This window comes from Gopherus flavomarginatus, chromosome 5 (genome assembly GCF_025201925.1).
Source record: "Gopherus flavomarginatus isolate rGopFla2 chromosome 5, rGopFla2.mat.asm, whole genome shotgun sequence".
NCBI classification, from domain to species: domain Eukaryota; kingdom Metazoa; phylum Chordata; order Testudines; family Testudinidae; genus Gopherus; species Gopherus flavomarginatus.
Genome location: NC_066621.1, coordinates 21678196 through 21749545, shown reverse-complemented (window position 1 = coordinate 21749545; position 71350 = coordinate 21678196). Strand labels below are relative to the sequence as shown.

The 71350-nt window shown below is 48.6% G+C and overlaps 1 protein-coding gene across 1 annotated transcript; it reads left to right on the top strand.

The window, feature by feature from the left end:
- Window positions 1-25434: 25434 nt before the first annotated feature.
- Window positions 25435-71042, top strand: SLC6A17 (solute carrier family 6 member 17). Its single transcript, XM_050956171.1, has 12 exons — window positions 25435-25528; window positions 46117-46519; window positions 55834-55991; window positions 58465-58591; window positions 59277-59458; window positions 61259-61369; window positions 63340-63581; window positions 64703-64895; window positions 65067-65259; window positions 66872-67031; window positions 68050-68212; window positions 68806-71042. Exons 2-12 carry the CDS (start codon window positions 46234-46236, stop codon window positions 69172-69174), a joined length of 2184 nt encoding a protein of 727 aa, XP_050812128.1. The 5' UTR covers window positions 25435-25528; window positions 46117-46233; the 3' UTR covers window positions 69175-71042.
- Window positions 71043-71350: the final 308 nt, after the last annotated feature.

The following is a 71350-nucleotide window of genomic DNA, read 5'->3' as shown; positions in this document are numbered from 1 at the left end:
CTTCATCATCTGGACCCATGGGAAGGAGACCCTGGAAAAATTCCACCAGGATTTCAACAGCTTCCACCCCACCACCAACCTCAGCCTGGACCAATCTACACGGGAGGTCCACTTCCTAGACACCACGGTGCAAATAAGTGATGGTCATGTTAACACCACCCTATACCAAACCACCCCCCCCGACCACTATGCCTACCTTCATGCCTGCAGCTTCCACCCCGGGCACACCACACGATCCATTGTCTACAGACAAGCACTGAAGTACAACCACATCTGCTCCAACCCCTCAGACAGAGACCAACACCTACTAAATCTTCACCAAGCATTCTTAAAACTACAATACCCGTACGAAGAAATAAGGAAACAGATCAACAGAGCCAGACGTGTACCCAGAAGCCGCCTACTGCAAGACAAACCCAAAAAAGAAACCAGCAAGACTCCACTGGCCATCACATACAGTCCCCAGTTAAAACCCCTCCAATGCATCATCACGAATCTACAACCCATCCTGGACAATGATCTCTCACTTTCACAGGCCTTAGGTGGCAGGCCAGTCTTTACCCACAGACAATCTGCCAACCTTAAGCATATTCTCACCAGTAACTGCACACTGCACCATAGTAACTCTAGCTCAGGAACCAATCCATGCAACAAACCTTGATGCCAACTCTGACCACATATCTACACCAGCGACACCATCACAGGACCTAACCAGATCAGCTACATCATCACCGGTTCATTCACCTGCACGTTCACCAATGTAATATACGCCATCATATGCCAGCAATGCCCCCCTGCTATGTACATTGGCCAAACTGGACAGTCCCTACGGAAAAGGATGATTGGACATAGATCAGATACTAGGAATGGCAATATACAAAAACCTGTAGGAGAACTGTCATGGTACAATTCCCCACTCTGAACCTTAGCGTCCAAAAGATGGGGTACCAGCATGAATTCCTCTAAGCTCAGTTACCAGCTTAGTACCCGTAGCGCTGCCACCAACCAGGAATTCCAGTGCCTGGTACACTCTGGTCCCCCCAAAACCTTGCCCGAGGACCCCCAAGACCCAGTCCCTCTGGATCTTAACACAAGGAAAGTAAACCCTTTCCCTCACCGTTGCCTCTCCCAGGCTTCCCCTCCCTGGGTTACCCTGGAAGATCACTGTGTGATTCAAACTCCTTGAATCACAAAACAGAGAGGAAAATTCACCTTCCTCCCTCCTTCTCTCTTCCCCTCCCAGATTCTCCCTGAGAGAGAAAGTAATCCTGACACAGAGAGAAATTAACCTCTCTCTCCCCCTTCCCTCCTTTCTCCCCACCAATTCCCTGGTGGATCCAGACCCAGTCCCCTGGGGTCTTATCAGAATAAAAAAAACAATTAGGTTCTTAAACAAGAAAAGCTTTTAATTAAAGAAAGAAAAAACAATAAAAATTATCTTTGTAAATTTAAAATGGAATAGGTACAGGGTCTTTCAGCTATAGACACTGGGAATACCCTCCCAGCCTAAGTATTCAAGTACAAATTAAAATCTTTTCAGCAAAATACCAATTTGAACTCCTTCCAGCCAAATACACATTTGCAAATAAAGAAAACAAACATATGCCTAACTCGCCTTATCTACCTAGTACTCACTATTTTGAATCTATAAGAACCTGTATCAGGGAGATTGGAGAGAAACCTGGTTGCACATCTGGTCAGTCTGAGCCCCCAGAGTGAACAACAACCAAAACTAACAGCACAGCCCAAAAACTTCCCTCCCTCAAGATTTGAAAGTATCCTGTCCTCTGATTGGTCCTCTGGTCAGGTGACAGCCAGGCTTACTGAACTTGTTAACCCTTTACAGTCAAAGAGATATAAAGTACTACTGTGCTATTAACTTTTCTTATCTGTTTATGACAAGAACACTTCAATCTCCCTGGACACACAATAGCAGATTTAAGGGTAGCCTATCCTACAGTAAAAAAACTTCAGGACCAGACTCCAAAGAGAGACTGCTGAGCTTCAGTTCATCTGCAAATTTGACACCATCAGCTCAGGATTAAACAAAGACTGTGAATGGCCAGCCAACAACAAAAGCAGTTTCTCTTCCCTTGGTGTTCACACCTCAACTGCTAAAAGAGGGTCTCATCCTCCCTGATTGGACTAACCTCGTTATCTCTAGCCTGCTTCTTGCTTGCATATATATACCTGCCCCTGGAAATTTCCACTACATGCATCCGACGAAGTGGGTATTCACCCACAAAAGCTCACGCTCCAATACGTCTGTTAGTCTATAAGGTGACACAGGACTATTTTCTGCTTTTACAGATCCAGACTAACACAGCTACCCCTCTGATACTTTTTTTTCCCTGATAGCCCAGTGATTTTTCTCACTCTCCCATGCTTTGATGTGTGGCCCATCAGCTGTTTAGACGATCTATTCTCTTAGGCAAGTTAACATTCTATCCCCGGAAAATATGGGAGCTCTGCGGCTAAGTGGGTCGTTGTCAAAATGAGAACGGCTTTATAGGAGGGAATCCAATTGCTTGTGGGATGGAGAGGGGGAGAGACGGGAGAGTTGGGTGAACCCAGGACAGGAAGGGCATAAGTGAGTGGGAGGAGAGAGGGGTGGGCAACGTGGCTGGAGTAGCTATTGAGTGGCTGAGGGAGTCCGGCCCAGATGAAAACAGCTAGTTTTGTGGTTAGGCAAGGGCTGAACAGCTCCGAGCTCAATTCCCATCTTTGCCACAGACTTCCTGTATGGGTAAATCACACAGGTTGGGATTTTCCAAAGAGCCTAAGGGAGTTAGGGTCCAGTTCCTCAAAAGATATTTAGGTGCCTAACTCCCATTGAAATCTGTGTGAATTAGGTGCTTAGCTGCCTTCAAAGATCTGGGCCTTTAAAGTTTATGCTCAGATAGCAGTCTGTAAATTGGGGATAATCCTCCTTTCAAGGTATGTCTTGTCTAACATTGTGTAGAGCAGGGACGGTCTCTTACGTCGTCTGACTCCTTTCTTCAGACTCAAAGCTCTGGAGGGCAGGGCTGGCTCTCACGATGTGTCTGTGCACCACTTAGTGCAACGGGACAATGGGCAAACTTCTGGAATATAAATGCTAATGAAGAGGAACAAGGAGCGGCACAGGACGAGGGGTAATCCTGGTTCTTCCACTGGGAGGGCTCAAAGTGCTATAGCCATCACAATGCTTCTGAATCTCTCTTTGCCTTTTGCATCCTATATTTCACACAGGGCTAACTGCTACCTTCATTCTGCAGGTGCTGAAGCCAAGATACCAAGGCCCCAATCCTAGGCTTTGGCGGAGGCCCCAGGGAGGGAGAAGAGGTAGCTTTTTACTACCTTTCTGCCTCACTTCCCTCAATCCCTGAGCTGATTCTGTCCCCGGTGCAACTTAAAGCATCCTTGGGGTTGCTCTACATTATGCCAGCTAGTCCTGGGCCCGTGGGTGTGTCACAGTAGCTAGCGATCATCAGAGTGCTGCTGTGCCCAGCCATGCCCTCTGAGGCAGGGGATATAATGGGGCTGGCATGGGGCCAGCTATATAAACCAGGGATTTCCTAGCGCTAGGGGAATCCTCAGGTGTCAGGTTAGGCCAGCTTTCTAGCCCCTTTGTGCCACCACAGCAATGCAAAGGGGCCTGGCAGGGGACAGGATCTGTCCCAGACACTTTAAGCTGTCAAAGGTGACACTGGCCAGAAAAGGGGACAGACTCAATACAAAAGGGCCTGCCCAAGGTCACACAGTGAGGGCTGGGAATAGGACCCAGGAGTCCTAGCTCCACCTTCTGGAGTGAGCAGGAAGGTTCCCGCCCCCCTACCATTTGCCCACCCTCTGAAGTGATTGTGAAGCAGGATAACGAGGTAGCTAGAGGAATGGGTGTGGAAGGGGCAGGAACTGGATTTGTTAGTGGCAACGTAGGGCCAGCCAGCTCTATCAGAGGTGTGATGGAGTCCTCTGTGATACCTGGTATGAATCCTAGGAGTCCTAGAAGAGGACATGGACTATTTCGTGCCATCTCCTCATAGCACATGGATTAAGCACTTTGCAGGCCACAGATCCAAACACTAGTCCCTTGACCTTATCTCCTTGCCTTGCCAGCGAACCAAGGCATAATGGGACACTCACTGAGTCTGCTCACACATGGCACTGGAGGGAGGAGCTCCACTGCCCAGCGGCTGGTCTCACTCCCATCCTGTGTGGGAGGAAGAGGTGGTGTCGGGCAGCAGCTGATTCCATGGACCAAGGAGAAACCAGCCCCCTCACCTTCCATGGAGTGTCACCGGGCAGGAGTGCTGCTTGGCTCAACCTCCATCACGGTCAATTTCATTCTGTGCTTCCCCCCTCCACCCGCAGTCTGTGTGCGCATGCATGGTAATAAGCGTGACTGCAGGCTGGCTCCCAGAACCAGCTGGCAGCAGGTGGGAGCTCTCACAGCAAAGCCCAGGCAACAGAACTGACACACACACAAAGAATCCAATAGCCCATGACAGATGGCTCCAGCAGCTTGCATCCCCCTCACCCCCCCCATCTTTTCCCTTTCTCTGCTTTTTTTTCATTCACTTCCCCTCTCCTTCCTTTTCTTTCACGTCTCCTCCTCTAGACTTTTTCTCTCATTTCTTTTTCTTATTTCAGCCTTCGCTGCTCCCTCTCCCTACCCATTTTTTACTCCTTCTCTTTCCTCCTTCCTATCTCATCTCTGTGCATTTATTTGTTTTATGATGTTTGAGCTGCTGGAAGGACAGACCTGTGGACTTCCAAGTTGGGAGCTGCACGGGAACCAGAATTTCCATTCTGCAGGAAATTCCATGATTTCCTCATTTATTTTCTTTCCAAATCGGGGGCAGGGGGGAGAGAAGAAGGTCAAATTTCAAACTTCCCAATGAAGTGACATGTTGTTTTGGGGCAACCGAAGGGTTTCATTTCAATAAAAGCCAAAAGTTGGGTTACAATTTTTAAAATGTAACCCTTTTTTAAAATAACAATTAAATTTTTTGCAACGAAAACTCATTTCAAAACCCCAAATCAAAACATTTCATTCCCAAACTGTCAAAATGGAAGAGCCAGGGGGATGGAACAGGTCAATGGCCAGGCTGGGAACAGAGTCCTGTGTCCTAAGCCACAGGGGCGGAACTTTTTGACCTTGCCAAAATGCTTCCTTTCTATGGTTTTGAAAGTAAAATGTTGTTGAAATTGACACATTCCTGCAGAAAATTTTGATTTTGACAAAATGGCATTTTCTAACCATCTCTTTGGCCCAGATCCTGAAAGGTATTTAGGCTCCTAACTTCCACTAAATCACTGCCTCACAGTGCATTTTAGTCCTATTCTTTCTCCACTGTTCTTCCATCTTCGTTTTCTTTCACCTTCCTCTGTCCCAGCATCGCTCATTCTCTCCCAACTGCCTTTCTCCCAGGAAAGACTCCTCCCCTCTCATTGCCCATGTTAACCTGCCTGCGATGGTGGGGTGTATAAACCCCCTCACTGGTAGTGAAGGGTTAAAGGAAACTCAGCTTGTTCTGTGGCACCTGCTATCAGACAGGTTGTTAAGGATTAGACCCAGCTGGGGAGAACCAGCCTGGGTAGTTCCTATAAAGGAAAGACTGCAGGGAGTTGAGGAAAGCTGCAGTAGGGAGTGTGAACATTAGGACTGGTCTTGCAGGGGGAGGGCAGCAGGAGAGAAGGGAACATTTGGAGCTGACTAGGGAAACTGAGGCAACGCTGCATGAGCCACAAAGTGGCACAGGGAGCAGGAGACTCCAGCCCCGGATCTGTTCTGTGAAAGGGACTGGGAGGCAGATGAAGGTAGGAAGTGGCCCAGGGAAGCAGCAGCAAGTCTGGGGGAGCAGCCCCTAGTTGCTTAATCCAGGATCCCTGGGCTGGAACCCAGAGGAGAGGGAGGGCCTGGGTTTCCCTGCTGATCCCAAAAGATAGGCTGCAAAGCTTCCCTCCCCCCAACCCTGACACAAGGGGAGAAAAGGATTATTGATCCCTGAGTGGAGCTGAAGGCCTGGGTTAAGGGCATTAGATTTATTGGGCTCTTATGGCCCTGGAAGGGGTGGGGATGATAAATAACCTGGCTGGGGTGTGAGATGGGGCAAACCACTCTCGGGCGTGGAGTGGCTGTTGACAGATGGTAGCAAGGTTAGAGGCTGGGGAAATTGAGGCACAGAGCAGGGATGCAGCTTGCCTAAAGATGCACATAGCAGGACAGTGGCTGAATTGGGAGCAGAACCCGGGTGTCTCGAGTCTCCTGGCCACTGCGACATGCTACCTCCCTGGGAATGAGAACCGTGATCTTTGCTCTGCTCCTGTATTCCTGTTCCAGACCTCCCCAATGCTTTCCCAGCAGCTGTCCCTGAGCCTGCTGCTGCCTGCTCTGGCTTTGCACGCTGGCTGGGAAAGGCTGTAAATCTTAGCTAATGAAGCTGTAATGGGAGAAGTTTAAAGGAAAGGTTGACAGGGACCTTGAAATCATCCTGTTAACATGGTTCCTCTTTAGTCCCAACTGCCCGCTGCCCCATCAGGGTCATTTAAACAGACCCTTTGCCACCCTCCCCAACTGGTCCTGTCCAGGAGGCAATAAATTCCCTGGTAATGATGGTCTGGCATGAGCCATAAAGCGCTCACTGATACAGGGCTCCCACTGATCAAAAGCCCTGTCCATTTGCTTCTTAAGTGCGGTCAACAGCCCTGCTCTAGACAGCAGATCCTTCCCTCCTCGGGGGAGCCTGGTGCAGTTAAATTCCTTTATGAACAGGCCGAGCCCTTAATCAAAGTCAGCGTCAATCCGCCGAGGTCAAGCTCCACAACTAGGGAACTATGGGATTGGATCCATGTGAGCAGGGGCTGCCATTGCCCTGCTCCAGATTCTTTCTTGCACCTCTAGTTTTTCCAAGCATCCTTGCTTTGTACCTGCCTGAGGAGCCTCTTCCCTTGGTCCTGACGTGGGCCACCAGTTTCTCCAGTTGCGTCCCTATGCAATGCTTGATGCATGTCTGTCATAACCTAGTCCCAGATTTGGACCTTAGCGTCCAAAATATGGGGGCTAGCATGAAAACCTCCAAGCTTAGTTACCAGCTTGGACCTGGTAAAGCTGCCACCACCCAAAAAATTAGAGTGTTTTGGGGCACTCTGGTCCCCCCAAACCTTCCCTGGGGACCCCAAGACCCAAATCCCTTGAGTCTCACAACAAAGGGAAATAAACCTTTTCCCTTCCCCCCTCCAGGTGTTCCTGGAGAGACACACAGAAGCAAGCTCCGTGAATCTAAACAGAGGGATTCCACCCTCCCCGTTTCCAGCCTTGGAAAACAGAAGTACCGAGAGCTAATCTCTCTTCCCCCCTCACCCAGAGGGAATGCAAAGTCAGGCTAGTAAATCTAACACACACAGATTTCCCCCTGACTTCTTCCTCCCATCAATTCCTTGGTGAGCACAGACTCAATTCCCTGGAGTTCCCCACTAAAGAAAAACTCCAACAGGTCTTAAAAAGAAAGCTTTATGTAAAAAGAAAGAAAAATACATAAAAATGGTCTCTCTGTATTAAGGTGACAAATACAGGGTCAATTGCTTAAAAGAAATATTGAATAAACAGCCTTATTCAAAAAGAATACAATTCAAAGCACTCCAGCAACTACACACATGTAACTACAAAAAAACAAACCTATCTTTTTGTACTTACAACTGGGAAACAGAAGATTAGAAAGCAGGAAATAGAGAAATCCTTTCCATAGCCGAGAGGGACAGATACAAGACCAGAACAAAGGACTCACACACAAACTTCCCTCCACCCAGATTTGAAAAAGTCTTGTTTCCTGATTGGTCCTCTGGTCAGGTGTTTCAGGTTACTCCTTTCCAGGTGAAAGAGACATTAACCCTTAGCTATCTGCTTATGACAGTGTCAATATCCACAGAGAGCCCCTGCAATGCGGCCACCTCTGCGGGAGAGGGCAGCAGCCAGGTGGACAACTGATGGCACTGAACAGTCACCCATTGTATGAATGGGTGAGCTTTCAGCCCAGTCTGAGTCCTTGTGAAAAGAACCTTGTGGTCTCGAATGCCCCTGGTTTATAAGGCCCCATTCAAAAGGGGAAATGCCTTGCTGGGGCTTGAGCTTGTGGCCCCATTGTGGGGTGTGGAGGGGGTGGGAAGGAATTGAAACCTGTTGCGTAAGCCACTCCTCCTGGTTTAGCTTTGGTCCTTGCAACAGGGAAGATCATTGAGGACCTGGTTGTATCTGGCACCTGAGTGGATGCACAGGAGAGCATGGGACTAAGAAGTCCTAGATGGCAGGACCATGCATAATTGCAGGCCTTGCACTGATTAAAAGGGCAGCAAGAGGGGTGTGTGTGTGGTGGGAGGGATGAGGCCATGGTCATCAGTGGGACACCGCTGGGTGCTGCAGGTGCTTGGCACTTCTCAAACCCTGTATCTGAACAGGGATTGTCCACCTATCGCTGAACGGCATCTGGGGGTGGGACACAGTGGCAAGTCTGTGCTGCTGTGAAACGGGAGGAGAAATGAAGACTAGCAGGGAGGTGGGATGTAAGAATTTGGCTGGGACAATGGAATTGCTGATATCACCTCTTGTGGACAAGACCCTGAGACCTTTCCTATCCACAGGTGGTTGTGAGTCAAGCCTCTGTTCTACATCTCCTCACATGACCTCCTGCAGCACGGTGTTCCTAGCACCACCCTGGGGTGCTGGTTCAGTGGGGAGAGTGTCACATACTGGATGATGAAGACTGCTTTCTCCAGCACCTAGGTAAGTGCTCTTTGGAGGTCTCCCATTGGAGGTGACCTTGGAACAAAGATGCAGAGCTGGCAGGGAGTAAAGAATGTTCTTTGACTCACCCTGTGAGATGTCTACAAAGAAATCCAAATGGAACAGAAGGAAGGAGGGAGTTTAGTGTTATTTTTGCAGATTTCTGAGATGGGTACAGAGGGTTTTTTCCAAGCTGCTGAGGTTGGGAATAGAAAGGGGACCAGAAAGTGAATACTGGAAGGCGGGAGATGTGTCTTGTACAGGTCTGAGCACAGCTGCTGGGTCTCGAAGAAGGGAACTGCTAAGCTTAAGCATGTTCTTACGAGGAAGAATGTCTCTGCTGGGGTGGCATTCCATGCCCCAGTGCAGGGTCCAAAGCCAATAGAAAGACTGGAGGTTAGACTGAAGGGTGTATCGCCCAGATCCTCCAAGATGTGCAGGTACCTAACTCCCATTGAAAGCAATAGGAGTTAAGTGCCAAAGCACCTTTCGAGGATCTGGGCTATGTCTTCGTTATGTGTTTATACTGTGCCTAGCACAGTGGGGCAAGAGGATCTAGCAATCAGTAATTTCTCCATTTATACTGGCTAAACAACTGTATTTAAAAATCACACTCAAACACAGACTGAACTTTGTGGGGCTAGAACTTATGGGGCCAATCCAGGCTAGACGAATGTCCAGAACTAGCCTCAGTTACAGTTGGTTGTTCCAGTCCAATTTGGCTCCGTCTACTCTGATCCGCCAAAGCACGTTAGAGCCCTCTCTGGCCACAGTCAAGCTCAAATTATGTGTAGAACCTGTTTCTTCTCTCGCTTATGCCTGTGTAACTCTGACTTCAGTAGAAACACATGTTGTTAGAGCTAGGCAGGAAATGTTTTTCCAAATATTTTTGCCATCCTGCATTGGAAGGGTGGAGGTGGGGTAGAGAGAGAGACAGACCCACCACTCAATAACAGCCAATATCCCAATGGGAAGGGCACTCACTGAGAAACTCAGATTCTAGTTCCTGTCCTGCCTGATTCAGACCAGGGCCTTGAACCTGCATTTCCTCTATGGGCGCCCTACCCATCTGGCCGCTCTGGGTTGTCTGTCTCTTTTATTTTCACCAGAGATTTCATGCTTGGCCTGAGAAACCTTCCTGGACTAAAGCTTCACCAAAACAAATATTTTCCCACAACGTTTTTAGTTTTGACAAATCCGCATTTTCTGACAAAAACCCACTTAGTTGAAAAATTCCCAACCTGCTCTGCCGGGAATCCACTCTGGCGTCAGAGGATAATCAGGCCTGGGGACTCTGTCTCTGCTGGTACAGTGCTAGCAATGCTGGGAACGCTGGTGTGGACAGGACGCAGGTTGGTGTGGTTTGGTTGGTTGGTTGCTTTGGAACCGTTAGCTGGGCCTGCTCTGGGCAAGGTTAGATGGCACAAGGGAATAGAAAGGGGACCAGAAAGTGAATACTGGAAGGCGGGAGATGTGTCTTGTACAGGTCTGGTTCTAAGAGCTGCTGCTGTGTTGGCGTGGGGTTTTGTTGTTTGCAGTGTGGACAATACCCATAGATGGAGAAAGAAAAAGAAATCCAAATGGAACAGAAGGAAGGAGGGGGTTTAGTGTTATTTTTGCAGATTTCTGAGATGGGTACAGAGAGCTTTTTCCAAGCTGCTGAGGTTAGAACCCTAATATAAATAATAGTTATCTGGCTTGGTGATTTAGTCTTCATGTTCCAGCCAACTCTTGTTCTACCAGAGGGGGGTTTTGAGTATCAACTCCTTCATCACCAGCTCTGTTCAGCTGCTGAAACATAAGGCTTTCTGTGCAGCGGTTAAGGAGAATGGAGGGTCTGATTGCTATGCCCCAGGAAAAAAGAGACAGCAGGAGTGATTGAGGGACCAAGGGTAAGTCTACACTGCCCTCCCCCCCCAACCCTCCCTCCCCTGCAGCAGGGAGTCTCACGGCTCCGATCTACAGATTCGGGCTCATGCTACGGTGCTAAAAATAGCTGTGTAGATGTTTGCTGAGGCTCTGAAACCTGGCAAGGGGGTGGGTCTGACAGCCCCAGCTCCAGCCAAGTGGGAATGTCTATGGTGCTATTTTCAATGCCGGAGTGTGAGCTGCAGTCTGTGGAGTCTGGCTCTAAAAGCTGCTGCTGTGTTGGCACGGGGTTTTGTTGTTTGCAGTGTGGACAATACCCATAGATGGAGAAACAAAAAGCCCTCCTGGAAATTCTTGTTATTTTATGGCCAGGTTAGCCAGTGCCCTGCTAGCCGGAAAAGAGGATGGAGTTGAAGGTGAAACTCTGGTCCCTGTTCTCCTGGAAATATACAGAGCAGGATCCCAGGGAGATGGAGAAGAAGGTGTGACCTCAAGATGAGGCTTAAAATATACCCTGGAAAAATCACATGACGGCTGTGAAATATGAGCAGTCTTTTTGAGTCAGGCAGACGGCTTTGGGGAAGGATGCTAAACATCCATCAGCCAAACCTAGGGGCTTTTTCTCCCAAAGCTCCTCAGTTCTGCTTTTGCAGCTCCCCTGCTCCCTTTCCCAAGATTCTGGCAGCACCCAGCTAACCAGCAGCGAGCAGTTTCCCTGTGCTTTCTCTCTGAGCTGCACAGGCGGGTTAGCCGGCGCCCATCTGCCCCTTGCTAACTACGCTAGCTGGTTAACAAGCCTCCGGCTGTTCCTGGGTGACATCTGTTAAAGTAGCAATGACCATTGAGCAGCTGCAGGGTCATGTTTGGGTGGTTAGCAATCGAAACTCAGAGCCAAGTCTCAGTGCACAATTAGTTGGTTAAGAATTGTGATTGTGGGCCCAAGTTAGCTGTAGCTGTCTCCATGGTTTGCTATTGTCTCTAAGGGGATGGAGAGTAGGGTAAGGAAACTATTCATGGCCCTACCTACTGTCTGGAAGATCAAGAACCGATGCAAACCTCAGTCTGAACTCAAACTGGATTTGGTTTTTTTGAGGTTTGGAAAAATTCACATAAATGTCCTTTAAAGGTGATTTTTTTTTTACTTGCCTGTCTTGATGCAAAAGGCTGAATTCCCCCAAGATTGCCTGTTGCCATGACATTTGCCTGAAATCCACCCCCCAGGGGAAAAGACTCATCTCACAAAGCTTTCGTCCCAGTTTTGAAGCCCCAGGAGATTCAAAAGAAGGCGATTTGACTGATTTTTGTCAAACCTGTGTACTTCCAATCCTCTTATATGGATCTGAAACATGGATACTGCTTGAACAAGACAGCAGGAGGCCTTTCATGTGTGTTGCCAGCAGCAACCATTGAGCAGAAGATGGTTTGATTTTTGCAGGAAAATAGGGATCTATTATTGAAATGTGGCCTGGAGAGGATTGAAGTCCTCACTGGTCATTGCCGGCTCGTGCTTTATGGTCAGGTACCCACCTCGGTGATAGACACCACACATTGAGGCCTGAAGATCAGGCTTGAAGTCAATGGGGGATCTGGACTGGCTATGGACTGGCAGTGGCCACATGATTGTCTGCAATTAACCTGGCTGCACCAGCTCAGTAATAACCCTGTGGAGCTTTTACACATCTGGAATGAAGCCACGCAACGTGGCTATGGATGTTCGGCACTATGGACTCTCGCTGTCTAAGAGCAGGGCTGGTGCAACCATTTAGGCAGACTAGGCGGTTGCCTAGGGCGCCGATATTTGAGGGCGCCAAAAAGCGCCCCTCAATTTTTTTTAAATGGTTGAGCAGCCCTTGCTGCTGGGACAGAGAGGGAGTCTGAGCTGCCGCAGTCATGCCTGCATGACCGCCTGCAGGCACCACTTATCACTGTTTGGAATGGTCAGTGTCCCCCTTAGAAATGCTAACAAGCTTATTCAGCGAAGTTTTGATGTACTTGATGCATGCTATTAGATCGTCAATTAGGCATCAACGAGATAATTTAAGAGTAAATGTCTTTTTGTTTGAAGTACCACTGAACACTAATCTGTCCATTGCCCCCTCCCTCCTGTGTTACTGCTTGAAGCAGAATCCTGGGTAACAGTAATGGGGATGCTGGATAAACCTTTTAAAATATTTCCCTTTTATAATGCCATATTTTTAATACAATTTTAAAATTAGATCCCATAATTTCAAGGCATCGATTTCCCCGTTTGGACAATTAAATTGCAATTGTCGGCATGAACATCATTTTAAAGCTGAGTTTTGAAAATCTAATTTAACTTCAAAAATTGATGACCAAAAGATAGGCACGTGAAGTAAGGTAAAAGTAATTAACCGAGGGTCTAGCATTCACTCCCAACACCGCAAAAGAACTGAGGGACCACTACAGTGTATCAGTCAAACGTGAGAACATAGTTACTACAGATAATAAATAATAAGTTACCTGGGTTGGAAATAGATCTTTGTGGGAGGGAAAGCAGGAAACTTGTCTTTTTGATTACAGAATTATTTTGCTTCTGGATCCATTAAAATCATAACCGATTTTTTGGGGGAGGGGATGTGGGGAAGAAACTCTTTTCTCTACTAGGTTTGTTTATAGGCAGCTGAAAAGAAAAGTTAACTGGCTTTGCACAGAACTGAAACCTAAAGGTCTCTCCTCCCTCCTTCTCTACTCTGACCCCTCTGGGCTATTCCAAGTTAATTGTCATCTAATTGCCCAGCAAAGAAAGAGATAGTGGCAGCAGTTAGGCATAGCCCCCACCAGTTCAGGAGTCATTAACACAGTACAAAGATATGCTGCATGCTTTCTGTGCACCCAGGCCTAATGAGGGACTGGGGGCAAGAGGAGCAGGGCTGAGCCCCTAGGGAGTGAGCCGCAGAGAGCCAGTGCCCAGGATGCTGAGAGGGCAAGGGGCTGCAGGGGCGTCCCCACTGCTATTTAAAATGCAGATCCCGCAGCGGTACCTCTCCATGGGACAGAGCCGGTTCCTCACAGAAGCTTCTGTCCAACAGCTCTTCCTTCTGCAGCTGCTCTTTGTGCTCCAGCTCCATCCATAGCAGCTGAACCCTCTGTCCTGACTGCAGCCAACCCCTCATCCCCTGCCCTGCCTCCAGTCAGCCCCACACCCCTTCCCCTGCCTCCAGCCAGCCTCACACCCCCTACCCTGTCTCTAGCCAGCCCCACACCCCTGTATCCAGCCAGCCCCTCACCCCCTGCCCGCAGCCAGCCCCGCACCCCCTTCCCTGCCTCAACCAGCCCTGCACCCCCTGCCCTGCCCGCAGCCAGCCCCTGCTGCACCCCCTGCCCTGCCTGCAGCCAGCCCCACACCTCCTGCCCTGCCCACAGCCAGCCCCACACCTCCTGTCTCCAGCCACCCCACACCTCCTGCCCTGCCCACAGCCAGCCCCTCACTCCCTGCCCTGCATGCAGCCAGCCCCTGCTGCACTCCTTGCCCTGTCCATAGCCAGCCCCACACCACCTGTCTCCATCCAGCCCCTGCTGCAGCCCCTGCCCTGCCTGCAGCCAGCCCCACAACCCCTGCCCTTCATGCAGCCAGTCCCGCACCCCCTGTCTCTAGCCAACCCCACACCCCATCTCCAACCAGCTTCGCATCCCCTGCCCTGCCCAGAGCCAGCCAGCCTCACACCTTGTCAGGTTATTCAATTATTTTCATTAAATATGTAGGCTAAATAATGAAATTAATAAATTTTCAAGCCAAATATGTATTAATTCTAATGAACAATGCCACATTATGCAGTATTCATTTTTGAAAGTTTATAATAAGCAATGCTCTGGGGGGAGGGGTGGGGCAGAGGGCGCAAGGTGGAAGTTTCGCCTAGGGCGCAAAATATCCTTGCACAGGCCCTGTCTAAGAGTATTGTTGTTGTTGATGTTCAGATAGTTCCAGTCAGGTTCCCGTCAACGTTCAAGGTCTAACTCCTTGTCCCAATTGTACCAGGTTTTTCCAGATTCTCTTGTCACTAGTTATCCCTTTAATTCAACTGAGCATTTGTGTTGCCTTGTAAGTCTCTTAATGCCACACTGCCAAATTCTGCTCTCGGGTAAGCTGATACTGGTGAGGAGCACAGACTAAATACCTTGCTAGTGAGGCTAGGCTGGGGAAGCAGTGCACCCTAGTGGATGGCACACTGCAGTGGGAACTGGGAGATGCAAGTTCTGTTCCTAGCTTTGCTACTAGCCTGCTGGCTGAACTTCTTCACTGCTCTATCCCTCAGTTTCCCCATCTGTAACATGGGGCTAATTATAAAGATCTATTTTGTTAAGTATTTTGAGATCTGCTATTGAGAAGTGTTATAAAAACTGATTATTACAGTAAGGGGTGAAATTCTGGCTCCTCTGAAATCAATGGGAGTTTTGCCATTGACTTCAAGGGAGCTAGCTAGGACGTCAACCAATGACTTCAGGGAAGTAAGTATTGATTCTCACCAGTGTAAGTGAAATCAGAATTTGGCCCTCAGCCTCTGCTAAGTTACTGTGACCCCCTTTTTCCCCAAAGACCCCCTCTTCTGAGAAGGGGCCTTGGGAACATTCAGATCAGAGATTTAACTGATCTGGGTTCTTCTCCCAGCCCTGCCATTGGCACACAGTATAATCTTCAGTGATCTATTTCATCTCCTGGTGCCTCAGTTTCCCCATCTATAAAAAGAGGTTAATGATACTGACCCCGTTTGTACAGTGTGTTAAGATCCATAGACGAAAAGTGCCAATGGGGAATGACTGGCCAGGCAGTAGTACTGCAGAAAAGAATCTGGAGGTTATAGTAGCTCACAAATTAATTATGAGTCAACAATGCGATGCTGTTGCTAAAAAGGCAAATGCCATTCTAGGGAGTATTAACAGGGAATGGGAGACACAGAAGGCAGTTGCCCTGGTCTACTCAGCATGGGGGAGGCCTCTCATAGACTCATAGACTCATAGGTCAGAAGGGACCAATCTGATCATCTAGTCTGACCTCCTGCACAAGGCAGGCCACAGAACCCCACCCATCCAATTTTATAACAACCCCTATCCCAGGACCGAGTTATTGAAATCCTCAAAAATGGTTTGAAGACCTCAAGCTGCAGAGACACCACCAGCAAGCGACCCGTGCCCCACGCTGCAGGGGAAGGCGAAAAACCTCCAGGGCACCTGCCAATCCGCCCTGGAGGAAAATTCCTTCCCGACCCCAAATATGGCTATCAGCTAAACCCTGAGCATGTGGGCAAGAGTCACCAGCCAGCACCCAAGAAGGAATTCTCCGCAGCAACTCAGTACCCATCGCATGCAACATCTCCCCGCAGACCATTGAGCAGACCTGTCTGGTGGTAATTCAAGATCAATTGCCCAAATTAACGATCCTATCATAACATCCCCTCCATATACTTATCAAGCTTGTCTTAAAGCCAGGAAAGTCTTTTGCCCCTACTACTTCCCTCGGAAGGCTATTCCAGAACTTCACTCCCCTAATGGTCAGAAACCTTCGTCTAATTTCAAGTCTAAACTTCCTAATATCCAGTTTATACCCATTCGTCCTCGTGGCTACATTAGTACTAAACTTAAATAATTCCTCTCCCTCCCTAACGTTAACCCCCTTGATATATTTATATAGGGCGAGCATATCCCCCCTCAGCCTTCTTTTGGCCTTCTCCCTCTCCTGGAGAACTGTGTCCAGTTTTGGGCACCCAGCTCTAAGAAAGATGTAAACAAACTGGAGATAATCTAGGCGAGTGGAACAAAAATGAGCTGTGAGGAAAGGGTGAAAGAACTGGGCATGCTTAGTCTAGAAAAGAGCAGATTGATAAGTCTTCATATATGTAAAAGGTTGCTATAAAGAAAATGGTGATCAATTCTTCATGTCCACCAAGAGGAGGACAAGGACTTTCTTTAGGCTGCAGCAAGGGATATTTACATTAGATATTGGAAAAAACTATAAATTACATTTAAGGGTGGCTAAGCTCTGGAACAGGTTCTGTCTGTCTTCCTTCTCCCAGTTTATTATCATGTTTAGATAGTGTCCATCAACATGCTTCTCCAGCCTCCTTTCTGAGGAGGATCTGTCATTCTCCCGTCACACATTTCAATCAAACCAGCACTTTGTATTTTCCTCCCAAATATCGGAAATTTGATCTTTTAAAATCATTCATTGTTTACACCCCCTCTTCCCTATGACCGCTTGAAATTGCTGTGAATGAATGGCTGGTGGCCATGTGATGTCGTCACCATGGTGATAGATGGCAGGAGAAGATGCAGGGATCAGGATCACATGAGAGCAGCTGTAAACTCGGCGAGTTATTTATAGGCTGCTGTTTGTGCAATTATGGAAATGCGTCTATATTAGACTATTGTATTCAGTCTCTGCTGTGCCTCCAAGGTACTGGTCTTTAAGGAAAGGCATTACTCACACTGACTCTCTGAATTAATTCAGTGGGTTCTTGGTGATGTACATTAACTGACACTGGAAAAGTACAAGGCTCACTGTAATTTTCTCTGTCTCAGCCCATCTTTAACCTATTCCAGCCAGACTGATCAAAGCCAAATTCCTTATAGTGTCCTTTTACAAAAAAGAAATGTTAACCATGGATGCAAAGCCCTTTGCCTGGATTTTGCACCATTTGCTTCCCTCACTGGTATCACCATCTTCATCATCATCAGACTGTTTCTTTGGTTTTGCTAGTAGGTCTCAGTCTGGGGTTAGAACAGTTTATGGAAGGCTCCTGAGTTTAGCCCTGGCTCTGTGGGGGAGTGGCTTCTATCCCCAGCTCTAACTATCACTCCGTGTTTAACTCTGGGTAAATCACATAACCGCTCTGTACCTCAGTTTATCTAGCTGCAGCATGGATCCAATCAGCTGCCAAAAAAAGGGTGTTAATTAAATAATATCCATTCTTTGAAATCCTCACCTGAAGGAGGCTATAGAAATGCAAAGCCAAAGCTACTGTATTTATTTGTTTTCCCTAATTGTAATAACGGGACCATCCTGTCCCTCTAGCTGGTTATGCACTGATCATTTATAAGGACGTACTATGTTCAATCTAAAATGGCATGTCAACAATAATAAAATAGCTCTTCACAATCCCTTCCTCCTAACACACTCTGCTCAATCAGGAAAAGGCTGAGCAAAGAAATAGACTTTGCAGGGTGCTCTGAAGCTCAATGAACTTGGGCTCTAGCCGATCAAGGAGATGCAAACAGCATAGACAAGAATGCCCTTGGCTGAAAAGACTCTGCCCTTGCTAGCCCCAGTGTGAGGGGCCATCCACAGTCCAAGGACTGCTCAAGAACAAGATGCTGGCTTCTCTCAAACCTGCCCCCCGACCTGGTCTGAACTGTTGGCTGAACACAGAAAGCAGAGCAGGGGAGTCTCCCACCTCTTCTCCATTTCTGAACTGCAATTCTGAGGATAAACATGTGGCCAGAATATAAATCTATCCTGACTCCTTACTCCGATGATGTGGGGTGAGAAAAGAAGACTAGAGTGAATCGCCTCCATGACCAGAGCATCCTCCAGACTTTCAACAGTAGGGGGCCAAGATTCTGCTGGTGAAACATCTGGCTGGAGAGGTGGCTGGTGCGGGTGTCTCGGTAGTGCAAGCTACCCGCCGGCTGGGTTTCTCTAGGTGGGGACAGCCTGCCAGGGCAGCATAGAAAGGAGCTGTAGCTGCCAGGGGATAGATCCTTTGGTCCCATGTCTCTTTCAGGAAGATGCTGCCAACATGGTTCCTACATTCAAACCTAGTGGAGTATGTCAGAGGACCCAGGGGTGGTGTCCCACATGGGCATATCTGAGTCCATCCTTTGCACCTAGGCCCATTGCTGCTTTTTTTTCTGGTATACCAAGAGTCATGCCCTAAATAGCTGATTAAACTCTTCATTCACCACATCCCTCTCCAATGCCTCTAGGGGCCCCTTGTCTCTCTCACACAAACGGGCCAGATGCTCAGCTGCTGTAAACTGGCATATTGGAGTGATGCCAATTTACACCAGCTGAAGATCTGGCTTATTATAGTGAAGGGAAAGCATGGATCCTTTAGTTTAAGAAAACATGTCTACATCACACAAACACCCCCACAACCACCCACTGTAACCCCATTGGTAGAGGGAGCAAGGCAGAGATTCTGATTTCAGTGACACCATCTGCCCCAGGGCAATTCCACTGATTTTAACTGGGAGATCAGAATCAGGCCCCCAAGAGTTTAAGAACAGGCATGGACAGGGTTGGTGGGCAGAGTCATTAGAAGTCAGTGGTAGAAACCCCATAGTTCTACCAGGGTAGAACAATTCAGGATTTTTGGCCCCACTTCAGCTTCCCAAGCACAGTCTAGGTGACAAGTTTCTGCTACAAAATGAAGGCACACTGAAGGTTCTTCATGTGGACTTCTTTCTTACCCATCTGAGAGAGATTGGAGGCACATGGTAGGGTAATGAGGTAAAGTGGAGGTGCACAGTAGGGTAATGTGTCATTGCCTGCATTGTGGCTGCACAAAGGACTCGGTCTCCAGGGATGGCAACCCAGTATTTCTAGGTGCTAGGTCCCCAAACCTCATCTGGGGGGGTGGGCCTTTTGTCCCTTTGCTGGGCTTCACCCACCATCCCAGGATTTAAATAGACTGGCACGTTTCACCCCCCACTGCAGAAAAAAACACTGACATCCACCCTGCAAAAGGATAAAGATAGAATAAAGTGATGCTTGTCAGTCACCTTGGTGGGTCTGACAGGACTTTGCACAAGGCTACTGAATTTTAGCTGAGTTCCTGCACTGGAGTCAGTTTGGATATTGCTGACTTTGAACTTTGATTTAATTACACAGAAATAGAAATTCCTCAATGCATTGTAATGCATCCCAGTCTGAGTCGTAAATGCACCCTGGCCTCTCTCCCATGTGCTTTTTATAACTTTGGTTTCAGATGACAAACTCTGATTGTACAACAGCCTTTCTGGACAGAAGAGCCAGAGCTGTAATGGGGCCAACTCCATCTGGACCATAATTCCCCTGACTTCAGTGGAGTTACAGCAGGGATACATTTGACCTGAGCTGTCACTGTCTTTGTCATAATATAATTCCCAATTCTGAACCTTAGCGTCCAAAATATGGGTACTAGCATGAATTCCCCTAAGCTTAATTACCAGCTTAGATCTGGTAGTGCTGCCACCAATCAGGACTTAGAGTAGAGTGCCTGATAAACTCTGGTCTCCCCCAAAACCTTTCCTGGGGACCCCAAGACCCAAATTCCTTGAGTCTCACAACGAAGGGGAATAAACCATTTCCCTTCCCCCTCCTTTCTTCCGCCCAGCTCCTTTCCGCCCTGGGTACACTAGGAGATCACCGTGATTCAAACTCCTTGAATCACCACACAGAGAGGAATGATACCTTCCTCCCCTCCTCTTTTCCCTTCACCCAGAGGCAATCCAGATTCAAACTCCGTGAATCTAAAACAAAGAGGAAATTCACTTTTCCCTTCTCCCTCCTGCTCTCTTTCCCTTCTCCCCCCCAATTCTCTGGTGTGTACAGACTCAGTTCCTTTGAGCCTTAACTAGGAGACAAAAATCAGACAGGTCTTAAAGCAAAGCTTTTAATAAAAAGAAAGAAAAAAGGTAGAAGTTTATCTCTGCAATTTAGATGGTAAAAAGTTACAGGGTCTGTCAGCTTATAGAAACTAGAAAGAAGCCTCCCCCTCAGCAAAATACAATTTCAAATACTTCCAGCAAACTACACATTTGCAAATAAAGGAAAACAAATAAAAAGACTATACTGCCTTTCTACCTTTGTACTCACAAAATTGGAATAGAAGATTAGAGAGCCTGTAGGTACGTGTGGTCACTCTCAGAGCCCAGAGAGAACAAACAAAACCCAAAAAACACAAACAAAGGCTTCCCTCCACCGAGATTTGAAAGTATTTTGTCTCCTGATTGGTCCCCTGGTCAGGTGTTTGGTTCCCTGTTTGTTAACCCTTTACAGGTAAAAGAGACATTAACCCTTAACTATCTGTTTATGACAGTCTTACTTCTAATTAACACCCAACAGTAGTTGGCTCAGCGGCATGAAAGCCTGGTTCAACTCAGGCAGAGCATTTGCTAGCCTGATCCAAAGTCAATAGGACTCTTTCCACTGCCTTCAATGTGTTTTGGAGTGGGCCCTAACAGAACCACTGTGTATGCTCAGATGTTGAACTATATCCAGCTCTGGTCAAGTTATCACAGTGCTAGCTGAGTCCCCCTAACATATGGTCACCCAGTCTGTTAGAACTTTGGATCCCACATGCATCCAAGCTGGCTGACACAGAGTGGCTGGGCTTTAAGTCCCATCTGTGACACAGCCAGGTTGGGAAAATGAAGGTCATGTGACCCAATCAAGCCTCTGGGACAGATAGGGGAAGAGGTCTTGGGCCTCTGGGAAGAGAAGGAAGCACAAATCCCACATGACATTCTGATAAGTAAGCTGGAGAAATGTAGGCTTCGCAGAACTACCATTAGGTGGATACATAATTGGTTAAACAACTGCAAACAAAGAGTAACTATTAATGGAATGATGTTGGATTGGAGGGAGGTGTCAAAGGGATCTGTTCTGGGTCTGGTGTTAACGTCTTTATTAATGACCTGGATATAGGAATAGAGAGCATGCTGAAAAGATGTGCAGATGACACAAAGCTGGGGGCATTGCCAACACTTTGGAGGATAGAGCTAAGATTCAGAGGGATCTTGATAAATTGGAGAACTGGGCTATAGATGACAAAATGAAATTCAACAAAGACAAATGTAAAGTAGAGAAAGAAAAAACTAATGCACAGATACAGAATGGGAGATAACCAGCTTGGCAGCACCATTGCTGAGAAGGATCTGGGAGCTGTGGTGGATCACAACCTCAGCAGGAGTCAGCAGTGCGATGCTGTTGCACAAAAGCAAATGCAATTTTAGGTTGCATTAAAAGAGGTATAGCAGGCAAGTCATGGGAGGCGATAGTACCACTCTGCTCAGTTCTGGTTAGGCCTCAGCTGGAGTATGGTGTCCAGTTTTGGTCACCAATGTCTAGAAAGGATGTGGAAAAACTGGAAAGGCTCCAGAGGCGAGTGACAAAGATGATGAGAGGGATGGAACACAAGCCATACGAGCAAAGATTGAAGGAACTGGCTATGTTTTGTTTGGAAAAGAGGAGATTAAGGGGGGACATGATAGCAGTGTTCAGATACTTGGAAGGCTGCCATTAAAAAAGATGGAGAAAAGTTGTTCTCTCTTGCCACAGAGGGCAGGACAAGGGGTGATGGGGTCAAACTACACCACAGCAGATATAGATTAAATCTCTGGAAAAACATCCTAACTGTAAGAAGAGTAGGACGATGGGACAGACCCCTCGGGAGCTTGTGGAAACTCCATCCCTGGAGGTTTTCAAACGGAGGCTGGAGCCGTCTGTCTGGGATGGGTTAGATACAATAAGTCCTGCATCATGGCAGGGGTTTAGACTAGAGGTCCCTTACGGTCCCTTCTAACCCTCTGATTCTATGAAGCAAGTTATGGGAGCGGATGCTCACTTAAAAGCAATGTGAGGGAGGCTAGGAGGAGCTGCGGTGGAGGCACTGAACAGTCCTGGGAAGGGCTGTAAGAAGAGACAGAAGGTGGGCTGATGAGACAGACCAAGCCCTCTGAAATTAGGGGCTTGGCCCTGTCTGAAACTGGCATGAAGTCTGTGTGGTTTTGTGCTTGTTTTAGGATTGGTATGCCCTGAAAGGGGTGGGATTTTGTTAATGGCTTAGGAGGAGGCCAAGTCACTGCAGTAGCCAAACCATGCTGTGGAGTTTCTGAGGAGCCCTGCAAAAGAGAAGCTGAGGCAGTGCTGCTGCAGAGCTGCCCCTCACCAGGAGGGGGTTCTCTGGAGGTGGTCACCCTGTTATTCTCTCCATTAACTTCAGTGCCCTTTGGCTCTGGCTGCAAAGGTCCAATGATATATGTGCCTCCCCTGATGTCATGTGTAGAGAGAGGCGACCAGGTCGCCAGGATCCACACTGGTTAGTGCTTTACGGGTCAAAATGCAAACCAACAGCCTGAATCCCACCTGGAAAATAACCAGGAGCCAGTGCAGACTCCAGGGCATGAGTTGTTTTCTCTCTGTGAAGCAGCCCTTTATATAAAGGATGATGAAACATGCCAGATACTAATTTTGCTTTCACATCTGACTTACCATTGAAATCCAAGGAGTCGCATTGATGGATTATTCCTGGTTTAGCCTGGTCTGGCAGGAGTGGCAGGCCCAGAGGTGGCAGGATAATTTTGCCTGGAAAGCAGCAATGGTGGTTGAACCATCATGCCAGCAGCACACATTGCATCTCATTAATGTTGGTTTAACTCCATTGACTTCAGTTCAGTTACACCATATTTAAGCTGGGATGAGTGAGAGGAGAATCAGGCACCATGGAGTTACTCTGGATCAACACAAGGGTTAGTGAGAGGGAATTGGCCCCGTTGAGTTTCTCTCCTGGGTCAGAGAGAGGGAAATCGGGATCAAGGCCTCTCGTATTTGATGGATTTGATCATTCTCTCCATGAAAGTGTATGCGGGGGGAAGAATCAATAGTTTTGTGCCTACTGAGCTGAAAATGTATGTAAATAACGAAATAGAAAAGCTCTGCTGCAGAGTTAGAGAGAGGTTTGGAACAAGAAACTTGGATAATTCATATGGCCCATGAACTCAGGAGCTGGTCAGCCTCGCTCTACTTTTCTCTCTTGTCATGACTATAAGCTTAGAGTGGCCTGGGTATATAAGGACTCTGGGCTGCTATATTCCACATACTAGCAACTGGCAGGTTTCCCAGCAGCCTTTGTTAGAGAAGAAGGCTGCTTTTGTGATTAGGGTACTGGGCTGAGACTCGAGATCTGGGGGCAATTCCTAGCTCTGCCACAGACTCTCTGTGTGACCTTGGACAAGTCACATACATAACCTGGGCTTTTCAAAAGTGCAGATGTAAACCAGAGGTGGGTCCATCCTTAGTTCCCGTGGGCCTCAGTTCCCTGTCTGTAAAAGGGAGATGGTAATACATCTGTTGGCTGTCTATTTCAATTGTAATCTCTTGGGGCAGGGACTCTGTCTTGCTATGTGTATGTATAGTGCATGGCACAAGGAGGCCCTGATCTTTATCTCACTCACTCACTCATGCCCGTCACCCCAATCGGGGTATGGGCCTCCAACAACAGATCTCCAGAGTCCTCTATCCTGGGCCGTTCGTTCTAACTGGTTCCAGGTACTGTTATAGAAATAATAATATGTGGATTGGAGTGACAAAAGTAGCTATGTGACAAACTAGTCCAACACAAGAAGCCACCGTTGCCTGGACTAAAGAGCGGATATCAAATTTGTTCAGCTGTGCCTTTTTTGGTATAAACAGCTGAAGGCCTCATTATAACTCATCAATGGAGATCAGAAGCTTTCAACAGAATCATTTACCTGGATAACTTTATGATCTGTATGGACATCGGTAACTGAGGCAGAGGGCCCTTGTGGAAGTCAGGAGATGTGGTGTCAAATTGTGCTGTGGCACCAGTGTAAATGCAGGGCTGGGTCTGGATTCAAAGCCCATTAGCTTTAGATCCATGCCCTAACTCCATCGACTTCCAAGGGGGGGGCTCCAGATTTACACTGGCATTCCTGAGAATAGATTTTGTCTCCTCAGTTCTCTTCCCAGCTCATGTTCCCTGTTTGTGCCTCAGTTTCCCCATTTGGGAATGTGAATAATAACTTGCCTCCCAGGAGTGCTGTGCAGGTGCTGGGTGGTGCTGGTGGCCTGTGATATTAAGCAGGTCAGACTAGATGATGTGGGGCTCCTTCTGGCCTTAAATTCGATGACACTGAGTTCGGTGAGGTTCATAAAGTACATGGGTTTTTTTTCAGATAAAAGGTGCTCATCATTGTCATCACGACAAGCTAGTGGCAATCTAGTCTGATGGTTCAGGGCAGAAACTGTTTGTTGCCATAGTGATCAGGAAGGACTCCATGTGCAAAGCTGCCCCACTGGCTAGCTGCATGAGGGGAAGGTTCTGCCTTTCTGGGAAGCATCAGGCATTGTCCTCAGCTGAAGGCAGGATACCCACCTAAAAGGTCTGGCACTGCAAATTCACCTTCTTGTGCAACCCCCCCAGCCAAATCGTTTTGCACTCGGCGAGGGGGGGAAGCTATTTATGAAAAAGCCACAGAGCTCCAGAGGTCCCAGAAGGGGAGGATTTCGCTCCCACGCACTGGTATCTCCAGCTCTCTTCTCAGCCGATCTTTGTCCCCTAGCCCAACGCTTCTCACTGACGTGCATCTCAAAGTGACTCAAGCCTGCGTCACCCCCTCTCGGCTAAAAGATTGTCCCCCCTCCCCTTTCTGAAAGGGAGGGGAGCGAGAAAGCAGCGCTCACCCAGGCTGTGGCTGGTCTCCTCGGGGTCGCAGCAGATCCGGGCGCAGGCAGAGAGGTGGCTGGCGCTCCAGAGGGATGTGACAGCACTTGCCCAGGGACTGAGCAGAGGCGGAGATGTGGCCGTGTTTCCACACGGGCTGAGCAGAGCGGAGTGGGACCTGCTCGCACTTTTCACCGAGCCGCAGCAGCCCGGAGCCCTCCAGCTTTCTGCAGCGGGGAGGGTAGCGGCGTGGACCAGCCGCTGCCGCTGGAGGAGCGCGCTCGGGTCCAAGCCCCGCGCAGAGATCTGCGGAGTTCATCCGTGCGTCAGAACGCGCCGCGCCGCGGGCCAATTCCCAGGCTCAGGAGCTGGTCAGTTGCCCCGGGGCTGGGCTGGTGTGGGTTCCGGGGCGTGGGAGAGCCGCTCTGCTCACCTCCCTGCATCCCGGAGGAGCGCTCCGCTCACACCCCCACAGCTGGGCGGCATCCGAGGGAGAGAGGTAAGACTCACGCCTTCCTTATGCCACAAGGTCCGTAAGTGCCCGGGCTTTTGTCTCTTACAATGTCCTGTGTCGCCGCAACTTCCCCTCGGTGGGTCTCCTCTCCCCCTTCCCAGGGAGCTTCTCTTCAGACGGGATCGCCTGTTTTATTCCACCATTACAACCCGCCTCCACTCCAGTTGCTAAGCTACGGTGCTGAAGGGGGAATCAAACCTCTTTGGGGAGAAGGAAATCAGGGAGGGGCTGGTTTAAGGGGGTGAGGAGGGAGAGAAAGGAAATGAGGGTCAACTGGAATCTAAAAATACCCACAAAGGACAAGGCCAAGCGGTTACACAGGAAGGACTGGTTGAGAAGGTCAGAGAAAGAGAGTGATGTAAAAGAGTAAATGGTTTTTGCAGTAGCTGGGGCAAACTGGCTGGTACCTCTGGTGGGGCTGAGTGGAATCTACAACCCAGCATCAGGAAACAACCCTGCGAATTCCCAAATGCCTCTGCTGAACTGCATACAGGCTCCAGGCTTGCCAGGGTGACCTTGACTATAACACTGAGGAGGGAGGCAGAAAGCACATGCCACCATAATGAATATTTAATTTCCAGCTCCTTATTTGCATGCTGTGAATTCAGAGCAGGAGTCTTACTGGGGCGGGGGGGGAGGCAGAAACTCGGCAGTAATATTTGTGTGTTCATCGGATTAAAGATGCCAGGAGGTGCAGGGATGGCTCATTTCCCCTCCTGCATTTGTGCTTTTCAGTAAGTCGCTGGGCACTCCCAAGAACACATGTTCTTCTAGGTCTCACATTCTGGACCAGATCCTCAGCTGCTGTAAATCAGCAGAGTGTCATTGCCCTGGGTTAAGTGATGACAGCTTGCTCCCGTGAAGACCGCATCCCCTGCTTAAAAGCTGAAGATCTGATGCTTGCTTCCCCATCCTGGCAAACCCACCTGGGTCCGGGAATTGACAGTTGGGAGCGGATAAGGCGGGTGAGGTGGTATCATGTATTGGACCAGCTTCTGTTGGTGAGAGAGATGAGCGTTTGAGCTTACACAGACATGGTGAAAGTAGAAATTCAAGAAGTAATGGGTGTAATCTACCCCAAGGATGATAGAGGTTAGATCTTAGGAAAACCTTGCTAACTATAAAGGCAGTTAAAGTCTTCCAAGGGAGGCTGTGGAATCCCCTTTACTGGAGGTTTTTAAGAGCAGGTTGGATGTCAGGGATGGTCTAGGTTTATTTGATCCTTCCTCTCAAAGTCCCTTCCAGTCCTACGTTTCTATGGCTCTGTGATTTAAAAAATCACTTGGCCTAGGTGTGGCTTTGAAAGTATCTCACCAAACATGCTGTGAATAGGTCAGGAAAACTGGACTGTAGTTTAACTGGGTCTGTTCCAGGAGTGGGCGGGTGAGCCTCTGTGGCCTGTGATGTGCAGGAGGTCAGACTAGATGATCACGATGGTCTCTTCTGACCTTAAAGTCTCTGAGAACTGTAATGTCATTGATCGAAAGGAGACCAGACTTCTGATCTACCATGCTCCAGTGTAAATCAGGAGCAGCTTCCCTGACATCAATCCAAAAGCTGTTTGCACCTTTCCTGGTGTAAATCTGGAATATATCATTAACTCCAGGGTCATTCTAGATTTATACCAATCTGAGAGGAGAATTTGCTCCATTGGGAAGCTGTGATTTGGGATGCATCAGCTGTATTAGAATGCCATTCACGTGCAGTTTTCCAGAAGGAGTTTGCTGTCAGGGTAGGTCATTAATCTGAAGTTAGTGCTGTTACCTGGGGAGGGAGCGCTCCTCTGCTCCAGCGGGAAAAATATCATCTTGTGAGTGTAATAAAGCTTGCAGCATGCAAGGAATCATATGATCATTGGCTCTAACTGGCTTCAAGTTCAGTGTCACATTGTTGCAGCTGATGTATGTTTGCATATTACCAAATGAGAGATGAAAGGAGACCAAATCAGATGATTAAACTTGTCCAGATGCTTCCTGACTAATGAAGTATGAAAATCCTCCTTCTCCGAATGTTGTTATGGATGATAAACACTGAGATACTCCTTTATAACCACCCCATCTGGGCTCCTGGGGGCTTTATCCAATGGACTCTCAGTAAAGAGCTAAGAATATTATTTTACATGGTATCACCTTGCATCCCAAATCAGGATATATGCATGAAATGCAGCCACCTGGGTGGTGGAGCAGGAACTCAAAGCACGTGGGAAGGTTTTGCTGGCTGAGCCCCTACTGTTAGTTAAAGGGCCACAGCATCATTAGTAACATCCATGCAGAGGACACAGGATTTCATTGTTTAAATCTATCCAGGTATTTATAAGCCTGTTGTATATGAAGGTCGGATGCCTCAGGGCATGAATGTAAGTTGCTATCCAATCAGAATGGTAACATTTTGTCCCCACTCTGCCCTGAGGTAAGTGCCTGGGCAAGAAAGAATCAGGCTCTGAGTGCCTAATTCTCTTTGGAAAGCCCCCCCAATGCCAGGCACGCAGCTGATCCCCCTCAGAAGGATGGTTTGTCCCTGTTGAGATTTGACCCCCGCCTCCAGTTTCAGCTGCTGAGGTGCACCTGATGGTAGCGAAGTCATCCCCTGCCGCTGCGAAAGCTAGCAAGCCTGCCTGGAGCGCAGGCTTTCCTGATGAGTCAGTGTCAATCAACTAACACACTTACCCCACAACAGGGGACAGAGTGTGCCCACCATTTGTTTTGACTGACTCACGCTAGAAGTCGGCCTGTCAATTTTGTTGTCACGTGTGTTGATTAAATGTAACTAATTAACATAGATGGTCTAGCGGTAAGGGGAGAAACCCTAATGAGTCCAGATGGCAGTGTTCCAAGGGGGCCAGCTAGGAAGGAAGAAAGGAAGATCAGATCTGGAGCCTGGCATCCCTGAGAGAAGCAGCCCTTCTCGTTGTCTGGCTGGCAAAGTGATGTGGCTTGGATTGTACGCGTGGTTGTTCTGAGAGAGAGGAGACCAGGGGATGTACAGTAAAAGCAGTGCCAGGAGATGATTCACTTCCACAATCTGGGCAAAATTCTTCTTTTGGGACTACATGGTGCAGTTTGGATGCAACATTCCTTTGTTCCTGTGTGCGCACAATGCCCCCCTCCCCCCATTGTGAGTTCTAGGGCTGAGCTGTCTAGCTCTCATCACTGTAGTATCTGGGCACCTTCGAATCAGCAATGGATTCTGTCCTCATGATCCCCCCACTCCCCATGAGGAAAGGAAGGATTAGATCCATTCTATGGCTGGGGAGCTGCAGCACCGGTAGATTAAATGATTTGCCAAGGTCACCCGCTGAGTCTGTGGCACAGTTTGGACTTGAACCCATGATGCTGCAGTCCTGGTCTCATGTCCTATCCCATAGAGTTTGCTTTTTGAGAGGGAGACAGAGCTTGTGGTTAGGGCTTGTGGAACTGGGGTTTAATTTGCTGCTCAGCCATAGACACTCGGTATGACCTTGAGCAAGTCACTCAGGCCCAGCTCCTAACACCATTGATTTAATCTCTTTTGCTTCAATTTCCCACCTGTACAACTGGGATCGATCACGCTTTGTCTCCTCTGTTTAGGCCAGAAGCTCGTCAGGGCGGGTGCTCTCTCTTCCTATGAGTCTGCACAGCGCCTGGCACAATGCGACCGTGATCTTGGTTGGAACCTCTAGGTGCTGCTGCAGTACAAATAATAGATAGGGAGAGCTGGGGTGGATAGGGACGGAACGGGGCCCAGATCCACCACAGATAACTGTGGCCTTCCCCGCTGCTGACACTCCCTTGCCCCTTGTGTCTCTGATCTTCCCTTCTCTGTTACCTTGATAAAGTGACTCTTGATTTTTCATGGACTCGGTAGTGAGTTGGGCACCTTCTGGCCCCTGAATCCGGCCTTGGTTCATGCCTTTGGAGAGCTGAACACTGGAAATGCACAACGTGCATTTGGGAGCAAAATGAACATGGTTTAGTGATTACAGCAGAGGGCTATGAGGAGTCAGGCCTCCTGGGTTCTCTTCCCTACCCTGCCCCTGCCTCAGTGTGTGACCCAGAGCAAGTCACCTCACTTCTCTGTGCCTCAGTTTCCCTTATAGAGAATGTGACCATTAGTATGTGAATGTTTCCTATCCCCTAACAACATTTTTACAGGGAACGAAGGAAACGAACATATTTCACTCCAGTAGCACTACTCCACCCTTGGAAAGTGCTTTGAGGTCCTCTGAGGAAAGGTGCTAGAGGCAGACAGTGTTGCAATGGGAAATTCTGAAAAACAAAGGCTGTTTCTTAGTTCATCAAAGATTCTGGGGTCAGAGACTCCACTAGTATAAATTAGCATATCACCACTGCATTCATTTTATTTACACTGGCTGAGAAGCCAGCCTCCGGTGTCACAAGGAGAGGCACCGGACAGCTCTGCAGGGTGAAGCGAGAGAGGATAGATGTGGGCACCAGTCGCTACAGGACATAAGGGAGACATTTTTTAAAAGAGTTGAGGCCTGGCTTCTCTTTTTGTGGGTGCAAACTCCACTCCAGCACATGTCCCTGCACCACAGATTGTGGGCACAAGTCTCAGCATTTGCATCCCTGACCAGCCCATTTTCATGCACAGTCAGTAGAGGGACGACCACTCATATTTGCACCCAGAGTTCAACTTGGAGGCAAAAATCTAGCTTAGGGTTTTATGTTGCTGCCCATCTCTGTAGCGTCTGGGAGCATAAAATGCAAATTTTGGCAGGTGCCAAAGAGGAGGCTGACATTCTGGAAATGTGGCCCCTTGGTACAAAGGGAACAAGGCCAATTAAAACTCCCCCCCTGCATAAATGGGTTCCTCTTTAAATCTTGATAAGCCCATTAAAGCAGCATTTAGGGCCTGATCCTGCAGCCATGCAACTCAATGGCAAAGCACCCCAGGATCAGGCCCTAATGTCCTTATTAAAAATGCCTTTTGCTGCTTTGATCTATTTCCCTTCCGCCTAGCTTGGGGCTGACATTTTTCAGCAGTGCCTATCACCCTTTGAGCAAGGTGGCTGGGAACACGTTCGCACGCTGGCATGTGTCACAGCAGCAGTCACAGGCTTAAAGGTGCAATGTCAAAGCACAGTGGGCCCCAAATGAAATCTGCCTGGCAAAAGACCATGTCACTCAGTTCTTCCTGATCTTGAAAAATGTCTTGCGTCCCTTCCGAATGAGGGCAGTGGCTGATCTGAGTTCTGGACACATGCAAGGGAGCTGTGCCACTAAGAAGCAGACTGGAGTGGGGCATGCAACGTAAGTGTGGAGCCTTCCATGCCAATGGGTCTGGGTTTCCATTGATCCCCAGAATTTGTGCAGATCCCCGAGGATCATGAGAAGGCCCTGCAGCCTGCTCTGCAGAGGGAGAACCCATGACAGAAACAACTGGGGGGGGGGAGGCGGATGTCTCACGGCGATTTCCTCTCCCTTTGCTTCTTCCAGCTGGTTTTCCTTTAGGAGAAGGCGACGGCACCCAGAAGTTTATAATCAACCTCTTATTCAGGCAACCCCCCATTATAGTCAATGAGAGTTTTGCCTGAGTAAAGAGCTCCAGGGTTGGTTCCCTAAGAGGGGCCACACACACCTGCAACTCTCATAAGCCTAATTCCTCGACTTCTTGTTCAATTCCTATCAAACCCCTGCAACTGAAGCTCTGCTCTGCTGCCAGCTCCCCTCTGTAACACAGAGTGGGTCTCTGGGCCTCTGTTTCTGCCATCTGCAAAGTGAGGATAATGACTCTGGCTTGTTAAGCTCACAGGGGTGCTGGGAGGGTGAATCTATACATGTCCATACAGAGCTTTGCAGATGAGGCTGGGAAAGAAAGGAAGGATTTTCCAGTGGTTAGAGCGCTAACTTGGGATGCAGAAGACCTGGGTTTACCCCTCAGCTCTGTTACTGGCTCCCTGTATGATTGTGGGTGGGTACCTTGGTCTCTCTGTGCCTCAGTTCCCACTTCTGGACAATGGGGATAATAGCTTTGCTGTATCTCCCAGGGGTGTTGGGAAGAGAAATACATTAAGCAGAGGTGCTGGGGGCCCTGTCCATACTGATGATAGGTGCTAAGTATAGTTATTCTTCTCTGATCTTGGGATCCCTCTCTCTCTGAGTTACATGTGGCGGACGACTGGGAACACACCATGTGCTTGTTCAAATGATAGAGATAGCCAGTTCGCAGCTGGTTACAAGACTTGTTTCTAAGGGCCTGCTGGCTAGGGGTGCATAGGCATGCTTGATTTCTAGGCCTTGTTCGCTGGACACTTTGCCTGGCAGAGGCAGGATACCCCCCTAGGGACAGATTTCCTCTTCCTGGTCATCTCCGAGGCTTCTGGAACCTGGGAGGAATGAGGCTTCCACCGAGGCAAGGTAGGATGAAAAGAGGAGGCAGCCTGGGGTGGGAGGCTGGGTCAAGTGGCAAGGCAGCAGCCTGGGAGTCAGGCCATCTCGTTGTTATTCCCAGTCTGCCACCAGTTCACTGTGTGACCTTGGGTAAGTCCTTTCCTTCCTCTCTGCCTCAGTTTCCCCACATGTAGAATGGGGCCAGTGCTACTTTCCTTCGTAAAATCCTTTGAGATCTGCTCAGTATTATTAGCAGCATGCTGAAGCAGAGGGGTCTGGGAAGGGTTTGGAGAAAAGTGATCTACTCCACTGCAGTGTCAGAGGAGTTTTCCAGGCCCAAGGTTTTAATTGGTTTCCAATAACTCGCCCATGCACAGGCCAGAGGGGCTGCTGTAATCTGTGCTGCCTCCCAGGTCAGGTGGGCCACACTATCCCATCAGGCAGTGGCCCAGCTCAACTTGCTGCTGTTGACAGAACGCTGAGCCAACATTATATTGATCTCTGGCTACTGCCCTGAGAAAGCCAGGGAGGCAACACAGCACAGCAACTCCCTCCTCTACTAAACAATTCATAACGGAGCAGGAAGCCTGGCTTAATGGGGCTTGTTAAACTGGAACATGCTGTGTCAGTCTTGTGAGAACAGTTCAGCGTCCTTAGTGCTGCTGCAAGCATGCGGAGCCTTGCCCAGACGCCTCCAGTCCTTGGGCAGCTATTTTGCAGAGCACATTCCCTTGTAAATGTTCACATTTCAGGCTGATGGAAGGCACCAGAGTGGGTCCCATGGTGTATGTCTCCACTGCAATTAAACACCCATGGCTGGCCTGGGCTAAGGTGATGTTTAATTGCAGCGTAGCTACTCAGGCTGGAGCCTGGGATCTGGAGCTCCATGATGGGGGCATGTCTGAGAGCTCAGACATCTACCCCTCAGTGAAACAGCCCCTTAACCCAAGGCCTGTAATCCCAAATCAGCTGACTCTGGCTAGCCATGGGTATTTAGTTGCAGGCTAGACATAACCACAACTACTGGGCCCCTCTGGCTGTCCATAGAGCTAGGACAGCGTAGGCAGCCACAGCATAAGCCGCTCTTGCTCGCCGTCAGCACTCTGTGCCTTTAGGGCCTGGTCCAAGCCCCGTGAAGTCAATGGGAGTTTTTCAGTGGGTATTGGATCAGGCCCGTAAACTGCAATATCCTGGTTGAAGATGGGATTTCAGTTTCTTAAAAGACAGGTCTGTTCTGGGCAGCAATTATGAAAATAGTTCATGTTACTTTACTCTGTATCAAACTTACTCACAGAGGGTGACATTCACCCCTGTTCAGAGGGCCAGCATAATACCTACTCACTGCTTACGCTCTATGGTCCAGATCCTCAAAGGTATTTAGTCACCTAACTCCCATTGAAAGTTATTATTAGAAATAAGGTCACTTTTGTAACTGCTAGGCCTTCAGAGTCCCAGCTGGACTATGACCATCAAGCTGAATTTCTTTCCAGCTCCTATGTCATTTGCTAGCAATATAGATTCTGCAATCAGAGAACAGTTAACAATGCTGTTAACAATGCACGAGCCCGAGTAGGCTGCCACTCACTCGCCTAGAGCTGTATTGGCTCTGCAGGGTTGGCAGGAGTGAAAAGTAATGAACAGAGACTAATTTGTCACTTAAAGTCAGCAGATTTGACACTGGAGTGGATGTTCTCAACTTGCAGGTCATGAACAGTTGCCAGTAAGTAACCACCACCCTGCCCTTCCCATATCTCTAAATGGGAGGGGTTCCTAGCTAGATCCCAGCTAGATAAGAGAGTCTCCAGGAGGGGGCGTGGTACAGAAAAGGGTTTCCTGATTGAGAACCCTTGTAACAGACTGAATCCCAGCAGGGAGCAGATCTCTTGAGTAAGACGGTGCCATGTTCCCAAAGTCACTGCTGACCTTATCTTCACTTTTATGTTCTGAATTTCTTTGCTTGGAGGCTTAAATAAGACCTTGGATATATGAAAGTTAGGAAGACACATTTTCTGGGGACAGAGGAGTATGGCAGAAAGAGATCTAGGGGTCATAATAGACCACAAGCTTAATATGAGTCAATAGTGTGATACTGTTGCAAAAAAAGCAAACGTGATTCTGGGATGCAGTAACAGGTGTGTTGTAAACAAGACACAAGAAGTCATTCTTCCACTTTACTCTGCGCTGGTTAGGCCTCAACTGGAGTATTGTGTCCAGTTCTGGGCACCGCATTTCAAGAAAGATGTGGAGAAATTGGAGAGGGTCCAGAGAAGAGCAACGAGAATGATTAAAGGTCTTGAGAACATGACCTATGAAGGAAGGCTGAAGGAATTGGGTTTGTTTAGTTTGGAAAAGAGAAGACTGAGAAGGGGACATGATAGCAGTTTTCAGGTATCTAAAAGGGTGTCATCAGGAGGAGGGAGAAAACTTGTTCACCTTAGCCTCCAATGATAGAACAAGAAGCAATGGGCTTAAACTGCAGCAAGGGAGATTTAGGTTGGACATTAGGGAAAAGTTCCTAACTGTCAGGGTAGTTAAACACTGGAATAGATTGCCTAGGGAAGTTGTGGAATCTCCATCTCTGGAGATATTTAAGAGTAGGTTAGATAAATGTCTATCAGGGATGGTCTAGACAGTATTTGGTCCTGCCATGAGGGCAGGGGACTGAACTTGATGACCTCTCGAGGTCCCTTCCAGTCCTAGAGTCTATGAGTCTATCACTGCTTCTGCAGGGTTTCTTCCACCTTCCTCTGAAGCATTTGATATTGATCACTGCTAGAGATAAGATACAGGCCTCTGATCTGTTCTGACATGGTGATCCCTGTGTTCCTGTTTGGATATACATATGTAATGGGCTACATTATTTGCATAGCTTTGTTTTATTTACACTTCTGGAGGGAGATTTTCAAAGGCACAAATAGGAGGTAAGTGCCCAATTCCTATTGTCTTCCAATGGGAGTTGGACTCCGGGCTGCCCTCTCTGTCTTTGAAAAGCACCCCTGCGGCAGAGAGGATGCTAGAGAGGGGAATGCAATAGGAGTTACACATTGTTCCATTATCTCTATTTCTGGATGGTAAAAATGCATTTTTCAGCTCCAGCATCATGTGCAATTTATTGGAGTAAAACTATCAGCACAAAGGCAGACAGTACATATAACCGGGTGTGCATAATATCGAACAGTACAGATGTCTAGTAATACTAGGCAACCAGTAACTTAGCAGACTTAAGGGGATAAAGGAGACCCAAGGGACAAAGCTAGGGAACACCAAAGGTGGGCTTATATGACGCAGGTGCAAATTCATCCCAGGCATAATTCCATTGACTTCAATGAGTTTACACTAGGGATGGATCTGGCCCAGCAATCTTTAATCATGTGACATGGATATGCAATGAGAATATGCTCTCTGATGAGTCCTTTAGGGATTCCGGCCACGGCACCGGAACTACCTTTAGCTGGCAAATTCTCTCAGCCTTGCCATGGGGAATTCTAGAGCCCAGTCTGCAAATAGGCCCATTTCCACAGGCAGAGAACCGAAAAACCAGCACAGTCTTACGTGTGAAATATTACTGCAAATATGTGGCAACCACTGAGCATAAGTGCGGTTACTGCAACCTGAGAGCTAGAAATGCCCTCGTCTTTCTTCTAAAGACAGAGAACGTGCACATTTTAAGAAAATTAATGCCACAAGGCCTGAGTAAACAAAGTCCCCATCTGTCAGTAACGTGGACTTTCTATAGCAAATCAGAATAGAAAGGCTCATGTTTGTCAGCTGATCAGACTTGTCTTTATCTGTTTGTTTGTTTTAGAGGATGAATTTTTGATTAAATCCCTTTTCAATCAACAGTGGTAGAAATGCTGGAATTGAAACACACTTTTAGATTAGGGGAGGCCTGGCCTTTGAGCTGGCAGTCAATGGAAAGGATCTGGCTGGCGTCAATAGGCCTTGGATCTGGCCCTTTGGGATGCTGAGGGTCCTGGGAATGGATGGGGTGCAATTCAGGCCTTGTTATAAGCTCACCTTGGTGTTTGCTCAAATTCTCTTCTCTGCTGCACTCCCATGATGTTAATAGTGTTGCACTAGTATAACTGAGTGGAGAATTTGGCCCACGTGGCCCTGTTGACTCTAATACAGCTCTTTCTGATGTACACTGGCATGGGTGAAATATGATCCAGGCCCCTGATTTATGACACCCATTTTTAAAAACAGAAAGCAGTGCCACCCGGAGGTGCTTCTAGTCTAATATGGGGAGACTGGAAGAAAAGAGCAGAGGAATTTCATATTAAAGAGGAGGATGGCTGAAATCTGTGCAGGTTAGGTGCTGCCCTCAGGGTTCTCCCAACAGGCCTCTCAGCCAGGCAAAATTTGGTTAGCCCTGTAGGAAAGGATCTCGCTTTTCAATCTCCCTCACTGTTCTGGAGCTAACCCTGGAGCCCATGAGCACATTTCAGCACCAAGGACAGCTCCACCATCCATTCCTGTAATACTTCCTAGTCAGGCCTGATTCTCATCTTGCTTATGCCAGTGTAACTCGATTGATTTCAGTGGTGTTACTCCTGATTTACACTGGCGTGAGAGAGGACAGAATCAGGCCCAATGGAGTTGCTCCTCATTTGCCTCAGGGTGAGTGAGAGGAGAACCATGTCCTATATTTTAATAGAAAGTTGTTATGTAGTTTTTCAGGCAAATGTCCCTTTTATTTAGACAAATGTCCACTGAAAATGGCACCGATTTTCCCTGAATAAGGACTGAGCAAAGATCTCACCATCTGGCCCATGATGACTTAGAAGCCGAGGACTGCAGGTCAGGCAGTGGCTGAACTCCTGAACAGACGCCAATGACTTGCTGAAAGGGTTAAAGAGCAGCACGGTAGGGAAACAGGTGCTTGGCAAGGAGCAATTTTCTGACTGTTTTGCTTCCTTTCACCTCATTATTCTGCCCACTTAAGAAAGCTCACAGTTCACCAGCTCAGTTCCTGCTTCTATTAGAAAAGCTATTTTAAGCTGCGTTCTGCATCGGTTGCTAGGCTACGGTGTCAGATCTCTGGGCTCTGCTGGATCAGGAGTCTCCTAAAATGATACAGTGAAGCTGTTTAACTATTCTGTCAAGATTGATACAATAGTTTAATTGTATAATAACGTGTCATTCATGCCAATATCTCACAACTCCATGGCAGTTACTACAGCAGAAAAATTGCCTGCAAAAGGAGCATCCTATGCTAAGATGAGTGCCAGGAACCCTGAGGTTTCAGGGCTTGATTGACACAGGGTCAGGTAGAAACATTTTCTCTATCTACAGCTTTGAAAGAATAGATAGGAGCCTGTTTCTAAAGCCCAGTGAAATTCTTGGGAATCTTTTCAATGATCTCAGCAGGCTCTGGATCTGGCTCTACAATGATTTTGTCTACGACTGAGCCAGAAATAGAACCTACTGCCTGAACCACAAACCCAACTTTCTACAGTTATGGGACATAGTGTTTTCTCTTTGAAGACATTATGCAGGCAGAATACCACACTTGATGGATTTCAGCAACAAAATTTTGGCCACCACACTTTAGGAAAGAGGTGGGCAAACTGAAGAGAGAGCAGCAAAAATGAGAAAAGGTTTAGAAAACCTGACCTGGGAGGAAAGGTTAAAAAAACTGGGCCTGTTTAATCTTACAAAGACTGAGGACAGTTCTGAAACGTGTTAAGGGCTCTTAGGAAGAGGACAGTGATCAATTGATCTCCATGTCCACTGAAAGCAGAACAAGAAGCAATGGGCTTAAAGTGCAGCAAGGGAGATTTAGGATAGATATTAAGAAAAACGTTCTGACTGTAGGGATAGTTAAGCTCAGGAATAGGTTATCGCGAAGGGTTGTGGAATCTCCATCACTGGAGTCCTTTAAGAAGAGGTTGCATGAACACCTGTCAGGGCTGATCTAGGTTTACTTGGTCCTGCCTCAGTGCAGGGGGCTGGACCTCATGACTTTTTGAGGCCCCTTCCAGCCCCACATTTCTATGATTCTGTGAAAAGGCAGGATAATGGACTTACTGAACCAATGGTCTGGTCCAAGGAGGATCCAGTCTATCTCTTTCTGTGACTGTATCTGAGCCAGAAGGATGAGGCAAGGTAAGGAGGGGATGTGAGTTGCAGCAAGCAGCAGTGTAGGGAGCTTTGTGCATAGAACAATACAATGGTGGACCCCACCATACATCCATGTTTGAGGGTGGCAGCCCCAGGGCTTGGAGTTCTGCCTTTCTGCAGCTGCACAGGAGGGGAGCAGTTTTATGTTATCTTTTCTCTCGTTTGATCCTGGGGCTGCCAACTGCCAGATCAAGCACCCCTCTGTCCCTGCCCCGCGCATTTCAGAACAGCCTGAAAGCTGCTCTAACTTACATCAGCTGCCTGTAGCCTGAAGCTTGTTTGCTGTGTTCTTGTAGCTGTGTTGGTCCCAGGACATTAGTGAGATAAGGTGAGTTAGATAATCTCTCTTACTGGACCAACTTCTGTTGGTGAAAGAGACAAGTTTTTGAGCTACACAGAGCTCTTCTTTAGGTCACTGTGTAACTCAAAAATGTGTCTCTTTTACCAACAGACGTTGGTCCAATAAAAGATATTACCTCACCTACCTTGTGTTTCTTATACCCCGAAGGGGCTATTTGGATGCCTAGGGATCACCAGGGCATAATAAGTAATGATACTACTCTTATCTAGCACTTGACAAAGAAGATCAGTCTCATTATCTCCATGTGATAGATGGGGAAACTGAGGCACAGAGAGGCAAAGTGACTTGCGCAAGGTCACCCAATGAGCCAGTGGCAAAGTCAAGAATGGAACACAGGTCTGTTGAGTACCAGTTCAATGCTCTATACACTAGGCCTAGAGATGGTCCCTTTCTGTCAGCTGTGACCTCTGAGCCATGGGCCAGAATTGGGGGATGACTCAGGAGCGTCTGTGGTGGCCCTGCCCTTATGGAGGATTCTCTTGCACCAGGGAATATGCCGGGAAGTCCTCAAAGTTGGGTTCAAGGTTGCTTTGCAGCAACAGAGCAGCACAGAGCAGCTTAGCAGAGCCCAGATTGTTGCCCAATTTGGGGTATAAGTTAAGGCACCCAGCTTCACCAATTGGCACCTGGATGTGGAACTGAGCAGCCTACCTTAGGCACCCAGGTTCATCAGGTTCTCTGAAGTTACCCAGCCCTTGGAGGTGATCACTTTAAAACTCTGGTGTCCCTGGTGTAACTCAGCTAAAGTCGGTGGAGTTCCCCCAGGAACGAAGTTGTCCCTCTTCATTTAATCATCACTTTCTGGCGCTTGAAGCTGATAGGAACACTCACTTATATTTGTGTGAGTTACCCCAGCAGACCTCAGAGCTCTTCCGATTCTTTTCCCTCGCCCTGGCAGCATGGCCAGATGGCAGAAACCAATCCGAGAAACGGCTAACTTCTCTAGCTGCCAAATGCAGGCAGCAACTACCAGAGCTCTAGGGCACGGCTCTGATTGAAGGGATTGTAGACAGAGTTTCCTGCAATTTCTATCTCCAAATGGCTTATGAATGAAGCAGCGGGAAAGAGGAGGGCAGGGAAAAATCCAAGTAATTCCTGCCTTGAATTCCTAAAGAGCGAGAGATGCCATAGCAACAAGGTAGCACCCTGTGTATCGAAAGGATCATTGAAAGGAACAGGTGATGGTGAAGTTTTGCAAGACTGATGTGATGGATCATTTAGCACTTGTGAAAGGTGCCAGGTTAACAGCTCTGGAAAATCAAATCCCTGTTTATCCACAGAACATGGAGGCCCAGCAGTACAAGCTTCCTCCCATCCTGCCCAGGTGCCTCAGCCCTGCCTGGAGGGAACCAGCCCCCAGAGGGTGAGAGGAAGGGTCTGCAGTCCTGGACTGCTCAGTCTTTGGTCTCTTTGGTAAGGATCCCGGGTGGTGTGATGGTGTTTGTGAAGGGTGGACACCTCGCTGCCCCATAGCAACCAGAGTCAGGCCAACAATCCTTTCCTCTCAGTTGCTGAGCAGTGTTGCAAGATGGATGGGCTTGCAGTTAAGGCACTGAGCTGGGACTCAGGAGATCTAGGCTCCAAGCCTGGCTTGTGTGACCTCAAGGAAGTCACCTCAGCCACGATTTTCCCAAGCACCTGGTGATTTTGGGTGCCTAACTTGAGGCACGTCAAAGGGGCCTGGTTTTCAGACAGTACTGAGTGTCCACCCTCAGAAAACCAGGCGCAGTTTGATGTCTCAGGCTGAGGCCCCCCGCCAAGGTCACTCTGGAAAATCTTGGGCTAGATCTCTGTCATTAATGAGTGAGTGTGCCCAGCTACTACAGTGATGGAGGCCCTGGCAAAACCAGGGCAGAGGTAGCCCAGATCCGTTCAACCCTGAGACTCTCTGCTGAGGTCACCCAATGTCCTAGTGGGCATCTATTTACTGTCTACCGGGAGCTAACCAGTCCCTCATTCCCACCAGCAGGGCAGCAAAGCTGTTTCTTCTGCATCACCTTCCAATCTCACAGGCCTATATGTGTCATCCCGTGTTCACACACAGAACTAGCTGCATGTCCCAGGCTTATTCTGAATAGTGTGACAGTCGAACCCGAAGGCCCCAACTGAGAGCACTGTGCTAGACACTGTACACACACATAGTAAGAAACAGGCCCTGCTCTGGAGAGTTTATAGTCTATAGATAAGACAGACAAAATTTGAGGGGGGGAAACTGAGGCACAGAGTGAGGACAGGTCTGACTTTTTTTAAAGGTGGGCACCGAAATACCTTTAAAATCTGAATCAGTGACAGAGATTGGATTAGAACCCAGATCTCTTGCTGCCCAATCTAGTGGCCTGTTTGTTAGACCTCTTTCAGGGGTTATTCACCATCTTATTTCTGGATTTTAGCAGCCCGAGAATGAACTTGGGCTGTTCGTTTTGCCAGCCGTTGTCCAGGCTTCTGAGAAATACAGCAGGCTGTGAGCCCAGGCTCCTGTCTGATTTTCCCCCCAGTTGTTGGGTAATGAATTGTAAGCCGGGTCTAATGCATTGCTGATTGCTCTGATTAAATCTTTCTGTGGACTCACCAGCATGGAGGCTGCTATAAATCCGATTGCTCTTGTGATGGATATTCCATGAGCCAATGACCTTACTTCATGGCCCCTTTCTAAAAGGACCTGCTCATTGTAGAGGAAGAGCAAGAGCTGCGCCCAGGAACTGATGTGGAGGTTGGTTATGTGACCCAGGGGAGGGAGGCCGGCTGACCAGAGGGGTTGCTGCCTGACCCAGTTATACTGGCAAGGGGAGCTGGATAGCACAGGGAGAAAGAACCAGTGGCTGGATGCTGAACCAGACAAAATCCATCTGGAAATGACACACAGATTTTTAACAGTGGGGGTGATTAACCATTGGAACAAGCTCCCTGGGTGGAATCTCCATCTCCTGATAGCTTCAGAGTGAGCTTGGATGTCTTTCTGGAAGAGATGCTTTAGCCTAACACAAGTACTGGGCTCAATACAGGGGTCACTGGGGGAAATGACCTGTGCTGTACAAGAGGTCAGACTAGATCCGGGATTCTCAAACTGAGGATCATGAGGTTCTTACGTGGGGGTCGCAAGCTGTCAGCCTCCACCCTCAAACCAGCATTGTAAGTGTTTAATATAAAAATGTGTGCTTTTAATTTATAAGGGGGGGTCACATTCAGAGGCTTGCTGTGTGAAAGGGGTCACTAATGCAAACGTTTGAGAATCACTGGACTAGGGAATCGAATGATCCCTTCTGGCGTAAACCCTGTGAAAAAGCCCCAAGGCTGGGAAGAGGGTTCCCAGGAGAAAGGCCACAAGGAATAGCAGTGCAGAGAATGCAAAGCCCAAAGGGGATGCAGAAATGGTATTGTGCTATATAGTGATTGTCAGTGGATCAGGAGTGGGCATAGGGGCAAATGGACCCGGGAGAAAACTGCAGACGCAGGAGGTATCCCCCTGGCCCCTCACACTTTTGCAGTGGAAGAAAAGGAGAGAAGGCAGAATAAACAGAAAGGAGGAGAGGAAAAGTGGTTGTTATTACTGATATAGCTCCATAGAGTTGACATTTACAGATCTGTAAGCAAACAAAAGACTTTGTTTCTCTCTCTCTCACCCCATTGTAAATCAGGAGTAATTCCATTGGGCTTCATTCTCTTCTCAGTCTTGACTTTCTTACTCCTTATTTAGTTCTTGACTTACTCATGCCTCTTTATTCCATGTGGAGCACAGTGCCTTCCCCCTGCCTTCCAGCTTTGATGATCTCTTGCCGCGGTCTTAGCTTCTTCCCATGCCGTCGGGGCGACTCTCAGTTCTGCTCCTGTTGTGTTTCCCAGTTGTTCTTGGTCTACCTTGTTGCCTCTTGCCCAGGAATTCCAGCCCAGCACCTGTCTTGTTATGTGGTGTGGGTCATTCCTCCATGTGTGTTCTAGCCACCTCTGTTTTCATTCAATTTCCTGGCCTATCAGTTTCTGCTTTGTCCTCCTCCAAAGTTCTTCATTTGTGATGACTTTTTTTCCTGCTTACCTGAGGTTGAGGATTTGTCTGAGGCAGCTGTTTATAAAAACTCAGAGTTTAGCTGGTAAGATCTTAATAAGTCTCCATGTTTCAGCACAATATAGCATGACAGACTTAACAAGGATGTTAACTATTCAAAGTTTAGTGTGGAGGGTAAGATTTCCATTTCTCCAGGTTGACTTTTGCTATGCTGGCTTTAATGTCTTCATCTGTTCCTCCTGATCTGCTTATAATGCTGTCAAGATATGTGAAGTGCCGACATCTTCTATGTCAGTGCCAGAAAACATTAGTGTTTCTTGTTGTGTATTGACTCTCTGCGGTTTTCATTTTCTCTTCTCAGTCACCCCGGTGTCAGTCAAGAGTAACTCCACTGGGCCTGATTTCCCTCTAACTCCTGTGATGTAAATCAGGAGAGACTCCCTTGATGTCAGTGGAAATATTCTGTTGTAAAACTGGTGAAAGTGCGGGGTCTAGCACCAGCTGCTTCAGGGGAAGATGTAAAGCCCCCTGCAATATTAGAAAGAACATGGGCTCTTTGGAAAGTGTTTTTCTTTTTTCAAGAAAATTGCTCGCTTGCTTGCTTTTAAGAAGAAAACCAAAAGAGAGGCTGAGAAAAAGGAACTAAACTTTGAATAGTTAACATCCTTCTTGCCTGGTACACTCTGGTCCCCCCAAAACCTTGCCTGGGGACCCCCAAGACCCAGATCCTCTGGATCTTAAAACAAGGAAAGTAAACCCTTTCCCCCACCGTTGCCTCTCCCAGGCTTCCCCTCCCTGGGTTACCCTGGAAGATCGTTGTGATTCAAACTCCTTGAATCTTAGAACAGAGAGGAAAATCCACCTTCCTCCCTCCTTCTCTTTCCCCCTCCCAGACTCTCCCTGAGAGAGAAAGTAATCCTAACACAGAGAGAAATTAGCCTCTCTCTCCCCCTTCCCTCCTTTCTCCCCACCAATTCCCTGGTGGATCCAGACCCAGTCCCCTGGGGTCTCAGCAGAATAAAAAAAATCAGGTTCTAAAACAAGAAAAACTTTTAATTAAAGAAAGAAAAAACAAAAATTATCTTTGTAAATTTAAAAAAATGGAATAGATACAGGGTCTTTCAGCTATAGACACTGGGAATACCCTCCCAGGCTAAGCATACAAGTACAAATTAAAATCCTTTCAGCAAAATACCAATTTGAACTCCCTCCAACCAAATACACATTTGCAAATAAAGAAAACAACCATAAGCCTAACTCGCTTTATCTGCCTAGTACTCACTATTCTGAACTTATAAGAGCCTGTATCGGAGAGATTGGAGAGAAACCTGGTTGCACGTCTGGTCCCTCTGAGCCCCCAGAGTGAACAACAACCAAAACACTAACAGCACACACAAAAGTTCCCTCCCTCAAGATTTGAAAGTATCCTGTCCTTTGATTGGTCCCCTGGTCAGGTGACAGCCAGGCTCACTGTTCTTGTTAACCCTTCCCAGGCAAAGAGATATGAAGCACTTTTGTTCTATTAACTCTTACTTATCTGTTTATGACAGTCCTAAAGCGTTTTAAGGACAGGTCACTGGATCAGAGCACAGATTTATTACCTTGACATCAGCTCGGAGTCTGGCTGCCAGCTTCTGGCTGAGGATCCTCTTCAGGAGTTGGTAGCACAGTTGGAAGAGATGACGTCTCATGAACTCTGTTGGCTTCTCCCAGCTGAGGATCTGGCCCATGACATGCACGGAAGCTCTTGGAAAACACCTGCTACATGAACATTGGTGGCAGGAGATGAGCCTGGACAGCTATTAAAGATTAGGTTCTTGCTCATGATCACGTTGAACAGGACTTTCCTATGCAACAAATCCTATTTATTTCATTGGGGAAAATCACTGAGGGAGGGCCCAATCCCACCCTCTTAAAATGAATGGGGGTTTTGCCACTGATTTCAGGATGGGCAGGACTGAACCCTAAGTTACTGCTGAACAGGCCAGATCCTCAGCTGGTGTAAATCGGTCTTGCTCCATTGACTTCAGTGGAGTTACACCAGTTTCCACCAGTTGAGGACCTGGCCCAGCATGAATAAGGGTGGCAGTAGGGTGTGGTGTGTGTGGGTACCACGGGCAGTGTGTTCCTGTAGCCAAGGCAGGGTTGGAGAGCGAGTCCATGCAGCACTCACCCGGCCGTGGCAGCTCCCATCCTGCAAGGCTGGTCCCAGCTCCCCTCTCCAGGTGAGATGGCAGTAGGGTTGTATGGTACTGCAACCCTGTGACCAGGTTGCAACGGCATCCACTCAAATTTGGGTCAGCTGCCCCGTCATCGTGATGGGCCACAACTGAATAGCACTGCAGCTCTGTGCACCAGGACAGGAGCTGCTGCTGCTGGGTGACTGTAGAGTGGGCTCATTCTCCAGCCCACCACCAAGGACCCATCGCCACCCCTAGCTGCAAAACCTAGCTCTGCTATTGTCTAGGGCACTGGAGTGGGACTCGAGCCCTGGGTGCTATTCTGGGCTCAGTCGCTGACCTGCTGGATGACCTTGGACACGTCACTTCCACTTTCTCTGCCTCTTGTCCGCCTTGTCTATTTGGACTGTGAGCTTCTGGAGTCGGGGCCCACCTCTCCCTTTGTGTACGTGCAGCACCTAGCACCCTGGGCTGTGATCCTAACCAAGGTGTCTAGATGCTGTCATCATGCAAATCCTCCATGTAAGACAGGTATGGGATCAGGTCCCTGTGCAATGCAGAATATGCTGAATGCAGGTTAGTTCAAAAGACGGCATTTCCTGTAATAGTACAATTCCACCAGACAGTCATTACTGCCCTGGAAATACATCGGTGAAAACTGCTTTGAAAAATCTTTCCCCCTCATCATTTTAATTAAGAAACACTTTCAAATGATGCTTTTGCCACAGATCTTTGAAATGGGCCAGATTCCCAGTGATGTAGGTTGCTGGAGCAGCATCCAAGTCAATGGGACTATGCTGATTTGCAGTAGCTGAGGATGTGATCCTATGTTCAGCAGCAGCAACTTTGCAATGCGAAGGGGAAGGCACAAGTGATGGCTCTGTACACCGTGCTTATGATCTGTAGACATTATCTGCTGTAAAACTGCCTTGGAAAAATTAGCTACGGGCTTCCTGGCTATTTCAATTGCTCTGATAACGTCAGCAGAGAGCGAGAACTCTGGCTGTTGTCGCTGTCAAACGAACACAGCTGATGCCTGTTCTTGTCTTGAACAATATTTTCCATGCCCATCTGTGGCTCTAACCCAAGCAGGATGTGGAAGGTGCTGGCCAGGAAGCAGCCATGGGAACGGGGGTCACTGGAGGAAAGCAGGGATCATGTCACCCTTGGATATGCCCGTCAGGCCTCGCAGGAGGCAGTCGGTGGCTGCAGACCGAATATCATGGAATCAGATGGAGCAGGAGTCTGTGGGGATATAAATGGAGGAAGGGGTGGGTCATATCTCAGTGCAACTAGAGTAGGTGCAGGTCCCCACTAGCACTGAAGGCCCTAGCCATCCCATCTGGACCAGGTGATGGTCCCGATGCCGTGAGATGCCTGAAGCCTCTGGCTAGGCCATCTGGCCTCTGGCTATCACACCGGCTCGGAGGCCACCAGCAGTCCCATCTAACCCAAGTGAAACCCCTCCCCAAACTAGGTGATCCGCCTCCCCACCCCCTGAGTCAGGTGTGCATCTCCCATCACAGCAAAGTCCAACAGACCGTTTGCTTTCATTGCCCATTGGCGTGTCTATTTTGCAGGTCCCGCTGATGAACTGGAGCTGAGGGGGCTGATCTCCAAAGCTAGAGCCTGCCTCTCCTGCCGTCCCCCTTTCATCCTATCCTGACGTGTGGGGCTGCAGAGCCAGCAAACCCTCAATGCCTAAGAACAGCAAAGTGACGCAGCGAGAGCACAGCAGCGAGCATGTCACTGAATCGGTGGCCGACCTGCTGGCCCATGAGGAGCCCGTGGACTACAAGCGCAGCGTCTTGAACGTGACGGGTGAGGCCTGGGACAAGCAGAAGGATGTGGAGGAAGATTTGGACTCTGAGAAGCGGCCAGCATGGAACAGCAAACTGCAGTACATCCTGGCCCAGATCGGGTACTCGGTGGGGCTGGGGAACGTCTGGCGGTTTCCATACTTGTGTCAAAAAAACGGCGGAGGTAAGAGACCACGGGCATGGGCGCAGCCGGCTCACTACAACACAACCCCACTGGGATAGAGAAGGGGCCAGTTCCTGCACACATCCAGCTTCTGCTGAAATCTGTAGCAGGTGGGAATGCATAGCCAAGGGCAGGATTAACCCACATGCACTATCTGGATGCTTGGAATGCATATGGGTTACGTCTACACTGTGACAAAAGACCCCTGGCACGGCTGTGGTTGGCCCGGGTCAGCTAACTCAGAGGGGCTCAGGCTTGTAGGGGTGTAAAATTGGAGTGTAGATGTTCCGACTCGGGTTGGAGCCTGGCCTCTCCCCCCATCAGATTGGGGGGGGGTCTCAGAGCCTGAGTCTGAACCCTTCACGGCAATTTTACAGCCCCACAGCCCTGAGAGCCTGAATCAGCTGACCCGGGCTCTGCGGGTTTTTCACTGCAGTGCAGACTTAGCTCAGTTGACCTCCTCCCCTAGCCTGCTAGGAGTTGAAGGCTGTGCCACTATTTGTCCGAAACTGTTTTTCAGGAGTGGGTGGGTGGAGACTTCAGATTCAGTGATACAGAAACTTCTAGTGAATTTGTGTCCATTTTACTGACCTGTTTGTTTGAAAAAAAAAATCCAGAAACTGAAAAAATGTTTTGATTTTTTTTTCCAGATTGGAACAATTTTTTTTCTTTTAAAATTTTCTTTAATTTTATTATAAAAAGCATTAAAATGAAACTAAACTTTTTGTTTAACCTGAAATTACATTTTTTGACTGTTCTATTGGCTGAAAAGTTAGAAAATATTTGTTTTCAGGTTGACATGAAACTTTTTTTCTCCAAAATTTCCAGAGAACCAAAAAATCAATCATATGCTCATCTCTACACTCCATATTACAGGAAAGCAAATTGCATTTGATTTTTGAATCAGGTCAACCTATGAGGTCAGCTCCTCAAATGATGTAAACCAGCCTAGATCGATCCATTGAAATCAACACCAAGTGAATATCTATCTATCTGTCTATCCCCATACACCACATCTATCTATCTATCTATCTATCTATCTATCTATCTATCTATCTATCTATCTATCTATCTATCTATCTATCTATCCCCTTACACCACATCTATCTATCTATACCCATTAGAAAGTATTAGCATTTATTCACAGTTATGAGCACATTATTGTGCCATTGTTCTTTGCGGGGGTAGAACAAGGCCTCATTGCAGTGACGTCAGACATCACAGTGTAGGTGAACGCTGGCATTTTAATGGTGACTGCTGTACAAGGAAACAGACACCTGAATTTTGTTTTTATGCAATTGGGAGAATTGATTTTCTTCTCAGGCTGGTTTCACACCAATACCATTGCATTTACTTTAGTGGAGTTACTCCTGATTTACACCAGCACACATACAATCAGAATCCGGCTTAGAGAATGTAGTCTAGTGAACAGAGCAGTGACGGGGAGACAGCATTCCTGGCTGCTATCCCCAGCTCTACGATTGCCTTGCTCTGTGACCTTGGGCAAGTCACCTAACCACTCTGTGCCTCAGTTTTCCCAGTTTGCAAAATGAGGATCATAAGAGTGACCTATCTCAGAGGAGCCTGTGACGATGCTTCATTAGCTAATGTTTCTAAAGTGCTTTGAGATCCTCAGTTGATAATTGCTACAATTTTACATATTGACAGGCAAAATATATCCATGATTTAGATAGGCCTCTCCTCACCCTTCCCAGTCCAAGCCCCTCCACCCAGCCCCGTCCCTAATCACGCAGACCAGATTCTGCTCTCAGATAACCTCGCACGATCCCCACTAATGTCAAAGGGCAGTATCAAGCCCGCTGGGTTAGCCCTTAGGGCCCAGTTTGCTGCAGTGCCGAGCACCCACAGCACCTAACGAAGTCAATACAGTAGAATCTCAGAGTTACGAACACCTCGGGAATGGAGCTTGTTCCTAACTCTGAACAAAACCTTCTGGATGTTCATTCAAAAGTTTACAACTGAACATTGACTTTATACAGCTTCAGAACTTTCTCTGTGCAGAGGAAACATGCTGCTTTCCCTGGACTGTTTTTAGTGCTTTACGTTTAACACAGAACTGTGTTGCATTGGCTTTTTTTATTTTTTTGGTCTCTGCTGCTGCCTGTGTGTGTACTTCCGGTTCCAAATAAGGTGTCTGGTTGATGAGTCAGTTTGTAACTCTGGTGTTCGCTACTCTGAGGCTCTACTGTAGAAGGTTGCAGAGCCTCTTGGAAGATCAGCCATTCAGTGTCTCTGTGCTGCAGTGATAACCTTTCAGGCTGTGGAAGGAAGCTGCAGCAGAATGGTGGTAGCCCATCTCCAGAGCTCACATTCAGATGCTCCATCAGAGCTAAATTCCCTGGTTTGGAATTCAGGCAGCAGGACCCAAACTCTGATTTCCATCACAGTTCACCCACCCCCTTGCAAGTCACCAAGCTGGGGAGCCTATTCTGACGCTCCCCCTTCTCCCTGTTGTCCTTATTCCCAACACTGCATAATTCAGCATCTCCTCAGCTGCAAAGGCTGCAGTAATCTCAATAATTAAAATGTCTCTAGTGTCATCTCGGTGATGAGTCATCCTTCTAGCTGAACTTGTACAGTGAGCACTTCGCACTCCGGGTCTGCTCACGCGCCCTTCACCTTTCGATCCCAAATTGGATGGAGAGCATCTCAGGCCAGCTCCAGTGTGCCAGCACTTCTCCATCACCTGATTCCCCTTGTGATCCCACATACATAGCAAACAGTGACCTAATTTGGATCAAAGAGAATACTCTGATAGGCCTGCATGGCTTGCACTGCATTGCATATGCACTGATAAGTGTAGACAGGCTGCATTGCCTCCTCACTGATATGCATGCAAGGGTTGCATTGCATGCACACTAATATGTATGCACGGGTTACGTTGTGTACCCACTGATATGCATGCATTGCATCTGCAGTGATATGCATTGGTTGCATTGAGTGGGTTTGTACTGGTAATAAGGAGGAGGTTGAATGTAATTATTGGGCCAGATTTTCCATTCTCATTGATTCCAATGGAGCTACGCTGATCTATACCCACTGAGGATCTGGCCTTGTGACTTCCATGGAGAACCTCTCGATTTACACCACTGTAAGGGAGATCAGAGTGTGACCCATGACTGTGGGGGCAGGATTCCTGGCTGTATTCCAAAAACTGGCATTTCCTGGCTACATCATCTAAAGCAAGTCACGTAACCACTTTGTGCCTCAGTTTCCCCATTGGCACAATGGGTATAATAGCATTGACCCATCTCCCAGCAATTTGGAGGGGGTCTCTAATGAATTAATGTTTCCTTAAATTTACACTACCTGAATATCTGGCCCATGGCCCATTCACATTCCCCATCCTCACTTTGTCTCATCTTTGCTGTCTCTTCTCCTTACTCCCATATCCACTGTCTGTGGTCCTGTCATTCATCTCAATTTTCCCTACCCCTCTTCCAGCTCCTTCCTTCATATATTTATACATTCTGTCCCCTAGAGAGGAAGGATAGTCCAGTGGTTAGTGGAAGGCCTGGATTCAAATCCCTGCTCTGACATGGACTTCCTGTGTGGCCTTGGGTCAGTCACTTAGTGTCTCTCTGTGCCTCCGCTCCCCATCTGCACAACGGGATAATAGCCTCACAAGAGGGTCATGAGGCTCAGTCCGTTAACGATGATGAGGGCCAGGCAAGTGCCTACGACAGGTCAGTTTGGCTAAGCCCCAGTCCTATGTATGCTGAACTATACACAGTGCAAGCAGTACTGTTTCAGTGCAGAAAGTTAGGCATGTGTCTTTGCAGGAATGGAGCCTTTGACTATAAGCTCTTCAGAGAGGGGACCTGTCCTTCTCAGCCTCCGTAATGCACCATCTTCATTTTCAGAGTTTTAGATAAGTGGTTACGATGGTGATTCTGAATAAGAATAGTCAGTGAATGCTATTAGCTAATTAATACTAGTTAATACTAAGTATTACATATTAACTAGTTAATATTAAGAATAGTCAGTTAATACTGCCCTGTTCAGCCTCTGTAATGTACCATCTTCATTTTCAGGGTTCTAGATAAGTGGTTACCATGGTGACTCTGAGTAAGAATAGTCAGTTAATACTATGGTGACTCTCTGATCCCTGAGATAGACGGCTGTTCTGGGGCCTCCAGGAGCTGTGTTTTTGCCCAAGTGAAACTTGGAACCAGGAGCCTCTCAGCAACAATTCCACAGCCACAACAACCCACTTTGGCAAGGCCAAAGACAGTCTGTGCAGCCGGCCCGTATGCCGGGTTGTGCCCTGTGCAGCAGTGCGATCGAGGGATACTGTACCTGTCTTCTGCCTGGGCTGGAAACCACTTTCAGTGCAGGCTGTGCGTGCCAGCCCTTGATCACAGGTCCTGCAGTTTGGTGTGAACCTGGCTTGCTCTACACTCAGGGGACCACTAAGTCTCAGCAGGCCTAGCCTTTCCAGTCATTTTTATACACAGCTTAGCTAAGTGAGGGGGCAGTCCCTAGTTACAAGTGAGTGGTCTCGCTCTGCTTTCGGCAAGGCTATTACTTTACTCTAAACCAGCTCTTGGGTATTTTATTCTTCTGGATGACTTGAGATAGAAAGATGGCTGGCCATGGCCTGCTAGCTTGTCCTAGGTTCTTCAGGAATTTAGGGGAGAGATGAGCAAGCCCATAGGCTTTCCCCATTTTCAGTGTTTTGATCACTTCTCTGGTTCATCTGTGGTGAAAGGCTGGAAATCTTCTTTGGTTTCAGGTATGAGCTGTTTGTATTGTCACCATTTCTTCTTCACCTCTCCTTCAAGCTTCTTGTCCTTTATCGGTGGGTAGCAATGCAAGAGGAAGATGCTGGGGGATAGCCCCATGCTGGAAGCTCCTGAATTGCACCAAATTTTCTGATTAGTGCCCAGGCTTTGCAGTTGGATCTTAGCATGTTTAGTTCTGTGGCAGCCTGATCCCATCTTGCTCTTCTAGAAATATCTAAAAGGTTGAGTGGTGCTTTGGGTGGCCACTTTCTGCACATTGCTTGAGGAGTTCTGCACGCTCCTCATCTAGGCAGGGGTGTAGGTCTGATAGCCTCTTGGGACTGACTTGGAGACAGCTCTGTAAATGGCTTTTGAGAACTGTGTGTCAGCTTCTTCGCTGGAGACGTTCCAAGCGATGTGGCGGGCCGTGAAACATGGAAAGCTGGGCCAGTTCCAGCGAGGCTCTGGTTATTCCAGCTGTGGCAAAAGTCAGACGGTGTTGACTAGGTGAGAAGTTGTTCAGTACACTGGCTTATAACTTGATGTGGATGATTGATTGTGCTGGTGGTTCAGGGGAGGGGAGGGGAGTAGTTTTGCTTCCACTTGGCAGAATGAACAATACCTCATTAGTCTGGCCAGGATAAGGTGAAGGTCATGGAGTGAAGCCGGATCCAAAAGGTCAACTCTGTTTTGATCTGACCCCCTGTATCCCCAACTGATGTGGTGACTATTCAGATCTCCAACATAAATGACAGGGTGTGGGAGTTTATAAAGAATATTTGGGTATGCCAGGATTGGTTAGGAGGCTGGTACGCATTTGCCTCTCTGAAATGACCAGTTCTTACAATGTCCCAGAGGTCTGAATTTGATGGGTGCGGTTCTGTGTCGACAAGATCTGCTCCAACACAGGTAGCACAGCCATGTTTGCAATGCAAAAAGTATGGCACAAGGTCATAACCTTTGACATTCAGGTGGTTGGCTGATTGGAGTCGACATGTGTCTCCTCAACGCAGATTTCTTCCATGTTCTGTTTGGAGGTGGGGGGCTGAAGAATGGAAGGTTTACTAGCTGAGAGACCTTCAATGTTTAGCTGAAGGATTTTCAGGCATGGGCCAATGTCCAGAGTTTCCTAATCATGGTGAAGATCTCTGAGATTGCTTGAGAGTCGGAAAGTTTTGGCTTGCTAGTTGTAGCTTTGGTTTCCCCAGCCAAAGCAAGGTACTTACAGGGTATATGATGGGAATGCAGCTGCATTATATTCCAATAAAATATTATTTATTATCATTATGTCCTTAAGTACCCATCTGATTTGGGCCAGCGTGCAGGTTAGCTGCTTGCCATTGGGTCCTGTTAGCCAAAGGATGATGTGAGAGCAATGGATGCAGAGAGCCGGTGTGTGGTGGGCATGCTCCTTGGTACAACGAGAGGGTATGTGTTGGAAACGTTCTGATGTGTGGGGGCAGCAAACTGCATTTTATCCTGGTAACCAAGTGTGCATATGTTGCATAGAACAGTTTTGTATTGGTAACAGAGTGATATTGGCCCAGATCTTCAGAACTCTGTGTGCTCAACTGAAAGAACACACACAATGATGCAATGTGTTTGCCTGATTGGCATGTGCAATTGCCACGGTTACGATCATGATCGGAGCAATGTCACATGCAAATTAGACATGTACACGTGTGCGTTTTGGTGCAGGCAATGGCCTGTGCAAACTTCTGAGAAAGCAGAGTACTATACTCCTGGATACAAGAGGCAGGTTTGTACTAGGGGATGCTGTGACGGACTGTGTGGTGAGGTGGACTTGTCTTGAATGCAAGCGGTTCTGAGTAGCTAAAAGGGTGATAAGTGAGCTGCTTTAGCTTTACCATGGGATGAGGTTATAGCAGCAAGGGCATAGACTAGGTTTGCACTAGAAATAATAGACCCTATCATCAAGTGGTGTTAATGGAATATGTCTATTTGCAACAGCTGAGGATCTGGCCCAGTAAGGTTATGACCGATGCATTAAGCTGTGTTTAGCGTTGATAATGAAATCCGGCAGCTCTGGGTGGCTCTGATTGAAATGGGAACTGGATAGTAAAGTTCACCCACCTTTGTAAAGTGCTTTGAGATCCTTGGATGAAAGGGACTATGCAAGTAGGAAGCCTTAATATCATTGATGAGAGGAAGTTACCATCTTGGGTGCATGTACTGGAGTTGTTTTCTGTTTATGATGCATCCGATGAAGTGGGTATTCACCCATGAAAGCTTATGATCCAGTATGTCTGTTAGTCTATAAGGTGCCACAGGACTCTGCTGATTCTCTTTCTCTCTCCCTATCAGTTCATAGACTCCCCCCCCTCCGCCGCACCCCTTCTGTATTTCTAAAGCCTTTGTCACTGCTAATCACTGTAGTATCTGAGTTCTGTAAGTGCCTTTGTCCTAAGATCAGAGAGATGTTGTCATTTGGCCACCGGCTGATGTTGTCCCACTGAGTGCATGTGGCCATTTGTGCCAATGATAAGGCAGGGTTCTGTGATTTGGGCTGATGTGACGGGAAAGCTCTCTCAGGTGCAGTGGTAACCTGAGGACATGTTGCAGCCAACAGCAGAGCTAGACTGTAGTGTGAGTGCAGGCAGTCCCAGATTAAAGAATTTGGGGGCCCTGTGCACTATGGAAGCTGCCCCTCCTTTCTTAAAGTGCACGCTCCATATGTACTCCACCCCACATGGACCCCAGAATGTCCCCCAACCCTACCCCACACGTCCCTATCCCTAACAAACCCCCAAATGCCTCTCCAACCACACACAGACCCTGGAATACCTCCTACCCTCACCCCACATAGACAACAAACCAAAACCCAAATGCCCCTCCCACCCCCAACAGACCCCAGAATTTCCCCCGTCCTCACTCCTGACAGCCCCCCAGAATGCTCTCCTATCCCACCCCACAGACTCCAGAATGCCCCTTCTATTTCACATATACCCCAAAAAACCCTCCATCAGCCCCCACTTATCCTGACAGCCCCCCATCCCCCCACACATCCCAACTGCTCTGATGTATATCCCACTCACCGCAGCCCCCAACACCTCGGCCCCCACTGGCCACAGCTGCCCACATGCCCCACTCGGCCCCAACATCCTATCCCCATGCCCCACCGCCCCCTGATATCCCTTACTCACCCCCACTCCCTCTTCCTATCGCCCACCAGCAACTCACCCCCACCCCCTCAGCTGCCCATCCTAGGATCTTCCAGGGAGCTATTCACCAGCACCCCCCAGTGCAGCACTCCTCTCCCATCCTGGGCTAGGATAGTCGCTTCTGATCCTGGCTGCCCAGCTTCGGTTGCTCCCATGGCCTGCCCAGCACTCACATGGCCCTGCACCACTCAGATTTGGCCCCACTACCCCTCTGTCAGGACAGGGGTGGGGAATGGTCAGACCAAATTTGAGTGAGAGAGATTTTAATGGGCGCACAGGGTTCCAGCGCCACTCAGATTTGTGCCAGTGGGCGGGGGGACCCCTGTGCAAATGCACAGCGGCTAATCCAGGCCTGCGTATGGCTTTATGGTGGATAACGGTTAGCATTGGGAGCAGGGTGAGACTCTCAGCGAGGTGGAGAAGCAATTGTGCTGTCATCGCTCAGGATCAGCTGCAGGGGCGGCTTCAGTGTGATGCATTGTGGTTTCCGGGAGGGGAAGATGCACAAGCACAGTCGGTAGGTGTGTGCTGGTAACACGATGAGGCTCTGCTCGCTGTCGGAAGGTGCTTTGGGTCGGTAATGACACGAGGCCGCTATATATTTATTTCTAGCCAGGCCATCCTGCCAACCAGGCATGAGTGTCCTTGTTTGGTGTCCCAGAACAGCATCAGAAATCTGCATCTAAATATCCACAGCCTCCCAAGCAGTAAGAATCAGAAATATGCTGGGAAAATGGCCTCTTTGCTGTGAGCCTTCCAGAATGCCTGGGTGATTTATCAGCAGGCAGCTCCAACATGAGTCATTTTGTTCTTTGTGGTCATCTGGTCACACTCCTTGAACTGCTGATTTCGCTCCGGTCTCCTCAGTTAGACAGAGATTAATGAGGTTTCTCTTGAAAGCCATTCCAGCCTGGAGAGTTGCCATTTTACCCCTCTTAGGAGCTACTCACTCGAGTGCAGCAGCGAGATTATGCCAAGCACAAGTGTGAATGCAGGCGGATAAATCAAGTGTCTGTAGGTGCCAGAATAGTGTGTGTGTATGTGTGTGTACACTCCTGTGTCCGTGTGTACTGTGTCAGTCAGTCCCATCATGTGTGTGGGGGGTGTCCATGTAAACATTTGTGTGTCTCTGTGTCTATTTCCTCTGCACACGAGTATCCTAGGCACCTGTCAGTGTGTAAGAAAAACAACAGGCGCAGGGGGTGACTCTGATGGTTCTGGGTTATAATGAACAGGCGGCTGGTGAGACATCACGGTTGAGATTGTTCTCTCTCATCCCCCATTGTCCTCCTGTCTCTCCCCCTCCATGTCTGTCCCACTGCGTGGAAGAACCCTGGCTCTCACAGTCACAGGTGGGATCTGTAATGGCCTTTTTTTCTCCTGCCAGGTGCCTACCTGGTCCCATACCTGGTGCTGCTCATCATCATCGGGCTCCCTCTCTTCTTCCTGGAGCTGGCCGTGGGTCAGAGAATCCGCCGGGGCAGCATCGGAGTGTGGAATTACATCTGCCCCCGCCTGGGGGGCATTGGATACGCCAGCTGTCTCGTGAGTGCACAGATGAGTTTCACCCGGTGCCATATGTGGTTGTGGGAGGGGATGAGGGTTGATCTCTGTCCAGTCACAGAGAGGGCATTGCAGGCCACAAACAGCTGGGTAACTGTAGCAATAGCAAGACAGACTTCCAGCTGCCATGGCAGCATCCTTAATCATCTTGGAGCCTGGGAAGAGGTACTTGTCTGAGGATGTTGAGATGTAAAACCAGGGTTGTATCAAAATCCCATAGCATTTATTGCAAGAGGCAGGGTGTTATCCCCAATGTCCTGCTCAGATGCCAGTGTGGGCTACTACATAGCTAATGGATATCGTATTCTTCACCTCTGGCCTGTTGGGCAGTGAGGAGTGCTGTTGAACAGCTTGCCACGTCCCACCCCAGAGGTGGCTGCAGTTTGGTAGCAGGGGAGGTAATTCCTATACATAGAAATTAAAGTGCAATGTCATTTGCATAATTGGTCTAGTGAGTGATGGGGTGCAACACTCCATCTCAGTCTGAGCTCAACATGGCAGTCTCACCTGAGCTCAACGTGGCAGTCTCACCTGGGATCAACATGTCAGTTTCACCTGGGCTCAACATGGCAGTCTCACCTGGGCCTCTAAGAGGAAAAGTTCAGCACAAGCAGGGACCGATCTAGCCAGGGGCTGGGCATCTCCTGAGAGCTACTGAGTGCCCTCAATGGAGCCTATGGACATTAGGAGCTGCTCAGAACCTCACAGAATCAGTCCCTTGGATAGTCTCTGAATGGATAGAGATAATCACCTTAGTTCCAGGGCATGACGGGGGTGAGGGAGTTCATCCTGGATTGCCCTACTAGCAGAGATAGTCCCTTGCAGGTGAGCTCCGAGCATTTGGTTGTGGTGCATTGCAGCAGGTGCAATTGTAAAGTGGTAATAAATGGCTCCCATTCTAGCCTCATTATCTCCTGGCTCCAGGTTTTCCCAGCGCACACAGCACTACCATCAAAAGCAATTCCCTGTGGGTTTTGCAGGAGTTTGAGATCAGAGTGTGATGTCCATTACACCAGTATAGACTGTTAATCCAGGCACAGCCTCAGACATGCAACCCAGAGCTGTTGGCTTCTTCCTTAACTTTTCATTTCTTAGCTTTGGCTACTACATGTCAAAAACAACTTCACTGAAAAACACGTGACAGCTGCCACCTTGGTCAACACCAGAGATTGAACCGGGAGCTGAAAACATGAGTCTTTACAGCATTAGCTAAAAAGCTATCCTCTCAAATTAGACTTGTGTCAGACTCATGTCCCCTGCAGATCGGGTGCAGAGGACGACACCCACAACACATCCTGATTAGTGGGTTACACAGGCAATTCAGAATTCAGTTTGGAATGTAATTACAGCTGAGCAATTCATTCATGATGAATCTTTCGTTCAGCCAATGTCACCTTTGCTTCCAGCTTGCGAGCAGACAGCTGAGGGATCACATCAATTTAGATGAAATACTCTCCTAATTTCTTCTCTGAATAAAGCTCGGACTGAGGATAATGCAGCAAGAATTTTCACCGAGGATTGCTGTGTGTCTGTTAGTTACATGGGTTGGGTGGGGTTGGGCCTGTTCCCTGCTTGGATCACATATTGTAGCATAAAGAAAATAAGGTAGTGTCCCTTTAAACAGTTTGCCAACTGTCTAGTGACACTCGCTGTGTTCTGTGTCTTAGAAAGTACTAGAAACAAGCAGCAATGTGTCTGTGATTAGTCCCGTCCTATCTGTGTATAGTTAGTAAACAGTTATTTGGGCCCCAGCTGTGCCTGTGTGGTTTCTCCACGTTGTTTCTATTGCATAAAGAGCAAAAGACAACAACACGTACTTAATAAGCTTGCGCAGCACAAACTGCAGACGCTTCAGGGAAGAGACAACGAATAGATTATCTAGCCAGAAGGGACCACTGTAATCATCTGGTCTGACCGCCTGCATGATACAGGCTATCAGACTTCCCAGAATGAATTCCTGTTTGAATTTGAGCAGATCTTTTAGAAAAACATCCAATCCTGATTCCAAAATGGCCAGGGCCAGAGAATTCATCACAGCTCCTGGCCAGTTGTTCCAGTCATTAATTCCCTTCGCTGTTAAAAACATGCACCTTGTTTCTAATCTGAATTGGTCTTGCTTCAGCTCCCAGACAGTGGACCATGTTAGACCTTGGATTGAAGAACGAGATTGAAGAATTGGAATTCAATCTTAAAATTTGCTTTTTCTGAAGGTCTATCTTAGTAAAGCTCTGGGTCTCTCATGGTCATTGGAAGTGAACATTCTAATGGCCTGATCCATTGGCCCATTGCAGTCAATGGGAGTTGTTCTATTCACATCACTAGACTTTGGGATCAGGCCCAGATTACCACATCTCATCACCCCAGTTGCCTTGTCCCAGGGTTTCCTGGTCAGCGTCAGGTCTGTATGAGGGATGCACCATGCTGGATCTAAACACTGTTATTTTCCCTCTCCTAGGTCTGCTTCTTTGTTGGTCTCTATTATAACGTGATCATCGGCTGGAGCATCTTTTACTTCTTTAAATCCTTCCAGTATCCGCTCCCCTGGAGCGAGTGCCCCATCATTAAAAATGGCACAATGGCCGGTGAGTAATTTTGTTGTCTCTCCAGCTCGGCAGGTGCTGAGAGACAGGACGTGGACAAGAGCTGTTAGGGTTGCAAATGGTTCCAGCTGCTGGGATAAGGCATTGGATCTGGGGAGTTGCTTCCAGGATTGTGGGTAGTTTCCATTGCTAATAGTTGTCACTGGATGGGGATGCTCATGGTTAGGGGATGCTGGGATGTGGCAACGCATGGGACACTTGCTGTCTCTTTGTGGGTATTTCCCCACTGGTGGGACACGACGTTGTGTTGGGACATGTTTGCCTGGTTGCTCTAAGGTGACAGCCACTGTGGCATGCCTGCTATCGGGATTGCAGATGGATTTGGCAGCTGGTAATTGCATTCGGAGTGTTCATCTAGCTGGTTCCTGAGAGCCCAATACAGAGCGTTTTAGTAACATCTGAACATCTCCCTGATATACTTGGGACTATTGTATGGCAGGTGTAAATTGCACCATTTATTTAACTTCTTATTTTCATTTGTTAGCATCTTTCTATCCCCTCTTTGCTATTAAAAATCAACCAAGATTCAACCCCCCGAGCGCCCTACAGACATTTGTAAATTACGGCTGGCTGCCCTGGGACTTAGGCAGGTCCTTAATGACGTTACCCTCAAGGGAGGGGGGTGCTTTCCAGCAACCCAAACTCTCACGTCCCTTGTTTGTTTCAGGTGTGGAGGCAGAATGTGAGAAGAGCTCTGCTACCACCTACTTCTGGTACCGGGAAGCTCTGGAGATTTCCAACTCCATTTCAGAGAGCGGAGGGCTCAACTGGAAGATGACCCTGTGCCTGCTGATGGCTTGGAGCGTCGTGGGATTGGCCGTGATCAAAGGAATTCAGTCTTCAGGGAAGGTGAGGGTCAGCAGGGGCCAGAGCCACGAGTCTTGTTTCCTGCCAGTGGCTGAAGTGACGTTACGTGCACCAAGGATAGAAGGAGTACATGCATCTAGTGCTGGGGAGTGTCTGCAAAAGAGCAGCTGGGTAGCAGTGTAGCTGTGGAGTGTCTGAGAAGGTAGGAATGTCTGCAGCTGCTTGTGCCTGGAGGTAGGAGTTTTCTACAGCTAGTGAGTTTATTCCTGCTAGGAAGGTGGCCCTGCTGATATAACCATCACGACTGGCCTCTGCAGATACCCCTGGTGTGTGACAGGGTATTAACTTCTGCCACCATGTCGAGATCTCAGTCTGTAGGTCCCCTAATGGAAATGAGCTGATGTTCTGAGGTTCTGGCCACCTGACGCTCCCCACTGACCAGCTGTGAGAAAGGCTAATGCTATTTAAGCTAAAGGACCGTGCTGGCCCAGGAACAAATGGTGATCAACCGGCCAGGAATAAATCTAGGCTGGCGATTAGAATTAGAACCATCAGAGGAGTGAGGTTTCGGAACAGGCTTCCAACAGGAGTAGTGGGGCCAACACCCATACTGGATTTAAGGTGGAGCTTTATGAATGGGGTTGCCTACGATAACAGGGGACTGGAATGGATGCCCTGGGAAGTCCCTTCCAGTCCTGTGTCCCTATGACTTCAGGGGGGCTTGTGCTTGTTCTGCACCTGGGACAATCAGGCCAGGCACCTGCCTATGACCCATTGGGCACCCACGTATGATGATTTGGGCCCAGAGTGAGGTTTGACCTATTGTGCTAGTTGCCCTTGGCTTTGCTGAGGAAACTCTGCTCCGAGGAAGCTGCCACAACGCCCAGCCTGTCTTGCTGGGTTGGCAGACAGCACCAATGGGAATTGGTAGGCACCAGACCCAACCAGGCCTGGATCAGAGGCTTGGGAAGAAGGGCTGCAATGAACATTTAGCTGATGCTCACATTTGGCGCTATGAAAAAGGCTGCGTCTCATCGCTGAGCAAGGCGAGGGAGTTCTGAAGGGGAAAATCCCAGCTGAGATGCCAGAACACTGTGTCCTCGTAACTCTGCTGTAGAGCATCAGGGCAAAGAGTCCCCAAGCTGCCATCCCAGCAATACAAAGAGGCACCAGATGCTCTGCAGCAAATGGAGAACAAAAGCAGAGCATTAACAGCCAAACTTTCCTGCTCAGATTAAGTGTGAGGCACTGGACTCTGTTCATGCATGCTCACTTGAGCACTAGAAATAGGCCCAGGTTACACAGGTAGTCAGCATTAGCCACACAGGCCCCCTTGTGCCAGTCAAGTATGTGTTGCATCCCCGCTCTTCCCTAGTGGCTGGGTCATAGGGAGGATAACAGCCTACTACTGCTACAACCAAATGGAGGCTGTTCCAGTGGTAAAGGTCAGTGCTAAAGATGGTAGGTTCAAATCTTTTTGAGAGACTGTACTGGGGGCTTGTTACACCATGCTACAGCATAAAGGGGATAGGTTCAGGCTATGGAGGGCAGCATCCCTAACAGCACAGCACCCCCTTGTGCCATGGCAGATAGAACTGGTGTTCAGGTGTTGAAGGGCAATATTCCCAGCAGCACAATGCCCCTTAATGCTGCAACATGTTTCATGCAGACTTATAGAGGCTCAATGCTTCTCTTTCAAAGTAAAATTCTCTCCCCCTCCTGCTCCTTTTCCATCAGGGGATTGTGTGCAGAGGGGAACGGAGGACGGGCCCTGCCGGAGTGCCAGTCATGAGGCGGTAGCTGTGCACAGGTCCTTGTCACGCTGGGTCTTCTCTCTCCTAGGTGATGTACTTCAGCTCTCTCTTCCCCTATGTGGTGCTCCTTTGCTTCCTGGTGCGGGGGCTGCTCCTGAGGGGGGCGATAGATGGGATCCTGCACATGTTCACTCCTAAGGTAAGTGACCAGCGCTCGCTGTACAGCCCCTCTGCCTGATCGGAGAGGGACAGGGCCATTTCCCAAGGCTGCTTGCCCTGCTGATTTCACGATGAGTTTGGATGGGAGATAGGGGCAGAGGTCCATGATCACGATACAGGCTCCCATTCCTTCTGGCTTGCTCCTTCATTTTCCTGGAGGAAGCAGGCTGCTTCCGATATCAACCATAGGCAGGTGCACACACATACACAAAATCACACCTACATACATACAACTACATCTACACACATACAATCAGCCCTGTGCACACACCCAGTCCCATTTACACATATAGTTGGTTCACACTAGGAAACAGATTCACACGCACAACTGTACACACACACACACAAATAGATGCATGCAATGCAGCTGCACACAGCCTTACACAACCCTATATGCACATACAATCAGTGCTACACACGCCCCCTAGAGGAGATCAGGGTGCCTAAACCCAGTGCCACTGAAACAGTCAGGAACCCCAAGACCACACCTAACTTACACAAGTGGGGCAGACTGTATCTTTAATGTAGGGGTGCAGCTAGAGGAAACTACAGCTCTCAGCATGCAATGCTATGTGGGGCAGGTCTCTTAGCTCAAGGTGGGGCATTGCTGGTTGGCACCTGCAGTCTCTGTGCTTGTTGACGTGGGCTACATTTTAAAACTTCATGGGGCTGCCTCTATGACAGATGCTGGCTGGCAGACAAACCTCCACACTTACAAACCTAGGCAGCAATTAGTGTTACGTATCAAGTAATTAACTAGCTAATTAATTAATGAAGCTGAGATGCAGATGAATCAGCTCAGCCCACAAAGCTGTTGCAAGCTATTAATGATGATAGCTTGATGAGAGATACCCAGACGCTTCAGTCCTACAGCTCTGGCTTTTATTATAAAGAGGAAGCTGTGATGGGGGCAGAATTTAAAACAAATTGGGCTAATCACACAGGCATTAGCTCTCAATTACTGTTAATGCATAGGGCACTCCTAAGGTACTCAGGCACCAGGGGAGATGTGTGCTCAAAGTAGCTAGAGAGAGATGGCTCTGTGCAACCTCCAGCTGCTTTGCATATATGAACACACTGCAATTCAGCATCCAGCTCCCACTCCACACAGTGCGGGGACCTGCAGCACTCCAGGCAGCAAACACAGCATAGTCATCAAGGGACAAGTTAGGAGCCAGTGATCCTGATGGGAAGGTTGGAGCTCGCTGCGGAGTGCAAGGAAAGCGGATGCCTGGGTGTAACTATATACGAGTGGGGAAGGGAAGTATTAAAGACAGGGAGCTCATGGAGAGGACGGTCTAGTGGATGGGAGATCTGAGTGAATGTCAGGAGACTTGGGTGCTGTTCCCAGCTCTGCTGACTCAATGTGTGACCCTGGGCCAGTCGCTTCCCCAGCTCTGAAAGGAAGCTAATCACACTTGCTTTGAAAGGGCTTTGAAATCCATGAAAAGCGCTTTGGCCCCATGGGTGAAGCACAGACATACTCGGGCATCAAGCAAGCTGGGTTCTTATTCCCATCTCGGTCACTGTATGGCAATTCCCCCTTCTCAGTGCCTCAGTTTCCCCATCTGTAAATTAGAGGTGGTGACACCTAACTCTTAGAGGTCTGCAGGTGGAATAGGCTACAGACACACAATGGGCTCACTACCCTCATTAGAGGGGGTGTTTGTTTGGGAGAGAATTATATTCTTTGCTTCTCTAAGTCCATATGCATATGTGAAAATCCTGATCAAGTATAGTCCAAGGTGCAGTGGATATGACCCCATGGCCCAGCTAGCTCATGGAGCCCAAGGTTCTACATATTGAGCCTCCACCCATCCATTACCATAAGGGACGTCACTGGCTTGGTGCCAGTGATAGGTGTGCTGGGTTTCCCTGGACCCGACAGGCTGAGTGAAGAAGGAGATGGGGTGACTCACGAGGCTCCTCCCCCTTTTTCTCCCTTCCCAGCTTGACAAGATGCTGGACCCCCAGGTGTGGCGAGAGGCAGCCACTCAGGTCTTCTTCGCCCTGGGCCTGGGCTTTGGAGGTGTCATCGCTTTCTCCAGCTACAACAAGCAGGACAATAACTGCCACTTCGACGCCACCCTCGTCTCCTTCATCAACTTCTTCACCTCCGTGTTGGCCACCCTGGTGGTCTTCGCCGTGCTGGGGTTCAAGGCCAACATCATGAATGAGAAATGTGTGGTGGAGTACGTGTGGATTCCTCTCATTTCCCAGGGCCCTTCCCCCTGCCTTGGTCTCCTGCCCAGGGGGTGAACCCACACAAATGGGGATGCATATTCAGTATCTTCTAGGCCCAGGTCCCCACAGGGTGATTTCAGTGGGAGTTAGGTGCCTAAATGCCATTGAGGATCTGGGCCCTAGTCCTTTAGCGCGTGCATTCAAAGCTCATGCTTGTAGATCCAGGAGCTCCCAGTTCAGTTTCCACTCATGACCCAACAGAGATGAAAAGATTGTTACAGGGATAAATGAAGCCATAATATCTGGTTGGTGCAGCTGATCTCAACAGCTATACTGGGCCTGAATGGGAGATCTCCATGTCTAGGGTATTGCTGATGACTCACTGCGGGGTGCTCTTTCTCTGAGTCATGCGCTAAGTACCCAGTTCCCTCCAGCTTCTAATGAGACCTTACGTCCCTTTGGAAATCCAAGCTTAAAGCGGAGGTATTGGCCTGACTGTCGTGGGCAAATCCAACTTGGCTAATTACATTCTAAATTCTTCCTCCAATTTCAGTTGGAGATGGGATTCTCTTTCACCTCCTGTCCTCAACTGGTGCATAGCTATGTGATGTTAAAGAGCTGCTGCGCTCTACCGCAGAAGTGGCTGCCTTTCAGTGCTGGGTGAAGCGAGCACTATATCTAGTTTCTAAAAAGTTTACAGTGCCTTTGGATCTCTGGATGAGTGCCTCTACCTACGACAAAGTTATAAACCTGAGGGGCAAGTGTTAGAGCCGTGCTGGCATCTGGGGACTGCTGCACGGACTCTTGTTGATCCCAGGGAGATCATGGTCTAGAGTTGGTAGCCAAGGCAGCTTTTCTCCTTGTACTCACAGCAAGTGCTACAGAGATGGAGGCTAGCGCTGGATGCAGGAGGAGAGGGAGTGTGCCACCCTCAGTGCTTTTGATGGCAGGGTTGCCTCCCAGCGCACTTACATTGCGGGAGAAAGTTGCTGCTGATACCTCGCTTTACTCCCACTGTCCCGCCTCCACATACAGTGCCCTGCCTGGCCCATAGGGGGCGATCACATTCCACCTCATCTCCATTGCAGGGTTGGGGCTCCATGGGTGACTCCAGCTTTGCTCTCCATAGGAACACTGAGAAGATCCTGGGCTACCTAAACACCCACGTTCTGAGCCATGACCTCATCCCGCCCCATGTGAACTTCTCCCATCTCACGGCCAAGGACTACAGCGAGATGTACCAAGTGATCATGACGGTGAAGGAGGATCACTTCAAGGAGCTGGGCTTGGACCCCTGCCTGCTAGAGGATGAGCTCAACAAGGTGCCTGGGGATGGTCGCTTCAGAGCTAGGGGTAGCTCAGGGGCAGGGGGCGGTTTTCAGGTGTAGGTGTGGCTGTTGGGCTTGCTGATGCATTTCTGTTTTTATGCACATGTCCCCAGTGTATTTCTCTCCCGAGTCTGACACAACTGTCCCTCTTCTCTCCCCGTGCAGTCAGTGCAGGGAACCGGCCTGGCCTTCATCGCCTTCACTGAAGCCATGACCCACTTCCCAGCTTCTCCTTTCTGGTCTGTGATGTTCTTCCTGATGCTGATAAACCTGGGGCTGGGCAGCATGATTGGGACCATGGCGGGTATCACCACCCCTATCATTGACACCTTCAAGGTGCGGAAGGAAGTTTTCACAGGTGAGGTTCTTTCTGGCTGCACTGTCTTGGGGGCAAGGGGTTCTCCATTTCCTTGGGGTGGGCACGGTGACTCAAGCAGGAGGATTGGAGACTGCAGCATCGGCTGGCTTGTGAGGCCCAGTCAGAGCTCATCTCCACCAGCAGGGCTGAACCATAGGATGTCCCAGGAGCGTGCACAGATACCTCATCTCTCTGTCTGCATTATAGGAAGGGCCTAAGGTTAGCTGGAACAGGGGAGCAGAGCTTGCTCCCAGAGGGATCCTGAGCAAAACCTGGATGAGGAGGGGGCTGAATGTGGGAGGTGGGGGGGAGGAATGGAACTCTGGATCAAGTGAGGCCCAGGTTACCTAGGCACTGGATTGGCTGTTGAGTTGCTGGGAGCGGGTTGGAAAGATGACAACCTTTGGAAGGTGGGAAGAACCCTGCTTCCTTTTGCTCTTGGGAGTGCCAGGCTGTAGATCCGTGACTACAAATAATATTGAAGTAGCATATGTCATAACTAGAGATGGACCAGAACTGAAACTCCAGACCCAAAATTTTGGAGGTGTTTGAGATCCAGATCTGCACCTTTAGTGGCCTCGGCATTTTGGACTGTTTTGGACACACACAGTGTGCCTTCTACCACTGCCATATATGTTCATCGCTAGTTCTTCTCAATGCATTTAATGATTTAGTATTAACACAGCACCTGCTGTCCCTAGCAATCCCAAGGCAGAGGGAGATAAATTGTAGGGAGGGCACTAGACTGGGCCACAGGAGACCTGGGTTCTATTCCTGGCTCTGCCACTGACTAACTCTTGCCAGTTGACAAGTCATGTTGTTGCTCTGTGCCTCAGTTTCCCTTCATCCCTTTGTCTTTTAGAAATTCTTCACGGCAGGGCTATCTCACAATATGTATGTGTGGTGCCTCACACAATGGGACCTTGACCATGGCTGGGGCTCCTACTTGCTGCTGTAATGCAAATCATAATAATAAACTTCCTATTTTTCTCTGAGAACCACTGACCCATCCTTCCTCCTCCTGCAACTGATTGCAATGGGACTGGTCCCAGAGCTGAAAGTTAAGCACTTACATAAGACTTTGCAGGATCAGGGCCCAGGTGACAAAAGAGGCAAACAGTAGGATGACAAGGCAACAGTAGAGACTGGTGCATTAGCATAGGTTTGTAGCCACAGCAGTCTCAGCAGGTTGCCAGACTCACCGATGCTCAGGGCCGGCGCTTCCATTTAGGCGACCTAGGTGGTCGCCTAGGGCACCAGGATTTGGGGGGCGGCATTTTGCCGCCCTTGGCGACAATTCGGTGGGGGGTCCTTCCGCGCTCCAGGTATTCGGCGGCAATTCTGCTGCGGGTCCTTCACTCGCTCCGGGACCCACCGCTGAAGTGCCCCGAAGACCAGGAGCGCAGAAGGACCCCCGCCTAGGGCGCCAAAAACCCTGGCGCCGCTCCTGCTGATGCTCAGGAATGCTTGTTGTTGTTTACTATTCCATCAGTAGATTTGAGGATGTATTAATTTAGGCTGGGGTAGTTATTAGAACCCCATTCTTCCCCCACCCTGAGTTCCGTCTTCCCCTGGAGGAGCTATGCTGACAGTGACCTTGTGCTTTTTGCAGTTGTCTGTTGCATCGTCGCCTTCCTGATAGGCTTGATCTTCGTGCAGCACTCGGGGAATTACTTTGTCACCATGTTTGATGATTACTCTGCCACGCTGCCGCTCACGGTCGTGGTGATCCTAGAGAACATTGCCGTGGCCTGGATTTATGGTACCAAGAAGTAAGAACTCATGCAACGGCAATAATGACACCTCTGCTGCCTCTATTAGTCCAGCTGGATTCCTAAGCTTTCTCCTTTAACCCCTTGCTCCAAATATGTAATGGTATAGTGGTTAGTGCCAAGCCACCTATCTCTGTCCTGAAGTGGCAACTCAAGGTTAGGAGCATTGATAGGCAAAGCTTGAGGCAGGGATCAACAATTTCCCACCCGTCTAATCCCAGGGCTAGGACCAGAGCATGGGCCAGTCCTGAAGGCATTTGTAGAGGTCCCATCAAGGAGATCTAACCCTAGAGGGGTCAACAGATAGTCACGAGCTCACAGGGCCAGATTCTCCCTGGGCCTGCAATTGGTGGAGTCATTTTCACCCATGCAAAAGAAGTACAGATCGGAATGGTCGTGTATTGCACCCACCGTGGTTTGATATACAATACCACATAAGGCACAGGGCAACTGAGAATCTGGCCCATAGGCCAGAAAGGGTCCATTATGATCGTGGACTCTGTCCTTCTGCATTTAAGGCATGCCATAGCATTTAATCCGGATATAAAGAAGGGATCTAGAACTTGGTCTAAGTGTACAGACGGCTAAGAATTTGGAAAACGTAACCCCACCCTGGAATCAAACCATGTCTGAAATGTTTGATTCCACTTGTCTTCATTGCTTTTCATTTCCCTTCACTTGAGGATTTGAGAGGGGTCCAGAATCAGGAATGCTGCAGTCCCAAGGTAGCTGTTCCTGGGAGCGTCTGGGGGCTCGCCAGACCCAGGAGAAATTCCAGGAGTCCCTCATGTGGACTTTTCCCAGGCCAGCTCTGCAGCTTCAAGAGCTTCAAAAAGCTAAGAGAAGCTTTTGGATCCTTCTCTGGATCTAAGCTGACCTCTGACCATTTCTAGGGTCACCCAATGCTTAGTCCACTGAGACGGTTACTGAGTAGGAGTTTTCCACCTGAAGTGGCGGGAAAAGAGAAGGCAGGACTCTTGTGCTCCATCCATTTGGGTTTCCTCTCCTTCCTCTCCAGGTTCATGCAGGAACTGACAGAAATGCTGGGCTTCCGGCCGTACATCTTCTACTTCTACGCCTGGAAGTACATCTCTCCCCTCTGCATGGCTGTGCTAATGACAGCCAGCATCATCCAGCTGGGAGTCAACCCACCGAGCTACAGCGCTTGGATCAGAGAGGAGGTGAGTACAGGAACACCAGCTTTTAGTGAGTCCTCTCCTCCACAGTTCCAGCCCTGAGGCCCTTATTCAGTTTTCACTCTGTCTTTACCTTCCTCGTGGGAAGTCTGCCTGCGTAATGCCTGGGTCAACACTGAGCGAAGGTTTGGTTCCAGGTTAGCAGCTGGGAATTCTCTGCTTCCACTATGTTTAGTAATTGACTTCCTGTCCACCTCCACCTCCATCCCTGAAGCTCTGAACTGCCCTTTCCTTCTTATATAGACCACACAATTGGCAGGAGATGATGGGTGAGGGACAACCAGACTCTGGGAAAGTTTTCCTTCGTAATAAGCACACCTACAGTAGATGGATCTCTCTGTACCCCCTTCACTCAGACATCAAGTGAATTGGCAGAGAGCTAGACAGTGGTCTCCTGCCTCCCTTTATTAAGTTCCCCTATACACCATGTCCTGGTCCTCTCTAAGACCTGGAGGACCGAGACCTCAATGACCCTGACTTAACTCCACAGTGATAACCTCCTGTCATCTGCCCATGTACCTTCATGGAGGTGTAGACACTCATGTCCACTGTAGTGAAGCTGCCTCTTTCTCTTCCAGGCTGCGGAGAAGTTTCTCTATTACCCAGCATGGGCTATGGCCATCCTCATCTGTCTCATCATCCTGGCCACCCTCCCACTGCCCGTGGTCTTCATCCTCCGTCAGTTCCATCTGGTGTCTGATGGCTCCAACGCTCTCTCTGTCACCTACAAGAAGGGCCGGATGATGAAGGACATCTCCAACCTAGAGGACAATGATGAGACTCGCTTCATCTTGAGCAAAGTGCCCAGTGAGACTCCATCCCCGATGCCCACGCACCGTTCCTACCTGGGCCCGGGAAACGCTTCCCCAATGGAGATAAGCAGTGCACCCAATGGACGCTATGGGAGTGGGTACCACTTGGCCAGCACCCCTGAATCTGAACTGTGATGGACACCCACCAGCCCTTGCCCTGCCCCCACCCCCCAGTGGCTAGGAGAGGAGGCAACTGGGGAATGGATCCTGTCCATTTGTGGAACAAAAAGAAAAAAAGAAGAAACCCTTCCTAGAATGTTAGCAAGTAAGCAGTCATTTCCCGGGCAAGATTGGGAAGAAGGCATCGTGGGAGGGCACTGGATTTCCCTCTCAGCAATTCCAATAAAAAAGGCAGGATCCTGTGTCAGCTGCCCTTGTGAGGAAAAAAAAAACGAAACAAGACACTGCAATAAATTTGATCAGTGTGTTTCCAGAGATAGAAAATTGGAGACCAAACCAAGCATCTCTTGATTTCCAAGCATCAGAAGTTCAGAGAAGGGATACAAAATGAGGTGACAGCCAAAGACATTTCCTCTTTTAACCTGGAGTTCTTCCCCCTCCTCTTGTTTTCCCCTAGTTAGGAGAAGAGATGGCTCATATTCCATTGATCACATTTGACCACCCATGTTCATAGCCCGTTGGACAGCCATCACCTGATGGGGTTTTACCTGGGCTGGTGGTCGTGGCACCTCCTTTGGTTTTGTAGCTCTGGAGACACCCAAAGAGCTCAGCTTTAATGGACATTTCTTACCCAGCGCAGACGCATCTTGAGTGGACAACACTTTACAGTGAGCGGCAGCAACTAGCTGACCCTTTGGTATCTGTTGTGTTACAATGGATGTTGGTTAGACGCACATGGGAAATATGTCCAGGAGTCATGTCAGGGTGGGGTGGGATCTCCTTCTAAACTGAGCTGCAGTGAGCACAGCCACTTATTATACAGTGTTACTCCATTCAAAGTGGCACAGGACCTCCGGTGCAACCACTATTTCAGGTGTGTGAGCATGTGCCATGTCCACAGGCCAGAATTTGAGCAGGGTGACACCGGTGTAGATCAGGAGTAACCTCTGGAGTCGTTCCTGATTTGCAACTGGGTAACTGTGAGCAAGCTCCAGCCCCAGGATTTTCATTTTCAATGCACGGTGTGAAAGAAGCCCCCTGGACTGGTGAATGATATACCCTAGCCCTCCTAGATACAGAGATGAGTAGAGAGAAGCTGGGGTTATTGGATTCTGATTACAATCTTGGGTTAGCTTTTGTAGGAAATAGAGTCCCATGATCTAAATTCTGCCCTTATTTAGAGTGGTGTCATCTGGGTGTAATGGAAGCTGACTGTGTGTGTTTCTTCCTGTTTACTAGCCTCATGCATCTAAAAGCAAGGGTCCAAATTCCTCCCTGGTGTATCTCCGTAGATGTCAGTGGCCTTACAGCAGGGGTGTAGTTGGCTCAGAGACTTCATACCGAGTTTGCAGCGGGATGGAAACGTAGGTTGCAGCGTATCAGAGGGGTAACCGTGTTAGTCTGGATCTGTAAAAAGCAGCAAAGAGTCCTGTGGCACCTGATAGACTAACAGATGTATTGGAGCATGAGCTTCCGTGGGTGAATACCCACTTCGTCAGACGCGTGTAATGGAAATTGCATATTTATACCTGCCTCTGGAAATTTCCATTGCATGCGTCTGACGAAGTGGGTATTCACCCACGAAAGCTTATGCTCCAATACATCTGTTGGTCTATAAGGTGCCACAGGACTCTTTGTAGGTTGCAGCGTGCACTGTGTGTTACGGAGGCTCCTGTAAGTTAGTGCGAGGTCTTGGCATGTCTGGTGGCGAGCCCCTGTCTGTCACACCCATCCATGAGATTTAGGGCTTGGGTGGGGGAAATAATTGTGAGTATCTCCCATCCATCTAAGTATGTTTTTTAACCTGCCCTTCCTTACTCCTGTTGTACTTAGTTCCAGCTCGATGATATTTCATGCCAGCACGTAGGCCAGGCTGATCTCCCCTTGTCGAATGAGGGCCGCACAGAATGCCAGACGGGCCTGATTCAGATCTGACAGTGGTTTTATCTTGATGTAACTCCATTGATGCCAGTGGTGTAGATGAGATCAGAATTGAGTCCAACGGGCCAAATCCATGCTGGTGTAAAGTAGTATAGCTCCACTGATTTCACAGTCTTTGCTCCAGTTTACATCAGCTGGAGATCTTGCCCCAGGGAGGGTAAGTTACACTGGCTTTGCATGCTCACTGGCCCCCCGCCCATCCCTCCACCCCTATTCAAAGCAGTCTTTCTCTGCCTCTGGGTTAGGGTGT

What these genes read in the sequence shown, in the direction of transcription:
- SLC6A17 (XM_050956171.1), top strand. Translation starts at nt 46,234, where the DNA reads ATGCCTAAGAACAGCAAAGTGACGCAGCGAGAGCACAGCAGCGAGCAT. An exon ending in TAAAAATGGCACAATGGCCG is followed by an intron (nt 58,592 to 59,276) that starts GTGAGTAATTTT and finishes TGTTTGTTTCAG; the next exon opens with GTGTGGAGGCAGAATGTGAG. An exon ending in GCGGAAGGAAGTTTTCACAG is followed by an intron (nt 65,260 to 66,871) that starts GTGAGGTTCTTT and finishes TGCTTTTTGCAG; the next exon opens with TTGTCTGTTGCATCGTCGCC.